We start from the raw sequence: 70,758 nt of genomic DNA, 5'->3' as shown, positions 1-70,758 counted from the left end.
TGGGTATGTGGGTGTCCATGGGGTCCACACACCCCACCCTTTGAAAACCAAATGTAGTATGTTGTAGACAACCCCCCCCCCCCCACCCCCTCCCACTGACAGGATCTTTTTATTGGAACCCTCCCTTTAAAAAATGCTGAGTCCACCCTTGCTTGTGATATATATGAACATTCATGTATTGTTTATAATAATAAAATGTAATATCTTTATGCACAGTGTCCATTATATCTATATTTACTCCCAGATGTAGCTGGTTTGGACCCTGACCAATAAGGGTGTTCTGTTCTCGACTCATGATTCGACACACACTTTGCTAAGTGGAGGAGGTTCTGAGGGGGGACTCGCAATGGCTACTTTGTCTTGTTTCATGAAGTACTTTTGCATTTGTTTTGATCTATTAATTTTATTAATTGTGATAGCTGCCCCACCATGGGGCCTTCATGTTTCCTGGGAAGACATTGTTGCGAATGACTCTAAGAATACTTTACTTATTCCTTCTGATCATTCACTCCCCATTAGAACCATTCTGTATTTCTCTGTTGGACACATACCAACCATGTCGGCCATTGCCAAAAAAACAACTGAGTGACATATTTGTCAAGTGCAGGAATGGAGGAAGTTTGGGTTTCAGTTTTGAAATTAGCTCAGACTCGTTGCAGTAAGATTGTTATCTTGTCAACTTGATAATGTAACCAGCTGCTCTCTGGCAGACTGGAGGGGAGGGGAGGTGAGGAGGGACAGAATCGAGGAGGGGCAGGGGACTTGAGGAGGGGTGGGGGCAGTAAGGGGGCAGGGGCATTAAGGGGGCAGGGGCAATAAGGGGCAGGGGCAATAAGGGGACAGGGCCAGTAAGGGGGCAGGGGCAGTAAGGGGCAGGGGCAGTAAGGGGGCAGGGGCAGTAAGGAGGCAGGGGCAGTAAGGAGGCAGGGGCATTAAGGGGCAGGGGCAGTAAGGGGGCAGGGGCAGTAAGGGGGCAGGGGCAGTAAGGAGGCAGGGGCATTAAGGGGGCAGGGGCAGTAAGGGGGCAGGGGCAGTAAGGAGGCAGGGGCAGTAAGGGGGCAGGGGCAGTAAGGAGGCAGGGGCAGTAAGGAGGCAGGGGCATTAAGGGGCAGGGGCAGTAAGGGGGCAGGGGCAGTAAGGAGGCAGGGGCAGTAAGGGGGCAGGGGCAGTGAAATGGGCAGGGGCTGTGAAGAGGGGCAGGGAGGGGGGAGGGTAGTGAGGAGGATCATTTGGGTGAAGCAAGCATAGGGGAGAGGAGGTGATAGCAGACTTTTCCTGGGATGAGGCAAGTGAGGTGGGTAGAAGCACAAGATAGGGTGGGGGTGGGGGGTAGGTGATGATGTACAACAGGGAAGGGGGAGCCTAAGGGACTAATTAGTCGCATTTAAACCCCAAATAAAATATTAAAACCAAAACTACCTTATCTAACAACCACCCAACACACACAGCTCCCTTATTTTGTCCCCCACCCACTCTTGGCATTCTTTCCAAATCTCAAAATTTCAAAATTACTATATAAGCAACCCCTAAAGCCCCCCCTCCTGGGTTGCACAAACTCACTTTTCCCCTTTTTGGAAACACATTAAATGGCCTGGACGGCCTGTGTGCGACATACGCTTGCAGTCGGAAAGCGCATGTTAAATCTCCAATATAAGTAAGTAAGTAAGTAAGGGAGCCTTATAGTTGGGGGAGAAGAAAAGAGAATAAAAGAGTAACAGTTTTCACATGATCATTGCTATGAAACTGTTACTTTCTACTGTAACGAGAGTTTAGAGGCAATTTTGTCAACATACATATAATCAGTTGACATAAACATACATGTAGAGAGTATTTACAGAAGTTAATATAGCTTGGTCCTCCTGCCTATATGTCACAGATGTTTGTGTGGCCAACTACCCAGTTGTGGGTCCTTGAAATATTATTATCACTCGGATCAGCCTGTTCCCGATGCTGCTGGTTTGTGCACTCCCTGCTTTGAGGAGGGCTGGCTGGGATCTCCTGTAATCTGTTTAATCTGCCTCATCATCAGCCATGGGGGAGCGTGGGGGCCACAGGGATCCAGGAGGGCTGCCACGACCAGCTGCAATTTCTTCAAAGTTTAACAAACCATCCACCTGTCCCTGGGTGAAGCGGTTGAACCGCCATCAGTTGGTTTATCATCAAAGAGTTGATGAAGTTTTCCCAGCTGTATCAGTCGTGTGTCCATCTGACATTTTGCCACAGGACAACTCCCAGCTCAGACAGTCGCCAACACTAACATTTCCCCACACTAACATTTCCCCACATGGACTTTTCCCCCATTCTATATAAAAATGATTTAAGATCGACAACAAATATTTTATGTCAAGAGTTTTGTTTACAATTTGACTGATGATAATATGAATATTAAAATTCATCATCATTTTCAAGTTCACTAAAATGTCAACAGCTAGATAAACACAGATTCTAAAAAAAAAGTACCCTGAAGAACAGCGGGAGTGGGGAAATGTCCACTGTGGAATTGACCTGTAGGGAAGTCATCACGGTCCATGTGGGGAAATGTCTGGACCCCATCCATCTGACACCACCTGGATGTTTAAATGGACTGTGTCTGATGTTGTGGCATGCATCTGTCAAACTTGCTGTCAGGAACATGAAACTTGATTCATTAGTTTGGAAAAACTACCGGTAGTTCTTGTCTTTGTGTTGGTGCGGAAGGTACTGGAGATTGTACATATCATGTTGGTTAGTTCCTGAATGTGTCATGTATGTTAGGCATCACTATCTCCCTATATCTCCCGTGATAACAGCCACATTGAAACATGCCGACAATGGACACAAGGAGTGAACTGATTGTTGCACAAGATCTTGCAAAGCAATGCATGGTGATTTTTATGCTCAAGCTGGTCAAGTTTGTGAGCAAGTATGCATCACCATGAAATCAAATCTTGTATATATCAAACTGAAAACATGATAGGCTTGGATCTATTGGACACAGACCTTGTAAGACTTGGGTCCATCAGATACAGGTCTAGTAAGACTTGGGTTTGTCAGACACAGACCTAGTAAGAATTGGGTCTATCAGATACAGATCTAGTAAGACTTGGGTCGATCAGACACAGACCTTGTAAGACTTGGGTCTATCGGACACAGATCTAGTAAGACTTGAGTATATCAGACACAGGCCTAATAAGACTTGGGTCTATCGGACACAGATCTAGTAAGACTTGGGTCTATCGGACACAGATCTAGTAAGACTTGGGTCTATCGGACACAGATCTAGTAAGACTTGAGTATATCAGACACAGGCCTAATAAGTATGGTCTATCGGACACAGACTTCGTAAGATTAGGGTCTATCGGACACAGACTTCGTAAGATTAGGGTCTATCGGACACAGAGCTGTAAGACTTTGGTCTATCGGACACAAACCCAGTTAGGCTTGGGTCTATCGGACACAGACCTCGTAAGACTTTGGTCTATCGGACACAGACCTCAAGAAGACTGTCTATAAGATTAGATACCAAGTAAAACTTGGGTCTATTAAACAACATACTATGTGAAACTTGGTTCGATACTCTGAGAACAGGCAGCTGTTCTAATGACTAGTGTCGATATCAGTTGTGGAATATTAGTCTTGTTGCCAGCAGGAGTGGTCCTCTGTGTTATGTTCAATAGTCCAGGAGGTCCCAAGCGACAGGGAAATTAGCTTTAATCTGTCCGAGTCGTGAATCAATCTCTCCCCATGGAGTATGACAAAGTTCCCATACTGTTCCCAAAAGATGGTATAAATTTACCAATGCATATTCAGATCTCAGTGGAATCAGCCATTATGCTTGAATTGGTGAGGGTTGATTTAGTGATGGAGTTTTGCACAGAACCTCAGAGCTTGACAGCCAGTCATGAACACAACCGAATATTGGCTTTGTTTAATACAAAACTCCAATTATTCATGAATGATTTACGGAGTGTATAAGATTGGATTTATTGCTGGTGTGAACAGAAACCATGAAACTGCTCTCTGAAATGTGATCTCATCTTCCATGAAATAAACTCTGACTTAATTATGCAATTCCCATACTTACGTCAAAATTCAATTATGAAGCAAGTGACTTTTAGACTGTGTCGATCAAGGCTGAATCTGACGATACCAATGGCCGAGCTACTTCATAATGATGTGTTTTGGCCAGGGTCTAAATCTTCTACAACCAGTTTCCTGTGAACTTCAAATTGCATCTGTATTGGTGTTTATGATTTGAGCTTGTGGAACTATATTAGTCAAAATATTGATAGAAACCATTCTGGGAGCACAGCGAGAGGAAAATAATGTCTTTCCATGCATCTTGAACTGTTGTGTAAAATCAATTCTGAAAGTTTAACAGAATGCTGCTTGATTGCTCCTTGGGTTGTACAGGAATTATCTTGTTTTCTTAAACTAGAAGACGGAGATTGTCAATCACTCCTCAAAGTGGGATGTTGGATAGAACTGGTATTATGTTCAGCAAGGCAATAGCCATAAAGAGTGATATAGCCTTGTTGTTTAAAGAGTGATATAGCCTTGTTGTACATAGTGATATAGCCTTGTTGTATAATGAGTGATATAGCCTTGTTGTACATAGAGTGATATAGCCTTGTTGTATGAATAGTGATATAGCCTTGTTGTATAAGGAGTGATATAGAATTGTTGTATGAAGAGTGATATGGCATTGTTGTATGAAGAATGAGATAGCCTTTTCGTATAAAGAGAGATATAGCATTGTTGTATAAAGAGAAATATTGCATTGTTGTATAAAGAGGCTGCAATATCCCGGTTGTAAAAAGAGTGCAATATCCTTGTTGTATAAGAGTGATATAGCCTTGTTGCTAGCCTTGTTCCAAGGCTGTACTGAAAGAATAGTCCATCGATGTGTAGTAATTCTATCCTCCTAATAGGCAAGTCTAGATATGTGGACAGTACAAAGGACTCCAGTCTCTTATAGGGACATCTTGTTCTTATTATTTACATTATCTAGAATTTATAGTTTCAACTAATAATTATTGCCCTATATACTTGTGCAAATCTACCTTGTTGTATGAAGAGTGCAAATTCCTTGTAGAAAGACTGCAATATCCTTGTTATATGAAGAGTGATATAGTCATATTGTATAAAGACTACAATATCGATGTTGTATAAAGAATGATATAGCCTTGTTGTATGAAGACTGCAATATCGATGTTGTATAAAGAGTGATATAGCCATGTTGTATAAAGAGTGCACTTGTATCCGTGGTGCAGTGGCCAGCATGCCTCTGGACATGTCCTGTACACAATGTGAGGATCAGTCATCTATCTCCTGTGATTGATGCTCATTGATCAGAGCATATTCCTTGTCCTCGGGGTCAAGTGGTTCATGGATTCTCAGGGTTTAGGATGCCTTCCAATTTGTCCTATTAGAGCAGAGATCATGGGGGGGGGGGGGCTAGCCAGATTGAGGGGTCAATGGCAGTAAATGCAATGTCCTGTATGCAGCCTCCTCTGACTCATCAAAACATTAAAAGTTGGGATCCGTGAGTTGGATGTGTTGAATGCTGCTGTGTCATGATATTTTATGCCTTTTTTATGCATTGTACCTTTTGTGATTTGAGTTCATACCATGGAGAAGAGTCTCAGCCCCAATCTACTGATGATACTAGAATCCAGCTAGTGTTCAAAAGAAGAGGTCTTGTAAAATCTGAGCAGCTTATAATTCTTCATGGTGCTGTTTGTTTATTAGTGGAATGCTAACATGAATATTCATGAGCTTATCAATAATCGTATGATTGAGTAAGGCTTTTAATTGGCTGTGGTGTAGGTAGTCTAAGTTGTGTGGGGGTTGAATGGTGTAGACTTAGTCCTGTGCCATCACTGTGAAATTAGTTTGTTAATTATTTTTTACTGAAAAGTCTAGATGTAACTAAACCAAGTCTAGTTTCCTTGATTATGAATACAGTGGATAAAGAAAGGTTCTGTTAACAAAAGTATATTGCAATTATTTTAAAGAAATATTTTCTGAGACTAACTGTTAGACTTACGCTTAGTCTCAGGACGTATATAATTTTGATAGAAACATTAACTCCTTTTAAGTTCGAAAGGAGCACCAGTGAAATGGGAGATTCAGACCCTGGATAAAATACAGGGCCTGCTTTATTTAGGACTATAGCATACCAGTAAGGGCTCGGTGAAAGGGAGGAACAATATGGTTCAGGGATTGTGAGACGGACTAAGTGTTGGTCTAGTGTGTAGGCTGAGTGGCATGTGGGTTGCATGGTGTAGGCTGTATGGTGTGTATGGTGTAGGCTGTATGGTGTGTGTAGTGTAGGCTGTATGGTGTGGGTTGTGGGTTGTTTGGTGTAGGCTGTATGGTGTGTGTAGTGTGTGTAGTGTAGGCTATATGGTGTGGGTTGTATGGTGTAGGCTGTATTGTGTGTGTAGTGTAGGCTGTATGGTGTGTGTAGTGTAGGCTGTATGGTGTGGGTTGTATGGTGTAGGCTGTATTGTGTGTGTAGTGTAGGCTGTATGGTGTGTGTAGTGTAGGCTGTATGGTGTGGGTTGTATGGTGTAGGCTGTATGGTGTGTGTAGTGTAGGCTGTATGGTGTGGGTTGTATAGTGTAGGCTGTATTGTGTGTGTAGTGTAGGCTGTATGGTGTGGGTTGTATGGTGTAGGCTGTATTGTGTGTGTAGTGTAGGCTGTATGGTGTGTGTAGTGTAGGCTGTATGGTGTGGGTTGTGTGGTGTGTGGGTTGTATGGTGTAGGCTGTATGGTGTGTGTAGTGTAGGCTATATGGTGTAGGCTGTATGGTGTGTGGGTTGTATGGTGTAGGCTATATTGTGCAGGCTGTATGGTGTGTAGTGTGTGTATGGTGTAGGCTGTATGGAGTGTGGGTTGTATGGAGTGTGGGTTGTATGGTGTAGGCTGTATGGTGTGTGTAGTGTAGGCTGTATGGTGTGGGTTGTATGGTGTAGGCTGTATGGTGTGTGTAGTGTAGGCTGTATGGTGTAGGCTGTATGGAGTGTGTAGTGTAGGCTGTATGGTGTGGGTTGTATGGTGTAGGCTGTATTGTGTGTGTAGTGTAGGCTATATGGTGTGGGTTGTATGGTGTAGGCTGTATTGTGTGTGTAGTGTAGGCTATATGGTGTGGGTTGTATGGTGTAGGCTGTATTGTGTGTGTAGTGTAGGCTGTATGGTGTGTGTAGTGTAGGCTGTATTGTGTGGGTTGTGTGGTGTGTGGGTTGTATGGTGTAGGCTGTATGGTGTGTGTAGTGTGTGTAGTGTAGGCTATATGGTGTAGGCTGTATGGTGTGTGGGTTGTATGGTGTAAGCTATATTGTGCAGGCTGTATGGTGTGTAGTGTGTGTATGGTGTAGGCTGTATGGAGTGTGGGTTGTATGGAGTGTGGGTTGTATGGTGTAGGCTGTATGGTGTGTGTAGTGTAGGCTGTATGGTTTGTGGGTTGTATGGTGTGTGGGTTGTATGGTGTAGGCTGTATGGAGTGTGTAGTGTAGGCTGTATGGTATGTGTAGTGTAGGCTGTATGGTGTGTGGGTTGTATGGTGTAGGCTGTATGGTGTGTGGGTTGTATGGTGTAGGCTGTATGGTGTGTGGGTTGTATGGTGTAGGCTGTATGGTGTGTGGGTTGTATGTTGTAGGCTGTATGGTGTGTGGGTTGTATGGTGTAGGCTGTATGGAGTGTGTAGTGTAGGCTGTATGGTGTGTGGGTTGTATGGTGTAGGCTGTATGGAGTGTGTAGTGTAGGCTGTATGGTGTGTGGGTTGTATGGTGTAGGCTGTATGGTGTTTGTAGTGTAGGTTGTATTGTGTGTGGGTTGTGTTTGTATGGTGTGTGTTGTGTGTGTATGGTGTGTGTGTTGTGTGTGTATGGTGTATGTTGTGTGTGTATGGTGTGTGTTGTGTGTGTATGGTGTGTGTTGTGTGTGTATGGTGTGTGTTGTGTGTGTATGGTGTCTATGGTGTATGTTGTGTGTGTATGGTGTGTGTTGTGTGTGTATGGTGTCTATGGTGTGTGTAAGGTGTGTGTTGTGTGTCTGTGGTGTGTGTATGGTGTGTGTTGTGTGTGTATGGTGTCTATGGTGTGTGTTGTGTGTGTATGGTGTCTATGGTGTGTGTTGTGTGTCTATGGTGTGTGTTGTGTGTGTATGGTGTCTATGGTGTGTGTTGTGTGTGTATGGTGTGTGTTGTGTGTGTATGGTGTCTATGGTATGTATGGTGTGTGTTGTGTGTGTATGGTGTGTGTTGTGTGTGTATGGTGTGTGTTGTGTGTGTATGGTGTCTATGGTGTGTGTTGTGTGTGTATGGTGTCTATGGTGTGTGTTGTGTGTGTATGGTGTCTATGGTGTGTGTTGTGTGTCTATGGTGTGTGTTGTGTGTGTATGGTGTGTGTATGGTGTGTGTTGTGTGTGTATGGTATCTATGGTGTGTGTATGGTGTGTGTTGTGTGTGTATGGTGTCTATGGTGTGTGTATGGTGTCTATGGTGTGTGTATGGTGTGTGTAGTGTGTGTATGGTGTGTGTAGTGTGTGTATGGTGTCTATGGTGTGTGTAGTGTGTGTATGGTGTCTATGGTGTGTGTATGGTGTGTGTAGTGTGTGTATGGTGTCTATGGTGTGTGTAGTGTGTGTATGGTGTCTATGGTGTGTGTAGTGTGTGTATGGTGTGTGTAGTGTGTATGGTGTGTGTAGTGTGTATGGTGTGTGTATGGTGTCTATGGCGTGTGTATGGTGTGTGTATGGTGTGTATGGTGTGTGTATGGTGTCTATGGTGTGTGTAGTGTGTGTGTGTTGTGTGTGTATGGTGTATGTTGTGTGTGTATGGTGTGTGTTGTGTGTGTATGGTGTGTGTTGTGTGTGTATGGTGTGTGTTGTGTGTGTATGGTGTGTGTTGTGTGTGTATGGTGTATGTTGTGTGTGTATGGTGTGTGTTGTGTGTGTATGGTGTCTATGGTGTGTGTTGTGTGTGTATGGTGTGTCTATGGCGTGTGTATGGTGTGTGTATGGTGTCTATGGTGTGTGTATGGTGTGTGTTGTGTGTGTATGGTGTGTGTTGTGTGTGTGTGGTGTCTATGGTGTGTGTTGTGTGTGTATGGTGTCTATGGTGTGTGTAGTGTGTGCATGGTGTGTATGGTGTTTTGTGTGTGTTGTGTGTCTATGGTGTGTGTTGTGTGTGTATGGTGTCTATGGTGTGTGTATGGGGTCTATGGTGTGTGTATGGTGTGTGTAGTGTGTGTATGGTGTGTGTAGTGTGTGTATGGTGTCTATGGTGTGTGTAGTGTGTGTATGGTGTCTATGGTGTGTGTATGGTGTGTGTAGTGTGTGTATGGTGTGTGTAGTGTGTGTATGGTGTGTGTAGTGTGTGTATGGTGTCTATGGTGTGTGTAGTGTGTGTATGGTGTCTATGGTGTGTGTATGGTGTGTGTATGGTGTCTATGGTGTGTGTGGTGTGTGTATGGTGTCTATGGTGTGTGTATGGTGTGTGTTGTGTGTGTATGGTGTGTGTTGTGTGTGTATGGTGTGTGTTGTGTGTGTATGGTGTCTATGGTGTGTGTATGGGGTCTATGGTGTGTGTATGGTGTGTGTAGTGTGTGTATGGTGTGTGTAGTGTGTGTATGGTGTCTATGGTGTGTGTAGTGTGTGTATGGTGTCTATGGTGTGTGTATGGTGTGTGTAGTGTGTGTATGGTGTCTATGGTGTGTGTGGTGTGTGTATGGTGTCTATGGTGTGTGTAGTGTGTGTATGGTGTCTATGGTGTGTCTGGTGTGTGTAGTGTGTATGGTGTGTGTAGTGTGTATGGTGTGTGTATGGTGTCTATGGTGTGTGTAGTGTGTCTATGGCGTGTGTATGGTGTGTGTTGTGTGTGTATGGTGTCTATGGTGTGTGTATGGTGTGTGTATGGTGTGTGTAGTGTGTGTATGGTGTCTATGGTGTGTGTAGTGTGTGTATGGTGTGTGTTGTGTGTTTAGTGTAGTCTGGGTGGCGTGTGAATTATGTGGTGTAAGATGAGGTTTGTTCATGTTCAATATTGTCACTTGTTTGAATCCCAGCAGGCCGAACTAAGCTGTTGGTGTATCAGCGTTGTCAAACTAACAGCCCACAAACAAACAGTTGTAAATGTTTACGTAGTATCATCCTTCAAGTACTCTAATCGTAATAAGTATTACAAATGTTGACATTTGGATTTGGGAGCCAGGCATCTCAATGTCCAACTGAGACTGTGTTAGTGGTGCTGGCTGTTTTGTATTCCTACTGACTCGAACTCATCTGACCTAGGTATATTTGTTGATAACAAATCTGAAGAGAGAGCAGCATTCTTTAGTTTCTGAGTGTGCTGTATCTTGCACCACGATGGTGACCAGGTAGTCTATCTTACAGACCCTGATACAAATTAATATCAAATACAGCCCATGCAAGTCTATAATGTTTGGCAAGTCTAGATCCTGCTAGTCTATCTTACAGACCCTGATACAAATTAATATCAAATACAGCCCATGCAAGTCTATAATGTTTGGCAAGTCTAGATCACTGCAGTATCTGAAAATGAAGAGAGTTACTGGGCTCCTTTTTATTATATTTTTATTAAGATACCTGAACAACTGTTTTTTTAAGTAAGATGTGTTCATTTCAGAGACTAGATGTTAGTCTAGTGACCAGGAGGCATGTGTATTAATGTGCTCATTGAGTGAATTATTATTCTCCAAGTATAAAATGGATTTTACATTTGCATGAAATAAACTGTTATGTCACTTAAGTGGAATATCACTTATTATAGCTAAAATGGATTGAATTGTCATTAAACCGCCCGCATGTTATCAGAAATCAGCGAGCCACTGTAACTTGATAATGCACTCATATTGCTTGACGATGGGCCATTATCACACCCGTTGTTAGGTGATGTCATAGGGTAGGGATAGGTGATGTCACATTTAATAGTGACATCATCTGGTTTGTTCTATGACGTTTCCATATTTGTATAAGTGGGTCAGTGACGTTTGTGTTGATGGCAGTAAATGTTTCAAAGCCAATATTGTTGTTTCTGTTTATTTGATAACAAATTCCATCCATTTTAGCTATAATAACGGTAACACACTTTTTCAGGGCATTATTATTTGCAGAAGCCATCAGTCTTTTCAACTGCCCTCCTTCGTCGGGCAGTTAATGGAAGACCTCCGGTTTCTGTAAATGATAATGCCCTGAAAAATAGCGTTACCCTTATAATGCCGGAACTACTTTCAGTGTACCTCAGTGACACAATGGTTTTCTTCAGAAGATCATTAATATCAATCAAGAAAATACATAATAAAAATAGAAATATTTGTTTTTTCTTGTCAAATTGCTTGTTTATTGCATCTCACGACCTCTAGAAGTTGACATTTTCACTCTTGGCTGCGCCTCTCATCAATGGAGCAGGTCACTCGATGAGATAAACATGCTGTTTGACAAGAAAAGACAAATATCCTCTATTTATTTGTTTCCATTTTTTACCCAGTTAAGACTGATCTGGCTCACAAACAGAAAGTCATTAGTTGTGCAGACTTCTCATCGTCTCACCAAATGTGTACCGAGACATGCACAACTGTATCCTGGCTGGTAGTGGAGGCAATGGCTGTATCTGTTTATTGATGTTCTGGCAGTATCTGTTTATTGATGTTATGGCTGTATCTGTTTATTGATGTTCTGGCTGTATCTGTTTATTGATGTTCTGGCTAGCAGTGGAATCAAGTAAACGAGTGAAGTAACATGAAGTACTAAACTCTGGTAGTAATGTGGTGGGGAGAAAGTGGGACTGACTTTATTAATCTAGAGCTACAGATAAGCAGCGTATTTACGTAAAATACCCCCCTCCCCCCCCTCCAAATATTCAAAACCCAATTACTTTTAATTAACTTATGTACAGAAATGCATGCATTAAATGAAAAACTCAAATGTATAAAAACAGCACCCGTCAATACCCAATGAAGCTTTTTCAGCATGCGTTCAAGGGAGCTAATTTCATCAACATAATTACAAGCTAATTTACTTTCTGAGTCAAGCCTATATATTTAAAACAGTTATATACATCTAAAACATTATTTCATTTTTTTAAAATCTTAAAATGTTCACTAGATTTGGGAAAAACCCAATAAAGTTATGAATAGATGAGTAAGAAAATATTGGTTACCCATTGACAAAATGTAATAACCCAATTAAAATAGAAACCCTAGAGTAAAAACTCAATTGCTGAAAAAGTTATCTGGAGCTCTGTTGATCAGGAATACAGACCACTGCTGGACTTGTTCTTGGTGCAGCTGGAATTGATTTCACCAGAGTATTGCTGCACAAGAGCGCTCACCAGGCCAGGGGGATGTAAGACATGGCCGCTCTTGTCTGCAAGTCCAGAGACCAGGGGCCTGTTGTACGTAACAACCTTAGTGCTACGATTGTCGTAAGTCTATGTTAAAGTATGGGAGTTAGGATCACCTTAGTGCAAAGATCGCTTTGTACAACGGCACCCAGTGCTATTTGAAGGAGAATGTGTTTGGGTGAAGAATAGGTTCCCAACGCCCCTTGCTGGTGACATAAGCCTGACAAGATGAGGGTCGGTCAGTTACTATGTTACTAGGGTATACATGACCCTAGGGCTGGATCATGCCACTGGTGGGCCTCAACCAGACTCGAGCCCTATAATCTTGAAATGGCTGGCATATATTGCTGACTGAGCATTAAACAGTCTTCACTTGCTCCCTCAACCAACCAACCACTCACTCACTTCTCCACTCACTTATCTACTCACTCACCCACTCACTCACTCACACTCACTCACTCACTCACTCACTCACTCACTCACTCACTCACTCACTCACTCACTCACTCACTCACTCACTCACTCACTCACCCACCCACCCACCCACCCACCCACCCACCCACTCACTCACTCACTCACTCACTCACTCACTGCCAGGTTCTTGCATATCAACATATATAGAGACATAAACATGCGTACCATTAGCCGATGACTATTTGGTAGAGTGTACCAGCATTATTGATTATCTCCTGCAAGTGCTCCAGGTTGTCCTTGACAGAGTTTGAGTGGCAGTGTTTGATGGGTTAGAAGAAAGTTAGCCAGAAAGAGTAAGACAGTAGCCAGCGTTGACAGATGTGATGTTCCCCACAGTGTACAGCTTTTTGATGAATCTATTAATCACCTCACTCTATGAAAGTTTCCTCCACAAGACTGTGTGTTCTCCCTAGCTGCAGCTTGAGAGTGTTGCTTGTGTAACACGTGCACTATCAGTGATGAGTGTCCTGGAAGCTGCAAGCTATCTGTCTGTGATAAAAAACATGGCATGGCTTCAGATTAGTTTCGTAGATAGTTTGATATCATTGTCCTGCTTCAAAGAGTTGAGATGCGCCAGGTCTATTCCTGTCTCAAGGTCCAGAATAGATACAGTTGGTGCCATAAACTGAGCCACGTGTGTAACTGGCTCAGTTCACACTGCCACCCCCTCCACTTGACACCCCCCATCAAACCCCTCCCCTGTACCTCCCTTGCACCTTCCTCACCACATAGGGCTCAGCACATCCCCCTGACCTTACCTCTTGTGCTGCCCAAGTCTCTCTACACCGTCTTCATTATCAACATCTTGGGCCCTGCCTGGCATTTTCTCACAGAAATAAAATTATCTTATTTCAAACTACATATCTACCAAATGAAAAATATTATCCAGATGGAGCCCAGAACAATGCTTTATTTCAGACTAGAAATGAGGCAATCTAGACTGGCCAAATTATTCTAGACTTGAGATGGATTCATTTGTGTATTTGTTCTCTACGGTCTGGGAGACTGACTAGTGGGGCTCCCGAAACTCACCCAATGTCTGAAAAGCCTGCCTTACTCCTCCTGACCTTCCATCCCCACCCAACCCCTCCCCATTCTGTGTTTCCTTTACACATCCCTTCTTAGCTACACATGGGGCTGTGGGGTTTGAAGACTTCGTCTTACTCCCACATCTCACATCCCCCACCCCTACCTACCCCTCAGCAGCCCAGAGTGCAAGAGGAAAGGTCTGGCTTTAATTTTTCACTTCACTATGGCAACCAAATGATGTTGAGAGCCTGATTTATATCCTTGTCAATCCCAGCAGCATACACAATGTGTGTTTGTTGAGGGAACAAGGCCATGGTGGTCACAACGTCATCTTGCCAAATATTGAATGGGTTGGGATGAGGAAAATATGATCTCAGCCTCTCAGGTCCCCAGACTACACACTCAACATGTGCACAGCAGGAGCTGGTTTAGGGCAGGGGACATATCCTGGGTCAGGGTAGGCAGTGGGGGGGGGGGGGGGGGGGAGAAAGTTGGAAGGGGTGGGTGCAAACATGACTCTGCGGTATAGATCGGGTGCTTAGGGCTATATGTCGAAGCTGATAATATTTGAGTAGTAACAAGAACTATTTAATAAAGGTGGCATTGTGGACATCATGAATGAAAGGATATCTTTTTTCAGTTGATAAATCTTCAAGTTACCATTTTTCATGCAGATATTCCAGCTGAGTATCTTCACTGATTAGTGTCATCTTTCATGCTAAGACAGGGGTGTGGGGACAGCAGGACACACACCCACCCAGCTCTGACAGGTGCCCTGTGTGTTCCCTTCCTGGCTAGTAGAGAGAGGTGTATGTGAAGAATGTGTGAGAGAGAGTAGTAATGCTGTCCAGGCCTTGTTGTGTTGGAGGTTAGCTGAGGGGTCAGGCTAAATATTGATGTTGATCTGTGTACTCCCAGATAAGAGAAGAGTATACAAACTGGGCTGGTGATGATGGTGATGGATAGGGGCAGGTCAGGTTGGTGGAGGGAGGGAGGGTCAGAGATGGATAGGGGCAGGTCAGGGTGGTGGAGGGAGGGAGGGTCAGAGATGGATAGGGGCAGGTCAGGGTGGTGGAGGGAGGGAGGGTCAGAGGTGGATAGGGGCGGGTCAGGGTGATGGAGGGAGGGAGGGTGTGTCAGAGATGGACTGAGGCAGGTCAGGGTGGTGGAGGGAGGGAGGGTGGGTCAGAGATGGACAGGGGCATGTCAGGGTGGTGGAGGGAGGGTCAGTGATGGACAGAAGCAGGTCAGGGTGGTGGAAGGAGGGAGGGGCAGTGATGGATAGAGGCATGTCAAGGGGGTGGAAGGAGGGAGGGGCAGTGATGGATAGAGGCAGGTCAGGGTGGTGGAGGGAGGGAGGGAGGGTCAGTGATGGACAGAGGCAGGTCAGGGTGGTGGAGGGAGGGAGGGGCAATGATGGATAGAGGCAGGTCAGGGTGGTGGATAGTGGCAGGTCAGGGTAGGGGCAGTGATGAGCTGGGGTGGGAGAAGTTGGGTTGGGAGAGTGAGGGGGGAGAGAGTTTACGAAAATGGAAGGGGGGGGGGGGGTGAGTTGGATTGGAGATGGATGGAGGGACAAGTGCCACGTCTTTTAATAGGAAAATACATGCTATTAAGTGTTGTTTTGTTGGGATCATACTAGGTCAGGGTGGTGGAGGGAGGGAGGGTCAGAGATGGATAGGGGCAGGTCAGGGTGGTGGAGGGAGGGAGGATGGGTCAGAGATGGATAGGGGCGGTTCAGGGTGATGGAGGGAGGGAGGGTGTGTCAGAGATGGACTGAGGCAGGTCAGGGTGGTGGAGGGAGGGAGTGTGGGTCAGAGATGGACAGGGGCATGTCAAGGTGGTGGAGGGAGGGTCAGTGATGGACAGAAGCAGGTCAGGGTGGTGGAAGGAGGGAGGGGCAGTGATGGATAGAGGCAGGTCAAGGGGGTGGGAGGAGGGAGGGTCAGTGATGGATAGAAGCAGGTCAGGGTGGTGGAGGGAGGGAGGGAGGGTCAGTGATGGACAGAGGCAGGTCAGGGTGGTGGAGGGAGGGAGGGGCAATGATGGATAGAGGCAGGTCAGGGTGGTGGATAGTGGCAGGTCAGGGTAGGGGCAGTGATGAGCTGGGGTGGGAGAAGTTGGGTTGGGAGAGTGAGGGGGGAGAGAGTTTACGAAAATGGAAGGGGGGGGGGGGGGTGAGTTGGATTGGAGATGGATGGAGGGACAAGTGCCACGTCTTTTAATAGGAAAATACATGCTATTAAGTGTTGTTTTGTTGGGATCATACTACCAAGCAGTAGCACTGTATCAGTCAGGCACTCAGGTTAACTAGACAGCCAGGCCGGGGAGCCAGGACAGTGTGTAGTAAGTTGGATGGATAGAGTTTCTGTTGAGGCAGGGTGTTCATGCTGTAGCAAGCAGTGCCCGGAGGTATGCCACCTTATCTAGAGGAATCCAAGTCAAGCCATTAATAGCCATTTATAGCCCTGTGGGTATATTTAGCAGATAATTGTTTATGGGTTAAAGGGAATGAAGGCGGTATATAATCCTGAGCCCAACAGCAGTGCCCTTCTACCCTGATGTAGAACTAAGTGTCTGTCCTGTCAGCCCTGATATAGAACTAAGCATCCGCCCTGTCAGCCCTGATGTAGAACTAAGTGTCTGTCCTGACAGCCCTGTCGTAGAACTAAGCGTCTGCCCTTCTACCCTGATGTAGAACTAAGTATCTGCCCTATCAGCCCTGATATGGAACTAAGTATTTGCCCTGTAAGCCCTAATATGGAACTAAGTATCTGCCCTGACAGCCCTGATGTGGAACTAAGTATCTGCCCTGTCAGCCCTGATGTAGAACTATGTACCTGCCCTGACAGCCCTGATGTAGAACTAAGTATCTGCCCTGTCAGCCCTGATGTAGAACTAAGTATCTGCCCTATCAGCCCTGATATGGAACTAAGTATTTGCCCTGTAAGCCCTAATATGGAACTAAGTATCTGCCCTGACAGCCCTGATGTGGAACTAAGTATCTGCCCTGACAGCCCTGATGTGGAACTAAGTACCTGCCCTGACAGACCTGATGTAGAACTAAGTACCTGCCCTGACAGCCCTGATGTAGAACTAAGTATCTGCCCTATCAGCCCTGATATGGAACTAAGTATTTGCCCTGTAAGCCCTAATATGGAACTAAGTATCTGCCCTGACAGCCCTGATGTGGAACTAAGTATCTGCCCTGTCAGCCCTGATGTAGAACTATGTACCTGCCCTGACAGCCCTGATGTAGAACTAAGTATCTGCCCTGTCAGCCCTGATGTAGAACTAAGTATCTGCCCTATCAGCCCTGATATGGAACTAAGTATTTGCCCTGTAAGCCCTAATATGGAACTAAGTATCTGCCCTGACAGCCCTGATGTGGAACTAAGTATCTGCCCTGACAGCCCTGATGTGGAACTAAGTACCTGCCCTGACAGACCTGATGTAGAACTAAGTACCTGCCCTGACAGCCCTGATGTAGAACTAAGTATCTGCCCTATCAGCCCTGATATGGAACTAAGTATTTGCCCTGTAAGCCCTAATATGGAACTAAGTATCTGCCCTGACAGCCCTGATGTGGAACTAAGTATCTGCCCTGTCAGCCCTGATGTAGAACTATGTACCTGCCCTGACAGCCCTGATGTAGAACTAAGTATCTGCCCTGTCAGCCCTGATGTAGAACTAAGTATCTGCCCTATCAGCCCTGATGTGGAACTAAGTATTTGCCCTGTAAGCCCTAATATGGAACTAAGTATCTGCCCTGACAGCCCTGATGTGGAACTAAGTATCTGCCCTGACAGCCCTGATGTGGAACTAAGTACCTGCCCTGACAGACCTGATGTAGAACTAAGTACCTGCCCTGACAGCCCTGATGTGGAACTAAGTACCTGCCCTGACAGACCTGATGTAGAACTAAGTACCTGCCCTGACAGCCCTGATGTAGAACTAAGTATCTGCCCTGTCAGCCCTGATGTAGAACTAAGTACCTGCCCTGACAGACCTGATGTAGAACTAAGTATCTGCCCTGTCAGCCCTGATGTAGAACTAAGTATCTGCCCTGACAGACCTGATGTAGAACTAAGTATCTGCCCTGACAGCCCTGATGCAGAACTAAGTATCTGCCCTGACAGCCCTGATGCAGAACTATGTACCTGCCCTGACAGCCCTGAAGTGGAACTAAATATCTGCCCTTCTACCCTGATGTGGAACTAAGTGTCTGTCCTGACAGACCTGATGTGGAACTAAATATCTGCCCTGTCAGCCCTGATGTAGAACTAAGTATCTGCCCTTCTACCCGGATGTAGAACTAAGTATCTTCCCTGACAGCCCTGATGTGGAACTAAGTACCTGCCCTGACAGACCTGATGTGGAACTAAGTACCTGCCCTTCTACCCTGATGTAGAACTAAGTATCTGCCCTGACAGCCCTGATGTGGAACTAAGTACCTGCCCTGACAGACCTGATGTGGAACTAAGTACCTGCCCTGTCAGCCCTGATGTAGAACTAAGTATCTGCCCTGACAGCCCTGATGTGGAACTAAGTACCTGCCCTGACAGCCCTGATGTAGAACTATGTACCTGCCCTGACAGCCCTGAAGTGGAACTAAGTATCTGCCCTTCTACCCTGATGTAGAACTAAGTGTCTGTCCTGACAGCCCTGATGTGGAACTAAGTGTCTGTCCTGACAGCCCTGATGTGGAACTAAGTATCTGCCCTGTCAGCCCTGATGTGGAACTAAGTATCTGCTCTGTCAGCCCTGATGTAGAACTAAGTATCTGTCCTGACAGCCCTGATGTCGAACTAAGCGTCTGCCCTTCTACCCTGGTGTAGAACTATGTACCTGCCCTGACAGCCCTGAAGTGGAACTAAGTATCTGCCCTTCTACCCTGATGTGGAACTAAGTGTCTGTCCTGACAGCCCTGAAGTGGAACTAAGTATCTGCCCTTCTACCCTGATGTGGAACTAAGTGTCTGTCCTGACAGCCCTGAAGTGGAACTAAGTATCTGCCCTTCTACCCTGATGTAGAACTAAGTATCTGTCCTGACAGCCCTGATGTCGAACTAAGCGTCTGCCCTTCTACCCTGGTGTAGAACTATGTACCTGCCCTGACAGCCCTGAAGTGGAACTAAGTATCTGCCCTTCTACCCTGATGTGGAACTAAGTGTCTGTCCTGACAGCCCTGGTGTAGAACTAAGTGTCTGTCCTGTCAGCCCTGATGTGGAACTAAGCGTCTGCCCTTCTACCATGATGTGGAACTCGTGTTTGGTCTACCTCCCATGTATTTGACTGGTTTCTGCCACACCTACCATTTGGTGTCACTTAATTGTTTCACCTTTCATTTATTCACATAACCATTAAAAAAGATAATCATCCATTAGAGAATATATTACCCACAATATAAAATGTTTTCGTCTGTTCCCAATTTGTATGCCAACTGGATGTAATATTTTGCGTTCAGTAAAAGCCTGATATACACACCTTGTATGTATGCTAATATAACCGGTCCCTGTATTCACACACTTATACCATAGATACAAGGATATGTAACCCATCCCTGTGATCATCCCTCATGTAGATATTGTTTGATCTCACCCAAGCGATATCTCCTGTGGGATCCAGTTTGAGATGAGTTTGGGATGATTAATAACCAGTCCATGTATGTACATGCCTATACCATGGATACAAGGATATATAACCCATCTCTGTATGCACATGCCTATACCATGGATACAAGGATATATAACCCATCTCTGTATGCACATGCCTATACCATGGATACTAGGATATATAACCCATCTCTGTATGCACATGCCTATACCATGGATACAAGGATATATAACCCATCTCTGTATGCACATGCCTATACCATGGATACAATGATATATAACCCATCTCTGTATGCACATGCCTATACCATGGATACAAGGATATATAACCCATCTCTGTATGCACATGCCTATACCATGGATACAAGGATATATAACCCATCTCTGTATGCACACGCATATACCATGGATACAAGGATATATAACCCATCCCTGTATGCACATGCATATACCATGGATACAAGGATATATAACCCATCCCTGTATACAAGGATATATAACCCATCCCTGTATGCACACACTTATACCATGGATACAAGGATATATGCACACCGTGATGATTCCTTTGTCAGAGTTGTTTTTAGATTTATCTATTGTTTCCCCAGATATGCCATTGCTGATGACGCCTACCGGTCGATGCGGGACAGAAACCTGGACCAGTGTATCATCATCTCCGGGGAGAGCGGCTCCGGCAAAACTGGTGGGTAGACATCTTAGAGGGAGGAGTGGGTAGACATCTTAGAGAGATGAGAGGGTAGACATCGTATAGTGATGAGTGGGTAGACATCATAGAGAGATGAGAGGGTAGACATCGTTGAGAGATGAGAGGGTAGACATCATAGAGGGACGAGAGGGTAGACATCATTGAGAGATGAGTTGGGAGACATCGTAGAGAGATGAGAGGGTAGACATCGTTGAGAGATGAGTGGGTAGACATCTTAGAGGGAGGAGTGGGTAGACATCGTTGAGAGATGAGTTGGGAGACATCATAGAAGGAGGAGTGGGTAGACATCGTTGAGAGATGAGTTGGGAGACATCGTAGAGAGATGAGTGGGTAGACATCATACAGAGATGAGAGGGTAGACATCATAGAGAGATGAGAGGGTAGACATCATAGAGGGATGAGAGGGTAGACATCATAGAGAGATGAGAGGGTAGACATCATACAGAGATGAGAGGGTAGACATCATAGAGAGATGAGAGGGTAGACATCATAGAGGGATTAGAGGGTAGACATCGTAGAGAGATGAGAGGGTAGACATCGTAGAGAGATGAGAGGGTAGACATCATAGAGAGATGAGAGGGTAGACATCATAGAGGGATGAGAGGGTAGACATCATAGAGGGATTAGAGGGTAGACATCGTAGAGAGATGAGAGGGTAGACATCGTAGAGAGATGAGAGGGTAGACATCATAGAGAGATGAGAGGGTAGACATCATAGAGAGATGAGAGGGTAGACATCATAGAGGGATGAGAGGGTAGACATCGTAGAGAGATGAGAGGGTAGACATCTTAGAGGGATGAGAGGGTAGACATCATAGAGAGATGAGTGGGTAGACATCGTTGAGAGATGAGTGGGTAGACATCTTTGAGGGAGGAGTGGGTAGACATCGTTGAGAGATGAGTTGGGAGACATCATAGAGGGACGAGAGGGTAGACATAGTTGAGAGATGAGTTGAGAGACATCGTAGAGAGATGAGAGGGTAGACATCGTTGAGAGATGAGTGGGTAGACATCTTAGAGGGAGGAGTGGGTAGACATCGTTGAGAGATGAGTTGGGAGACATTGTAGAGAGATGAGTGGGTAGACATCATACAGAGATGAGAGGGTAGACATCATAGAGAGATGAGAGGGTAGACATCATAGAGGGATGAGAGGGTAGACATCATAGAGAGATGAGAGGGTAGACATCATACAGAGATGAAAGGGTAGACATCATACAGAGATGAGAGGGTAGACATCATAGAGGGATGAGAGGGTAGACATCATAGAGGGATGAGAGGGTAGACATAGAGAGATGAGAGGGTAGACATCATAGAGAGATGAGGGGGTAGACATCTTAGAGGGATGAGAGGGTAGACATCATAGAGAGGTGAGAGGGTAGACATCATAGAGGGATGAGAGGGTAGACATCGTTGAGAGATGAGAGGGTAGACATCATAGAGAGATGAGTGGGTAGACATCGTTGAGAGATGAGTGGGTAGACATATTTGAGGGATGAGTTGGGAGATATTATAGAGGGGAGAACAAGTGGATAGATATTACAGTAAACTTTGTTTTAATGAACATGCTTATAACAGTGATCTGTTGCGATCACATGACTTGATCTATAATGTCTGATAGTGGAAATGGTTATAACCAACTATGGTTATAACAAACCAAAATTAGTTGTCCCTTTAAGTTCATTATAACCATAGTTTACCATATAAAGGGACGAGTGGTTAGACATCATAGAGGGATATGAGGGGTAGACACAGTTGAGAAATGAGTGGGTAGATACAGTGGAGGAAAGAGTGAGTAGACATTATAGTGGGTAGACACTGTAGAGTTAAAACAGTTGCACAGTGCTATCGATGCCCCCTTTATAATGACCAGATGATGACCAAAAATGGTACAGTGATAGTATAGTGATGTTATTATGCAATGTGTATTTTGGCTGTGTGTGTACTGAACATGTGACTAATGAATCGATGTATGTGGTGTTGCAGAGGCCAGCAAGGTGATCATGCAGTATGTTGCGGAGGTGTCTGGGAAGGGACAGGACATTGACCGAGTCAAGGAACAGCTGCTGCAGTCAAACCCAGTCCTTGAAGGTAAGCAGAGGTAGGCTTGTCCTGTCCTTGAAGGTAAGCAGAGGTAGGCTTGTCCTGTCCTTGAAGGTAAGCAGAGGTAGGCTTGTCCTGTCCTTGAAGGTAAGCAGAGGTAGGCTTGTCCTGTCTTTAAAGGTAAGCAGAGGCATACTTGTCCTGTCTTTAAAGGTAAGCAGAGGTAGGCTTGTCCTGTCCTTGAAGGTAAGCAGAGGTAGGCTTGTCCTGTCCTTGAAGGTAAGCAGAGGTAGGCTTGTCCTGTCCTTGAAGGTAAGCAGAGGAAGACTTGTCCTGTCCTTGAAGGTAAGCAGAAGTAGGCTTGTCCTGTCCTTGAAGGTAAGCAGAGGTAGGCTTGTCCTGTCCTTGAAGGTAAGCAGAAGCATACTTGTCCTGTCTTTAAAGGTAAGAAGAGGAAGACTTGTCTTGTCCTTGAAGGTAAGCAGAGGTAGAATTGTCCTGTCCTTGAAGGTAAGCAGAGGAAGACTTGTCCTGTCCTTGAAGGTAAGCAGAGGAAGACTTGTCCTGTCCTTGAAGGTAAGCAGAGGTGGGCTTGTCCTGTCCTTGAAGGTTATAACTGATATTTCCACTTTTAGACATATTAATGATGAATACTCCCTTTAATGAAATAACATCATACTTGTTAGCAACAGTCAATTATCTTCTTCATATTTGTTCTGATAATATTATGTATGTTAATTACTCTATTAATGCCATCTTTTGTCTAGTATATGCTTTAAGAATTGTAGCAATCAAACTTACATGTATCAAAGTTTATTCTCGATATTTGTACAATCTGTCAGCCGAAGAGTAAAAGTATTCCGAAGTACATTTTCCACATTTGACTTTCAGCTTTTGGTAACGCCAAGACTACCAGGAATGACAACTCCTCCAGATTTGTAAGTACACAGGAAGGGTCAGGGCATTATATTGTTCCATTTACACTGACAGTATGCCTCAGTGTCAAGCTCCGCAAAGTATGTACTTATCAAGGGAAGTAACTCATGGAGAGAGAACAGTGAAGATGTAACATTGTGCCCTGTTTGCCATTACTCTTGTCAGCAATTTGACATTGTGACGAAGTCCACATAGCCAATCATCTGATAGAACTACAGATTTCTTGTGTGTTACAGTAATAACAGGCAGATGTGCACGTGATCTCCACGGAAGATTGACACTGTCATTCTTCCAATATATCATTAATCTGTGTATTAATACAGCTTCTCATTGATCAGTTACCTCTGACGATATACCAGGACATGATGATCACCATTAACTCACTCACTCTCCGTGGTCTCATGGTGGAGCTTCTGCCAGGAGAGCGGAAGGTCCGGGGTTCGAACATTCTTGTTTTAATGTTAAATCCTATTTCTCCTCACCACTCGGAGAGTATGGTTGTATGACAACTAATACAGACACCCTCAGGGATTCCCCAGTACCCCAAGCTAGTTGTTGCAAGTGATGGGGTGGGAGTGTGATGTGGCTGTTTCTGTCATCATGCCCTGCTGGACCCATGAAAATCTGGGAAGAGAATAGGTCTTCAGCAACCCATGCTTGCTGTAACTGGTGACTATGCTTCTCATAAGAGGCGACTTACAGGATTGGGTGGTCAGGCTTGCTGACTTTATTGATACATGTCATCGTATCCCAATTGCGTAGATCGATGCTCATGATGTCAATCACAGGATTGTCTGGTTGAGACTCGATTCTTTACAGACCGCCGTCATATAGCTGGCATATTGCTGAGTGCAGTGTTTAACAATAATCAAATAAACAAACAAACAAGCAAATTGTGCCCTTATGGTGGGGGTCATGACTTATGATTGCAGTCACTTTCAGACTCCAATAGTTACAGGTTTCTGTGACATAGCTGGAATAGTGCTGACAGCAGAATTGTATGTACCTTACCTGTCAGCTGATTGCCACACCCCCATGATGGAGGTTTGTTTGTGTTTGCCAGGGGAAGTACATGGACATAGAGTTTGACTTTAAGGGGGACCCCATCGGTGGAGTCATAACAAACTGTAAGTACATATGCACTTAGAGTCAGTGTCTTCAGGGCATTATGCAGTGATATTGATGTGCTGAGATATGATTGACTAATTGGTGTAATATATAGAGATTATTATACTTGCCTGTGTGTCATACTGATTTTATAAACAGAAAAATTGCAATCTTGAAGTATCAAAAGTAGGTGAAATGACATGATGTAGGGCTGGGACAAGTCCAAATGTACAACACGGGTACCAACCCCTCTATTACCAGACCCAACCCGGGTACACACTGTAGGTCTCCAGACATGGGTACAAAATGTTCGATAGCTCTGGCAAAACAATCTGGTGATGCATACACTGAAGTTGACTTAAGTTATATCTTTATTCAACCATATGAAAAGTTAGAAGGTATGGGTGCGTAGTCAGAAAGAAATGCTAACATTAGTGACTTGTAGTGTAATCATAGAGTGCTAGATGGTTTTTGTCATTAAACAATATACCACGTGACTAACCATGGGTCCGGGTAGTCCTGCAGGTACTCAGGTCCTACCCAGTACCCACCCGACCAGGGTACCCGAGTTACCCATCCCAGCCCTAACATGATGTGATTAGATCAACTACACATGAGTAGTTCCACGTGGGGAATCTGTGTTAGAATTGGTCCCCAGCAAGAACTGCTTGTTGTACAAGGCGACTCAGTAGATCAGGCTCGCTGACTTAGTTTATAGTGCATCATCATGCCCTGACTGTGGATTGCTGCTCATAATGTCACTGACAGGTTTGTCTAGTCCAGACTTGATTTACAGGCCGCTGTTACATAGCTGTAACACTAGGTGAAGTACTGGAATCTGATACTGATGTTGACCTCGCCTAATGCACTGTTGGACTTTTCTTTGTTTCATGACCTTGGAACACAACAGACTTGCTTGAAAAGGTAAGTTAAAGCCACTTGAGAGACACTGCAATAGCAGGTGCTTGCTAGATGTCTCGTTAATGCACCAGTTGGTGCACTATGGTGCTTGCTAGATGTCTCGTTAATGCACCAGTTGATACTATAGGTTTTACTTCAGGTGTGTGCTACATGTCTCGTTAATGCAAAAGTTGGTGCACTATGGTGCTTGCTGGATGTCTCGTTAATGCACCAGTTGGTGCACTATGGTGCTTGCTAGATGTCTCGTTAATGCACCAGTTGATACTATAGGTTTTACTTCAGGTGCTTGCTAGATGTCTCGTTAATGCACCAGTTGGTGCACTATGGTGCTTGCTAGATGTCTCGTTAATGCACCAGTTGATACTATAGGTTTTACTTCAGGTGCTTGCTAGATGTCTCGTTAATGCACCAGTTGATACTATAGGTTTTACTTCAGGTGCTTGCTAGATGTCTCGTTAATGCACCAGTTGATACTATAGGTTTTACTTCAGGTGCTTGCTAGATGTCTCGTTAATGCACCAGTTGATACTATAGGTTTTACTTCAGGTGCTTGCTAGATGTCTCGTTAATGCACCAGTTGGTGCACTATGGTGCTTGCTAGATGTCTCGTTAATGCACCAGTTGATACTATAGGTTTTACTTCAGGTGCTTGCTAGATGTCTCGTTAATGCACCAGTTGACATATAGGTTTTACTTCAGGTGCTTGCTAGATGTCTCGTTAATGCACCAGTTGATACTATAGGTTTTACTTCAGGTGTGTGCTAGATGTCTCGTTAATGCAAAAGTTGGTGCACTATGGTGCTTGCTAGATGTCTCGTTAATGCACCAGTTGATACTATAGGTTTTACTTCAGGTGCTTGCTAGATGTCTCGTTAATGCACCAGTTGATACTATAGGTTTTACTTCAGGTGCTTGCTAGATGTCTCGTTAATGCACCAGTTGATACTATAGGTTTTACTTCAGGTGCTTGCTAGATGTCTCTTTAATGCATCAGTTGGTACTATAGGTTTCACTATGATGCTTGCTAGATGTCTCTTTAATGCATCAGTTGGTACTATAGGTTTCGCTATGGTGCTTGCTAGATGTCTCTTTAATGCATCAGTTGGTACTATAGGTTTCACTATGATGCTTGCTAGATGTCTCTTTAATGCATCAGTTGGTACTTTAGGTTTCACTATGGTGCTTGCTAGATGTCTCTTTAATGCATCAGTTGGTACTATAGGTTTCACTATTGTGCTTGCTAGATGTCTCTTTAATGCATCAGTTGGTACTATAGGTTTCACTATGGTGCTTGCTAGATGTCTCTTTAATGCATCAGTTGGTACTATAGGTTTCACTATGGTGCTTGCTAGATGTCTCTTTAATGCATCAGTTGGCACTATAGGTTTCACTATGGTGCTTGCTAGATGTCTCTTTAATGCACCAGTTGGCACTATAGGTTTAACTTCAGATGCTTCCCGGGGGCACGGGTGGCCCAGTCGTCTAAGGCGCCGCGATTCGCTGTGCAGAGTTGCGTACCTTAGGCACGCCAGAAACCTATGATTGTGGGTTCGAATCCAGGTTCGCCCCGATTATGTTTCTAGGTTTGTCAGCACCATACCCGTGCTCGTGGGTTTCACCGAAGTGGTAAACGTCTGAGACCTGCATCACCTTGGGCTTTCCTCCCACATTAAGCTGACACGCCGTGATATGACTGGAATACTGTTAAAAGCAGCGTTAAACCCAACTCACTCACTCAGATGCTTCCCTTATATATTTTCACTCACAAGTAATACTGTAAAGAAATATCTTTAATATGATAAGGCATTTGTTTGTATGATGGATGACTTGAACTATGACTTGATGTGTATTCAGCCATTAAGCAGCTCCTTGTTGGAACAGATTTATTTGTTGGAACCCTCAATGGTTTGAACAGTGTGTAACTGTTCTCATGATGTTTTCAGTCGAGAGTGGCCGCCCAAGGACCAGGGGAGCGCAGTTTCCACATCTTCTACCAGCTGCTGAGTGGAGCAGAACCCGCACTGCTAGGTAAATCAATCTCTTACGTTATTTTGACAACAATCTTGACTCCCTCAGGCCTTTTTGGTGTATAACTTGTGTATGACATTTACTAGTGTCCATGTCCACCCACATTGACCATGTATTTCCTGTTTCAGAGAGCTTGAAGCTGACAAGTGACCACAACAGCTATGAGTTTCTCAACAAGAGCGGATGTTTTAACGTCCCTGCAATAAATGACAGTGAGAACTTCCATTCAATCAGGGTATGTCTATCTGTTTCAACTGATTTGACCAGTCAACAGTAGAGCAGAGCAGTATCCCACCCTTGTGTCCATCCCCCAGTATCCCACACTTGTGTCCAAGGTCCATCCCCCAGTACCTCGTGCTTGTGTCCATCCCCCAGTACCCCACGCTTGTGTCCAAGGTCCATCCCCCAGTACCTCGTGCTTGTGTCAATCCCCCAGTACCCCATGCTTGTGTCCAAGGTCCATCCCCCAGTACCTCGTGCTTGTGTCCATCCCCCAGTACCTCCTGCTTGTGTCCATCCCCCAGTACCCCACGCTTGTGCCCAAGGTCCATCCCCCAGTACCCCACGCTTGTGTCCAAGGTCCATCCCCCAGTACCTCATGCTTGTGTCCAAGGTCCATCCCCCAGTACCTCATGCTTGTGTCCAAGGTCTCTCTGCCAGTACCTCATGCTTGTGTCCAAGGTCTCTCTGCCAGTACCTCATGCTTGTGTCCAAGGTCCATCCCCCAGTACCTCACGCTTGTGTCCAAGGCCTATCCCCCAGTACCTCATGCTTGCGTCCAAGGTCCATCCCCCAGTACCTCATGCTTGTGTCCAAGGTCTCTCTGCCAGTACCCCACGCTTGTGTCCAAGGTCCATCCCCCAGTACCCCATGCTTGTGTCCAAGGCCTATCACCCAGTACCTCATGCTTGTGTCCAAGGTCCATCCCCCAGTACCTCACGCTTGTGTCCAAGGCCTATCCCCCAGTACCTCATGCTTGCGTCCAAGGTCCATCCCCCAGTACCTCATGCTTGTGTCCAAGGTCTCTCTGCCAGTACCCCACGCTTGTGTCCAAGGTCCATCCCCCAGTACCCCATGCTTGTGTCCAAGGCCTATCACCCAGTACCTCATGCTTGTGTCCAAGGTCCATCCCCCAGTACCTCATGCTTGTGTCCAAGGTCTCTCTGCCAGTACCCCACGCTTGTGTCCAAGGTCCATCCCCCAGTACCCCATGCTTGTGTCCAAGGCCTATCACCCAGTACCTCATGCTTGTGTCCAAGGTCCATCCCCAAGTACCTCATACTTGTGTCCAAGGTCCATCCCCCAGTAACCCACGCTTGTGTCCAAGGTCCATCCCCCAGTACCTCATGCATGTGTCAAAGGTCCATCCCCCAGTACCTCAAGCTTGTGTCCAAGGTCTCTCTGCCACAACCTCATGCTTGTGTCCAAGGCCCATCCCCCAGTACCTCATGCTTGTGTCCATCCCCCAGTACCTCATGCTTGTGTCCATCCCCCAGTACCTCATGCTTGTGTCCAAGGCCCATCCCCCAGTACCTCATGCTTGTGTCCAAGGCCTATCCCCCAGTACCTCATGCTTGTGTCCATCCCCCAGTACCTCTTGCTTGTGTCCAAGGCCCATCCCCCAGTACCTCATGCTTGTGTCCAAGGTCCATCCCCCAGTACCTCTTGCTTGTGTCCAAGGTCCATCCCCCAGTACCTCATGCTTGTGTCCAAGGCCTGTTCTTGACTCAGTAGACTCTTCTTGATACAATTTGCCAGTAAACTGCTGTTGTGTTTGTTGAGATGTCACGCTGACTGTTGATGTCCACAGAATGGGATGAAGGTAATCGGCTTCCAGGAGAAGGAAGTGATGGGTGTGCTGCAGCTGGTGGCCACAATCCTCAAGCTGGGGAACATCACCTTCCACCACAAGGGCAACGACGACGGCACCGACGGATGCGATATTGGCAGCACACAAGGTTTGTAAATGTTGGATGTGGATGGGCCGGATGTGACACAATGCCCTGTGCCAGATGTGACACAATGCCCTGGGTCAGATGTGACACAATACCCTGTTCCGAATGTGACACAATGCCCTAGGCCGGATGTGACATAATACCCTGGACAGAATGTGACACAATGCTCTGTGCCGGATGTGACACAATGCCCTGGCATATACACTGCAAGTGTCAGCTTTCTGAGAGTAATAGTTAATAGGGCAGTTTGATTCACTGTGCTTTGCCCATTTTTTGTTCAGGTCTTGAAATTGTAATGAGTGCCATTTGTGAGACATTGTCTCCATGTAATTTGGCTTTTAACTTTTAGATTATCCAACATTAGAAACTTCAAGGTGTGTCTGAATGATTCATGATCAACTCAAGCTATGACTGTCCGATTTTCCTCAGCCCGGGGTGCCATTGTACAAAATTACCTTAGTGCTATGACTGTAGCAAGTCTATGTTAAGGTATGGGAGTTACGATCACCTGATGGTGCTGAGATTGCTCTGTACAAGGGCACCTGGTCCTTATTGTTAGCATATATGTAGATCCCGGCAATATCACTGTTATCCCCCAGCAACGTGAATGCTCTGTGTTATATCCCTGTCTTGTCTGTCAACAGAGGTGTCCGAAGTGTGTGAACTGCTGGAGTGCTCTGCCCAGACCTTATCAGCAGCCCTGACTCAGCGTACAGTGGAAGTTCGTGGAGACAAAGTCAAAACTGATCTCAACACAGGGGACGTAAGCATTGTGCCAATCACATGTCATTGCTGCATGTGGGAGTTCCTGTTGTCGAAGTGTCATGTTAAATTTATGCTAATATTGCTACATCATTGACAACAGGCGACATTCCACAGGTTCTACGGTTGTGTATTTTATTTACATTTAAATGACAATTGGTGACTGGTTTGATTGCCCAGGGGAAGAGTCATGAAGGAAATCGGGATGGTAGGACAGGCTACTTGTATGGACCCCATAGGGTTTCCATGAGTGAATAGGTCCCCAGTATTGCATCTCGTTTGTACAATGTTTCACTTTGTTGCTGATGCTGTAAACCAGTGGTCCAGTTAGATTATTATATTGCAGACTATGGTTGTTAAACCATGTTGTGTTGCTGTTGCAGGCATTCTACGCCCGAGATGCCCTGTGCAAGGCTCTGTACAGTAGGATGTTTAGCTGGCTGGTCCAGAGGATCAACGACAGTATCAAGGTGATGTACCCACAAGCAGGGGTCCGGAAAATTTAAAATCCCAATCGGACATTTGCATTTAGGCCACGCCCCCTTTAAATAGCGTATTTTAGTACGACTTTTCACACACATTACAAGTTTACGTATTCATAATATGATGAATTATGAATTGTTTCAATTTAAATTGTTTAATTCACCGGACAATTAATAACAAATAATATCATTTTAGATTTACATGGAAAACATACGTTTGTTTCTGTTATAATAACGATCTGTTAACGTAGTGAACGGTCTAATTAATATTCATGAGTTATATTCATGAGTCTGCTGAAGTGTACGCGTTGTAACATTTGGATCGAGACTATTATCCCATATTTGGTTATCACGTGACCTCACGGGAATTTTTTTTTTTTTAAACTAAAGATTTTTTTAAAAACAAGACAGATAATTTAATCACAAATACTAAAATATCGTTGATAGCAATAGTTATTTGAATACTTTGTTCATCTGTACTTATTTATTGACCATAAAAAAATTGGATATCGATCGTCCGAGAAAGCAAAATGGCGGTCAATCAAGATTCAATATATGACTAGCTCTTGAAAACAATAAAATCTGCAAATCCTCATTGTATGTCAACCAAGTGAAAGTCCTTAGCCACGACTTACAAAATGATCGTCCAGACTTTGAGGGTTTGGCAGATCCGCTCGACTGATCTGCATCGGTCGACTGGCTGTCGTCACGCTTTCGCTTCTTGTCTGAGGTTACGTATCGTAGCATTGTGAGGATAATGAGGTACATCGATGATGCAAGGTATTAATGTACAGTTGTAAACACCTTTCACTCAAATTAACAAGATGTTCTCAGTAATTAATCCTCCATTAATCAGTGTCAACTCAGTTTATTGCCTATTACAGTGATTGACCGATTGGACTATCATGTAGGTACGATGTATTTACAGCAATCAAAACAAACAAAGCTTGTCAGTGTAGTTAATCTTCATTGTGTTGCAACTGCAGACAGAAGCTGCTCAGTCCTAACTGTTGATCATGTCCGGTCAAAATTTAAGAATGTCCGGACAATACTTTTTAAAATGTCCGGTAAGCAATATTTTAAAACGGACATTTGAGATTCCCAATCGGACATCCGGCGCATATGACGGTTTCCGGACCCCTGCCCACAAGCATTATGCAATTTTAAAAAAGTCATTTTAGAGGATTATTTAGCGGAGATAAGTATATTATCAAAAGGAGGTTATCCTGTTATAGTCATGTCAAGTAATAGTTGACAGCTGTGTCTTTGTCTCAGTGGTGGCCTAACTGAAGGTGATGATGGTGAAGGTGGTAGTGATGGGGATGGTGACGATGATGGTGATGTTGATGGTGATGGTGATAGTGAAGGTAATGGTGATGGTTACGATGGCGAGGGTGACGGTCGGGGAGGAGTGTGATGGTGAAGGTCATGGTGACGATCTGGATGAGGGGGAAGGTGACGGTGCTGATGGTGGTGGGGAGGGTGGGGGTAGGGTGATGATGAAGGTGACGGTGATGGTGGGGGTTACAGTGATGATGGTGAAGGTGACAGTGATGGTGGGGGGTACGGTGATGATGGTGAGGGTGATGGTGGGGGGTAGGGTGATGATGGTGAGGGTGATGGTGGGGGGTACGGTGATGATGGTGAGGGTGATGGTGGGGGGTACGGTGATGATGGTGAGGGTGATGGTGGGGGGTAGGGTGATGATGGTGAAGGTGAGGGTGATGCTGGGGGGAGGGTGACGGTGAGGGTGATGGTACATCTGGCACTGCTTCTTCACTGCTTGTGCTCTCCACTTGGTTAACGGACTGATGTTGTATGTACAGGTGAAGAAGAAAGTGAAGACCAAGGTGATGGGAGTGCTGGATATCTACGGCTTCGAGGTCTTCCAGGTGAGATGAGAGACTTGTGTGGGAGTGCGTGGTAGTTTTGAGTGTGAGATGTTTCCGTTAAGATCAAAAGTTTCAAGGAATTCCAAGGCAGATAATAGAATCTGTTAGAGGGGTGGGGGTGATGTCTATCGTTTCAAAGTGTCACAGGTGAGATCAATATTCCTTTGTGGTGGTGAGAGTTTGGTTGACCAATAATTTGAAAATGTTTAGAGATTGTTTACAGGGTTGTTCATCATATGTTCTATTTAGCAGACCACTGTTATGTAACATCAATATTTCTGACCTTCACATCAAGCTTTGTCTGTTTGTTCCCAGCACAACAGCTTTGAGCAGTTCATCATCAACTACTGCAACGAGAAACTGCAGCAGATCTTTATAGAGCTGACCCTCAAGGAGGAGCAGGAAGAGTACATCAAGGAGGTAGGGTTATCTCCCCTGTGTGAAGGCTACTGCTCTCACTGTGGAGTGAATGTAAGACGGTTGGGATGAGTGAGATCTGTCTCACTTTCAGCAGTATTCAGATATATTAGTGCTGGTAGCCTATTGATAGCCCAGTCACTTGTCACACCGTTGGCCCAAATTCGTTCCCCACTTGGGTAAAAAAGCCATGGGTGCCCCAATCTTCTAAGGTGCCGTGATTCACTGTGCAGAGTTGCATCCCTTGGTCACGCCAGAAACCGATGTTTGTGGGTTCGAATCCCGGTCGCCACTATTATGTTTCTAGATTTGTCAGCACCATACCTCTGGTCATGGGTTTCACCGAAGTGGTAAATGTCTGAGACCTACATCACTTTCCTCCATGATATAACTGGAATACTGATAAAAGCGGCGTTTCACTCTTTCACTCTTTCACTCACTCACTCACTCACTCACTCACTCACTCACTCACTCACTCACTCACTCACTCACTCACTCACTCACTCACTCACTCACTCACTCACTCACCACATGGGTACAATGCGTGAAGCTCAATACTGTAGTGCCCAACGTTTTATTGCTGGAATATTGCTAAAAGCGTCTTAGAGCCATTCACACATACTATATCACAGCATGTCAGCTTAGTGTTAGAGGAAAGCCTAATGTGACACAAGTTGTTGACATTTACCACTAAGGTGAAACCCACAAGGTCACAGAGCATGTGAGTGAGTGGGATTTAACATCACTTTATCATGGCTCATCAGCTGAAGGTGTGAGAAAATCCAAGTCTGGTGGTTCCCCCTTTCATGAAACATGACTATAGTACTGACGCCGAATGAAAACGCCGAATCTGTGATTTGAGACCACAATCAAGGATCCTGGCCTGTCTAAAGGACACAACTCTGTGGAACTAGTTTCTGTGCCTTTGATGACATGGCCGTCTGTGCCCCCAGACCATGTTGGAGTAGTTTTGATGTCCACTGAAAGGTCTTGCTGCATGTGTTTCTGTGTCTGTATGACCATCTGTAACTGGCCAGTTCCTGTTCATTGCAGGGTATTGAATGGATCAATGTTGACTACTTCAACAACGCTGTTATCTGTGACCTTATTGAGAAGGTGGGTACAACATTAATTTATCTGATCCATCCAAATGATATTCTATCCTCCTCACACCACCAATTTCATCAACTTTCCACCACACCTGCAGTAGTTGCATCCACTTTCCCCCACCCCTGCAGTAGTTCCATCCACTTTCCACCACCCCTGCAGTAGTTCCATCCACTTTCAAGCACCCCTGCAGTAGTTCCATCCACTTTCCCACACCCCTGCAGTAATTCCATCCACTTTCCCACACCCCTGCAGTAGTTCCATCCACTTTCCACCACACCTGCAGTAGTTCCATCCACTTTCCACCACCCCTGCAGCAGTTCCATCCACTCTCCACACCCCTGCAGTAGTTCCATCCACTTTCCACCACCCCTGCAGTAATTCCATCCACTTTCCACCACCCCTGAAACAGTTCCATCCACTTTCCACCACCTCTGCAGAAATTCCATCCACTCTCCACACCCCTGCAGTAGTTCCATCCACTTTCCACCACACCTGCAGTAGTTCCATCCACTTTCCCACACCCCCGCAGTAGTTCCATCCACTTTCCACCACCCCTGCAGTAGTTCCATCCACTTTCCACCACCCCTGCAGTCATTCCATCCACTTTCCCACACCCCTGCAGTAGTTCCATCCACTTTCCACCACCTCTGCAGTAGTTCCATCCACTCTCCACACCCCTGCAGTAGTTCCATCCACTTTCCACACCCCTGCAGTAGTTCCATCCACTTTCCACCACCCCTGCAGTAGTTCCAACCACTTTCCCACACCCCTGCAGTAGTTCCATCCACTTTCCCACACCCCTGCAGAAATTCCATCCACTTTCCACCACACCTGCAGTAGTTCTATCCACTCTCCACACCCCCTGCAGTAATTCCATCCTCTTTCCCCCACCCCTGCAACAATTCCATCCACTTTCCACCACCTCTGCAGAAATTCCATCCACTTTCCACCACCCCTGCAACAATTCCATCCACTTTCTACAATCTCTGCAGCAACTGCCACCACACTCTTACTGTCCTGTTCCGTACGTAAACATGTCCTCTGCATGTTGCAGAACAACATTGGCATCCTTGCCCTCCTGGACGAGGAGTGCCTGCGACCAGGAACTGTGTCTGACAAGACTTTCCTGCAGAAGCTGGACTCTCGCTGTTCCGAACACCTCCACTACGAGAGCCGCAACTGCAAGAAGACCCAGTCTGACAAGTCCCTGCCCCATGATGCCTTCAGACTTAAGCACTACGCTGGGAATGTAGGTTCACTCTCTCGTTCACAGTTTTGTTATAATCAGGAGTTATTTACCCTGAGGTAATTGTTTATTTGTTTAATTTAAGTGTTTAATTGTGTCAGTCATCCTCAGCCCATGGGAGCCCGGGTTTAGACACCCAGGAACCATTTCTTGTCCTAAGAGGCAAATCAATGCATGAGGTGGTCAGCACCCGGCGACTTGGTTCACATGTCACTGTATCCTGGGGGGAACGGCGGGGTAGCCTAGTGGTTAAAGTGTTTGAATTTCATGCAATGATACGTTTTGGCTTGAATATATCTACATCAGCGTAACACAATACTAACTCTCTCTCATCTGCGTGCCCCACCGGTCAGGTTGTGTACAAAGTAGAAGGCTTCTTGGACAAGAACAACGACTTGCTGTTCCGTGACCTGTCTCAGTCCATGTACTCCTGCTCGAACTTGCTCCTGAAGACACTCTTCCCTGAAGGTCAGTCCCCTGGTGTCAGTAGTGACAGGATCACATCGCTTTTGTCAGCAATCTTGTAATCTAGAAAACATTATGAATACATTGCTGACTTAGCAGACTTTGGGCAAGAGCCATGCTTGACAGGTGCATCTAGCGTGAGACACTCGTGGTCTCAAGGAATGCCTATCAAGCTGTGCTCACAAGAAGTTAAGGGTCATCCATTATTCATGATCACACGACTGAAATAATTTGGAAAAATAAATGCCAGTTTGAATATTTCAAAGAAGACTACTTACAAGTACATGACAGAGTAAGCATGTGTTGTATGTGTTGCCTGTCTCCAGGAAATCCTTCCCAGAAGTCCCTGAAGCGGCCGGCTACTGCAGGATCACAGTTCAAGGTAGATAACTCCAATATGTAATGACAGGAACAAGAAAGCTATTCCTCTTGAATGTCACGTGATATATTGTTCGATGACAATAACAATACAATGCCCAAGTTACACTACAAGTCCCTAAAGTTCACATAACTTTCTGCATGCATTCCTTCTGCCTTTTATATGTTTGAGCAGAGATACAGCTTCAATCAAATTCAATGTACACATGATCAAATCAGTAGGGTCAGGTAATAGGGGATTGGGTACCCGAGTAGGGTCAGGTAATGGGGGTCGGATACCCTGGTAGGGTCAGATAATGGGGGTCGGATACCCCAGTAGTGTCAGGTAATAGGGGTCGGATACCCAGGTAGGGTCAGGTAATAGGGGGTTGGATACCCAGGTAGGGTCAGGTAATAGGGGGTCGGGTACCCAGGAAGGGTCAGGTAATAGGGGGTCGGGTACCCGGGTAGGGTCAGGTAATGGGGGTCAGATACCCAGGTAGGGTCAGGTAATAGGGGGTTGGATACCCGGGAAGGTACAGGTAATGGGGGTCGGATACCCAGGTAGGGTCAGGTAATAGGGGGTCGGATACCCAGGTAGGGTCAGATAATAGAGGGTCGGATACCCCAGTAGGGTCAGGTAATAGGGGGTCTTTACCCAGGTAGGGTCAGGTAATAGGGGGTCTAGTACCCAGGTAGGGTCAGGTAATAGGGGGGTCGGGTAGCCAGGTAGGGTCGGGTACCAAGGGAGGGTCAGGTAATTGGGTACCCGGGTGGGATCAGGTAATAGGGGGTCAGGTACCCAGGTAGGGTTGCGTACCAAGGTCAGGTCAGGTAATAGGGGGTCGGGTACCCAGGTCGGGTCAGGTAATATGGGGTAGGGTCAGGTAATATGGGGTAGGGTCAGGTAATAGGGGGTAGGGTCGGGTACCCAGGTAGGGTCAGATAATAGGGGGTAGGGTCGGCTACCCAGGTAGGGTCAGGTAATAGGGGGTTGGGTACCCGGGTAGGGTCAGGTAATAGGGGGTCGGCTACCCAGGTTGTAAATTTGGACTCGTCCCAGCTCTAAGATCCATTTCATAAATCTGTCCAGTGTCTTCAACTCCCTGTTACTCATGTCTTCCACCAGAGCTATAGCCTTAGAGGTTAAAGCGTTTGCTTGTCACACCGAAGACCTGCGTTCGATTCCTGACATGGGTACAATGTGTGAAGCCCATTTCTGGTGTCCCCTGCTGTGATATTGCTGGAATATTGCTAAAAGCTACTCACTCCCAGATAAACCTTCCTGGGATGGTGGTGTAACAGCCCTCCCTACATGCCAGGCATGTCCTACAGTGATGTTTCTGTTGTAGATATCGGTGACGGAGCTGATGAAGAACCTGCTGTCCAAGAACCCCAACTACATCCGCTGTGTGAAGGTAGGACTTGGTCACCCACCACCTCTTCACCTGGGTGGGGGGCGGTGGGGTAGCCTAGTGGTTAAAGCGTTCCCTCGTCACGCCGAAGGTCCGGGTTCAATTCCCAAAATGGGTACAATATTGAAGCCCATTTTTGGTGTCCCCAGCTGTGACAGTAATGGAATATTGCTAAAAGCAGCTTAAAACCTTACTTTCTCACTCACTCACTCACTCAAAACCTTTGTATTCCTCCATTTTAAGATGGTAACATATGTTCTGCATCACTGAAGGATGAACATTGTACGATGTTTGTATGATTGTATGAAGGTCATTGCAAACCTGGACTTTTAAATATTTTTGCAAGATACAGTAAACTACATTTATTACAAACACGCTTATAATGAACTATGGTTTTAACAAACAGAAATTAGTGGTCCCTTTGAGTTTGTTATGCCCGTAGTTTACTGTATTTTCATACCACTTGCAGCCCAATGATGACAAGAAGGCCGGGGCATTTGATCTGTCCATCGTGAGACACCAGGTTCGATATCTCGGGTACGTAGCCACACAGCCTATGTTGCCTACACAGCGTGAACATTCAACTCAGGGCTCTAACAATGTAAAGACATGGTACAAGTGCTTCAGTGTTGTGATGTTGTCGATGTAGGGCTGTGATGTTGTCGATGTAGGGTTGTGATGTTGTCGATGTAGGGTTGTGATGTTGTCGATGTAGGGTTGTGATGTTGTCGATGTAGGGTTGTAATGTTGTCGATGTAGGGTTGTGATGTTGTCGATGTAGGGTTGTGATGTTGTCGATGTAGGGCTGTGATGTTGTCGATGTAGGGTTGTGATGTTGTCGATGTAGGGTTGTAATGTTGTCGATGTAGGGTTGTGATGTTGTCGATGTAGGGTTGTGATGTTGTCGATGTAGGGCTGTGATGTTGTCGATGTAGGGCTGTGATGTTGTCGATGTAGGGTTGTGATGTTGTCGATGTAGGGTTGTGATGTTGTCGATGTAGGGTTGTGATGTTGTCGATGTAGGGTTGTGATGTTGTCGATGTAGGGTTGTGATGTTGTCGATGTAGGGTTGTGATGTTGTCGATGTAGGGTAAGTTCAGTGTGACACAATGTATTTTAGAACTGACTTCAATACCTGTTGTCTTTTTGAAGGTATTTAGGTGAAAACAGGTGTGCACCTTGTGTAAATTCACAAGATGTTAATACGGGATATATTCAATGCTCAATGTTCAATGTACTATGGGGAATCATTGTAATACATGATGGTGTTGTGTGTATGAAAGTTGTGTCAAGGAAAGAATTGAAAGAATGTTTTTCAGAATTTATGATCACTCGTGAAAAGCTGCCTGCATTTTACTCCAGATCATGTATTTAGTAGACACATTGTGTTTGAAATGGGAACCTCCACAGACATGTGACAGCAGCCATGTTGGTCTGTGTTGTACAGGTTGATGGAGAACGTGAGAGTGCGGCGGGCAGGGTACGCGTTTCGCCAAAACTATGATGCATTCCTGTACCGCTACAAGATGCTGGCCTCTGAGACGTGGCCGCGCTGGGCGGGGCTGAACAGCAAGGGGGTGGAGACCATCCTCCAGACCCAGGGCATCCAGGGCGAGGAATACGCCGTCGGCAAGACCAAGATCTTCATCAGGAACCCCAAAACTGTGAGTCATTGATTGCTTAATTGTGTATAATTACCAGGCAGTGTTTGAAATTGATTGCTTAACTGTGTATAATTACCAGGCAGTGTTTGAAATTGATTGCTTAACTGTGTATAATTACCTGGCAGTGTTTGAAATTGATTGCCTAACTGTGTATAATTACCAGGCAGTGTTTGAAATTGATTGCTTAACTGTGTATAATTACCTGGCAGTGTTTGAAATTGAGTGCTTAACTGTGTATAATTACCAGGCAGTGTTTGAAATTGATTGCTTAACTGTGTATAATTACCTGGCAGTGTTCGAAGTGAGGAACACAAGCTTGTAAAGTTCCGTACATACCTCTATTAACTCATTATGAAAATGTATTTCATAAGAGCACTTGAGAGTAAATTTTGAACACTAAGAGTAAGTCTTGATAATGGAAGTAAGTGATGTCACATCATGTTCTATGATAGTTTTACAAGATGCCAACTGGTCATTTAAGTGGATTTTATGAAAACTAATAATAGATTTCCATTCTGAAAATGATAAGATATTGTAAGACTGTGACCTTCAACTTCTCACAGGCCACTCAAAGATCAATACAGAGTCCTACGCTCCTATACGTTTGGTAGTGTCGTTGCATGGGTTTGTACATTCCGTGTCAACTGACTCCTGAGTGTAGCATGAAGTAAAGTTGTGTGTAGGGAGCAGTAACAAGGACAAGTAAGGTTTACATGGTGCATGATGTTCTCAGCTGTTCGACATGGAGGAGTGCCGTCGGGAGAGGATGCACTACCTGGCCACTCTGATACAGAAGATATGGAAGGGATGGCGTCAGAAGGTGCTGTACCGACGCATGAAGCGCAGTCAGATTGTCCTGTCTGCCAACTGGAGGGCATTCTGGGTATGTGTGCAACTGTATCTACCCCGTGGATACCCATAGGTCGATGTTAACCCTTCTTCATTTCACCTGGTTGATTGTGTGGCTGGTTGATTGTGTGGCTGGTTGATTGTGTGGCTGGTTGATTGTGTGCCTGGTTGATTGTGTGCCTAGTTGAGTGTGTGGCTGGTTGATTGTGTGGCTGGTTGAGTGTGAGGCTGGTTGATTGTGTGGCTGGTTGAGTGTGAGGCTGGTTGATTGTGTGGCTAGCTGATTGTACGGCTGGTTGAGTATGTTGCTGGTTGATTGTGTGCCTGGTTGATTGTGTGGTTGGTTGATTGTGTGGCTGGTTGATTGTGTGGCTGGTTGATTGTGTGGCTGTTTGATTGTGTGGCTGGTTGATTGTGTGGCTGGTTGGTTGTGTGTGTGGCCGGTTGGTTGATTGTGTGGCCGGTTGATTGTGTGGCTAGCTGATTGTGTGGCTGCTTGATTGTGTGGTTGGTTGATTGTGTGGCTAGCTGATTGTGTGGCTGCTTGATTGTGTGGCTGGTTGATTGTGTGGCTGGTTGATTGTGTGGCTGGTTGATTGTGTGGCTGGTTGATTGTGTGGCTGGTTGATTGTGTGCCTGGTTGATTGTGTGGCTGGTTGATTGTGTGGCTGGTTGATTGTGTGGCTGGTTGATTGTGTGGCTGGTTGATTGTGTGCCTGGTTGAGTGTGTGGCTGGTTGATTGTGTGGCTGGTTGATTGTGTGCCTGGTTGAGTGTGTGCCTGGTTGAGTGTGAGGCTGGTTGATTGTGTGGCTGGTTGATTGTGTGCCTGGTTGAGTGTGTGCCTGGTTGATTGTGTGCCTGGTTGAGTGTGTGGCTGGTTGAGTGTGAGGCTGGTTGATTGTGTGCCTGGTTGAGTGTGTGGCTGGTTGATTGTGTGCCTGGTTGAGTGTGTGCCTGGTTGAGTGTGTGGCTGGTTGATTGTGTGGCTGGTTGAGTGTGAGGCTGGTTGATTGTGTGGCTGGTTGAGTGTGAGGCTGGTTGATTGTGTGGCTAGCTGATTGTACGGCTGGTTGAGTATGTTGCTGGTTGATTGTGTGCCTGGTTGATTGTGTGGTTGGTTGATTGTGTGGCTGGTTGATTGTGTGGCTGGTTGATTGTGTGGCTGTTTGATTGTGTGGCTGGTTGATTGTGTGGCTGGTTGGTTGTGTGTGTGGCCGGTTGGTTGTGTGTGTGGCCGGTTGATTGTGTGGCTAGCTGATTGTGTGGCTGCTTGATTGTGTGGTTGGTTGATTGTGTGGCTAGCTGATTGTGTGGCTGCTTGATTGTGTGGCTGGTTGATTGTGTGCCTGGCTGATTGTGTGGTTGGTTGATTGTGTGGCTGGTTGATTGTGTGGCTGGTTGATTGTGTGGCTGTTTGATTGTGTGGCTGGTTGATTGTGTGGCTGGTTGGTTGTGTGTGTGGCTGCTTGATTGTGTGGTTGGTTGATTGTGTGGCTGGCTGCTTGTGTGGTTGGTTGATTGTGTGGTTGGTTGATTGTGTGGCTGGTTGATTGTGTGGCTGGTTGATTGTGTGGCTGGTTGATTGTGTGGTTGGTTGTGTGTGTGGCTCGGTTGGCAACCAAATGGATAGTGATCAGGATCTGTGATTTGTCAGTTGCTGTCAGTTGTTTGTGTGAGGACGTACCATGATGACATGGATCCTTGTTCACGGTATCACTCACTGGATTGTCTGATTATTTACTGTCCGCTGTCATATAGCTGGAATAATGCTGAATGCGCCTATAACAACAAACAAACAAAACATTCTTTTTTTCGTGCGTGTCTTCAAAACTGTTGGTTCAAACTGTTGGAGTGTAAAGCAACATTCATTCACTACATGTATGTGGGCAGTGTATGGAGGATATTTTTTTGTGTTCATCTCATACTATTTTTATGACATGAGTATCGTAAACATAGTATGACATGGACACAAAAATAATGTTCTATTTATTACTGAAGAAGATGTCTACATACAGAGATGAGACCCCTGAAGATTCCGGGGTAAAATAGGTCTTCAGCAACCCATGCATGCCGTAAAGGGTGACTATGCTTGTCGTAAAAGGCGACTAACGGGATCGGGTGGTTAGGCTCGCTGACTTGGTTGATGCATGTCATCGATCCCAATTGCTTGGATCGATGCTCATGATATTAATCACTGGATTGTCTGGTCCAGACTCGATTATTTACAGACAGCCGTCATATAGCTTGAATATTGCTGAGTGCGGCGTTAAACAACAAACCAACCAACCAACCAACCAACCAACCAACCAACAAGGTGAATTTTAGTGTTTACCTATAAGGACAGCAAGTCGCAACAGCGGAACCACAATTTGTCGAATGACGTCAACAATCTTCAGCTATGATGTCGTTTCCAGTGTGACGTCATTCCGACATCACATCACAATAAGAATGACGTCAACAATGCCGTCCGGATGACGGAAACAATATACTATTGTCTCGTGACGTGATATGACCCTAGGGCACATATGATTTGTATGACCCCTGATATGTTTGCCCTTGTATGTAATACATACATTTGTGCTATGAGATGTTGCATAATGAGCTGAGTTGTATTGTCTGTGTCCAGGCCAAGAAGTGCTACAGGAGGAAGAAGAGAAGCGCCTTGATCATCCAGTGCTACTCCCGTGGCTGGAAGGTGAGTCTGGAACTGATCCCTGAATACCACATGCCGGCAGACAATATGCTGTCATGTACCTGATATTGGCATACACTTCCTGATCTATCAAGCACCTGTTGTCTGTACTGAGCCTCAGGCTCTCTCCACAGAACACTCACTTGATGTGTAGACTTACGAACTGTATATGGCTAGTCTTCGACTGATAGGGCCTCAACAATATCTTTCTCGGGTTAAAGTAAGCATGTTGTGCATCTCTCCTGATGTGCTAAAGGTTGCTGGGTCATTGTTGCTCTCTTTACTGGATGACAAAAGGAGCTTCTTGTGCTAAAGTGCTTTCTCCAACTAGGGCTGAACTTGATGAATTCCCATATAACACTTTTGTCTTCATGTTCTTGCTTCCAGGCCCGAAGATTATTGCGGAAGCTCAAACATGAGCGCCGACGCTTGTTAGCGTCAATCGTCATCCAAAAGACTTTCAAAGGCTGGCAGGTGTGATTCGCTGTTGTCAAGCATGTGTTTTGTTCCTAGTTAACAACCTCCTCCTCATCAACTGCAACCTGTCATTCCCTCATTTCAACATTCATTTCTTTGTTTGAAGCACTGGTGTAAATCTAACAACCATAATAGGTTAATTGTAAGATTGAGCATATGTTTTTGCATGGCTTAGTCACAAAGCTTGTGAGATGAAGCTGTATGCACTAGAGCTGGGACATCGATAGTACATGAGGGTGGTGATATAAAGCTGTATACACCACAGCTGGGACATGGATAGTACATGAGGGTGGTGATATAAAGCTGTATACACCACAGCTGGGACATGGATAGTACATGAGGGTGGTGATATGAAGCTGTATACACCACAGCTGGGACATGGATAGTACATGAGGGTGGTGATATGAAGCTGTATACACAACAGCTGGGACATGGATAGTACATGAGGGTGGCAATATGAAGCTGTATACACCACAGCTGGGACATGGATAGTACATGAGGGTGGCAATATGAAGCTGTATACACAACAGCTGGGACATGGATAGTACATGAGGGTGGCAATATGAAGCTGTATACACCACAGCTGGGACATGGATAGTACATGAGGGTGGTGATATGAAGCTGTATACACCACAGCTGGGACATGGATAGTACATGAGGGTGGCAATATGAAGCTGTATACACAACAGCTGGGACATGGATAGTACATGAGGGTGGCAATATGAAGCTGTATACACCACAGCTGGGACATGGATAGTACATGAGGGTGGTGATATGAAGCTGTATACACCACAGCTGGGACATGGATAGTACATGAGGGTGGCAATATGAAGCTGTATACACAACAGCTGGGACATGGATAGTACATGAGGGTGGCAATATGAAGCTGTATACACCACAGCTGGGACATGGATAGTACATGAGGGTGGTGATATGAAGCTGTATACACCACAGCTGGGACATGGATAGTACATGAGGGTGGCAATATGAAGCTGTATACACAACAGCTGGGACATGGATAGTACATGAGGGTGGCAATATGAAGCTGTATACACCACAGCTGGGACATGGATAGTACATGAGGGTGGCAATATGAAGCTGTATACACAACAGCTGGGACATGGATAGTACATGAGGGTGGCAATATGAAGCTGTATACACCACAGCTGGGACATGGATAGTACATGAGGGTGGTGATATGAAGCTGTATACACCACAGCTGGGACATGGATAGTACATGAGGGTGGCAATATGAAGCTGTATACACAACAGCTGGGACATGGATAGTACATGAGGGTGGCAATATGAAGCTGTATACACCACAGCTGGGACATGGATAGTACATGAGGGTGGTGATATGAAGCTGTATACACCACAGCTGGGACATGGATAGTACATGAGGGTGGCAATATGAAGCTGTATACACAACAGCTGGGACATGGATAGTACATGAGGGTGGCAATATGAAGCTGTATACACCACAGCTGGGACATGGATAGTACATGAGGGTGGCAATATGAAGCTGTATACACCACAGCTGGGAAAAGATAGTACATGAGGGTGGTGATATGAAGCTGTATACACAACAGCTGGGACATGGATAGTACATGAGGGTGGCAATATGAAGCTGTATACACCACAGCTGGGACATGGATAGTACATGAGGGTGGCAATATGAAGCTGTATACACCACAGCTGGGACATGGATAGTACATGAGGGTGGTGATATGAAGCTGTATACACTGGAGTTTGGACATTTGAAGTGAAGTCTCAAGTATCTTTTTTGGAGCCTACATGGCATGGGATGGCATTACTTTAAGAACATTTAAAGACATTTTATTATCTTACAATTAACCTCTTATGGTAGAGATGTAGTGAATTGTAATAGTTTTGTTTGCACTTAGAATTATGGTTTATATTCTTCATTTTACAGGCTCGACGGTTATTGGCGAAACTCAAACATGAACGGAAATGTTTGTTGTCGTCAATTGTGATCCAAAAGACATATAGAGGATGGCAGGTGTGAAACATAGCATGCAACTAGCTGTTGACTAGTACAATGTTGAGGGAATGCAGCAATGTTCATGTTAACACAGCACTGGCTAGTTGACTAGTACAATGTAGAAGGAATGCAGTGTTGTTCATGTTGACACAGCACTGGCTAGTTGACTAGTACAATGTAGAGGCAATGCAGCGTTGTTCAGGTTAACACAGCACTGGCTAGTTGACTAGTACAATGTAGAGGGAATGCAGTGTTGTTCATGTTAACACAGTGCTTGCTTGTTGACTAGTACAATGTAGAGGGAATGCAACGTTGTTCATGTTAACACAGTGCTGGCTAGTACAATGTAGAGGGAATGCAGCGTTGTTCATGTTAAAACAGCACTAGCTAGGTGACTAGTACAATGTAGAGGGAATGCAGCATTGTTCATGTTAACACAGCACTAGCTAGTTGACTAGTACAATGTAGAGGGAATGCAACGTTGTTCATGTTAACAGCACTAGCTAGTTGACTAGTACAATGTAGAGGGAATTCAGCGTTGTTCATGTTAACACAGCACTAGCTAGTTGACTAGTACAATGTAGAGGGAATGCAGCGTTGCTCATGTTAACACAGCACTGGCTAGTTGACTAGTACAATGTAGAGGCAATGCAGTGTTGTTCATGTTGACACAGCACTGGCTAGTTGACTGGTACAATGTAGAGGGAATGCAACGTTGTTCATGTTAACACAGTGCTGGCTAGTACAATGTAGAGGGAATGCAGCGTTGTTTTTATGTTAACACAGTGCTGGCTAGTTGACTAGTACAAGGTAGAGGGAATGCAGTGTTGTTCATGTTAACACAGTGCTGGCTAGTTGACTAGTACAATGTAGAGGGAATGCAGCGTTGTTAATGTTAACACAGCACTGGCTAGTTGACTAGTACAATGTAGAGGGAATGCAACGTTGTTCATGTTAACACAGCACTGGCTAGTTGACTAGTACAATGTAGAGGGAATGCAGTGTTGTTCATGTTGACAGAGCACTGGCTAGTTGACTAGTACAATGTAGAGGGAATGCAACGTTCATGTTGACACAGCACTGGCTAGTTGACTAGTACAATGTAGAGGGAATGCAACATTGTTCATGTTGATAGAGCACTGGCTAGTTGACTAGTACAATGTAGAGGGAATGCAGTGTTGTTCATGTTGACAGAGCACTGGCTAGTTGACTAGTACAATGTAGAGGGAATGCAACGTTTTTCATGTTAACACAGCACTGGCTAGTTGACTAGTACAATGTAGAGGAGGGAATGCAACATTGTTCATGTTGACAGAGCACTGGCTAGTTGACTAGTACAATGTAGAGGGAATGCAATGTTCATGTTGACAGAGCACTGGCTAGTTGACTAGTACAATGTAGAGGGAATGCAGTGTTGTTCATGTTGACAGAGCACTAGCTAGTTGACTGGTACAATGTAGAGGGAATGCAACGTTGTTCATGTTGACAGAGCACTGGCTAGTTGACTAGTACAAGGTAGAGGGAATGCAACGTTGTTCGTGTTGACACAGCACTGGCTAGTTGACTAGTACAATGTAGAGGGAATGCAACGTTGTTCATGTTAACACAGCATGATTTCACGCAGAAATTGCCGATAACTTTAATTCAGGCTTCTAACTCACAGTAGATCTCGCAGTCATAGAACTATTTAACTAATTAAACTGTAGTTGATATGGTGCATTGTTCTATAACATTTTAACACCGACTTCTCTGATATGCAGACTCACATTTCAGAGAGTGAGCCAGGGGCTTTATGAGAGTAGCGTTGTTATCATCAAAACACCAACATTTGCTATCTCCAGGTGATAAGAGAGGTATCTCTCAAACACAAGTTGTTTGTCAGTTCCCTAAGCTTAAGATGTACAGAAAATGTTTGTAGAGCATTCCAATTGACATTCCAATTGACATTCCTATCACTATCAGTTTCCATTGAGATAGAGAATGTTGGTGTTGTTCAGATTTTAATTAATGTTAACATTTCTAATAATAACTTATGTTCACTTAATACTATTATTAATTGGTTAATACATAGATCATTCTCAATATTTGTGTCATAATTATGTTTTTTTTAAATCTAATTTCAATATGCACTAAAATAGTAATATTTCTGAGGACTTTTTGACAGGGATCTATTATTTGTATAATGCAGTTGAGTAGCGAGAAATGAAATATAAGAAACAAAGGGACTGATAAGCATTAGAGTATTATGTAACACAACAAGATAGCTGATTATGTTACTTGTAGAGGCTGATGCAACTAAAATGTAATGTGAATCATCGTGTAATGTGAATCATTGTGTAATGTGAATCATAGTGTAATGTGAATCAATGTGCAATGTGAATCAATGTGCAGCATGAATCAATGTGCATGCAGATGTTTGGCAAGGGGCATGTTCTGTGTTTGTTCTCGGTTTGATTTATGTTTGTTATGGCTACAGTGTTTAAGTGCAGCTGCTCTGTTTAATGTCAAAGATATCGATGTTGCAGCTGTTCATTTAATGTCAGACATCCATGTTGCAGCTGCTGTTTAATGTCAGATATCCATTTTGCAGATGCCCTTTTTAATGTCAGACATCCATGTTGCAGCTGTTCATTTAATGTCAGACATCCATGTTGCAGCTGCTGTTTAATGTCAGATATCCATTTTGCAGATGCTCTGTTTAATGTCAAAAATATCCAGGTTCATGAGAACATATCGAACATACTATCTCTATCAGATACTGTCTCTATCATGGTCTAGCTCTATTATCTTTTACCTTTCGTCTCATCTGTTTCTTACATATTGTAAATATGAGAATATACATAGATATAGATTGTATATCCCTCTTTAGGTTGGTAAGTGGTTCGTTATGTGTTGCTGTTCGTAATGTCATGTGATATATGTTCCATTGATATATTGATGCTTTGCCTTGATATATGTTTTTGTGCAATATATGTTTTGCTACAAGATGTTACGACATCTAATGCTGTGTCCTGATTGGTTCATTATATGTATTGTAAGCATTGCTACAGATGGCTGTTGAATATGTGTCGCTGACACTGTACTGAATGTTATAAATTGTTGTATACCATCTATTGTTGCCATGGAGATAAGAGATATATGTTATTATCTTCAGGCTCGGAAGCTGCTGGCTAAACTGAAGCATGAGAAGCGAGTCCTATGGTCTGTCACAGTGATACACAAGTTCTTCCTTGGTTGGAAGGTCCGGAAGGAGTACAGTGCCAAGTTCAGGAAGATCGCCGGACCGAAGATTGCAAGATTCTTCAAAATAGCATTGGTATGATCTGAATCTGGAATCTGAATCTGAGCAGAGAATATGTCATTGATTCTGCATTTAGGTGTATTCATGTCTCCGTCTGTGTGATCAGTGGACTAGCTTCAGTTGCCACCACAAGGCAGAATAGGTTCAAGTGCCATGCTTGTCCATAGGCCTGCAAACATTGGGACCAGGTCGTCAAGCTTTGGGACCAGGTTATCAAGTTTTGGGACATGGCCGATTTCATGTCGCTGTAGTGTGGATTGGTGCTCATGTTTTCAATCCCTTGTTCCTCGGGCCAAGACTTCATTATTTACAGGCCCTGATGAAATGTACTTTGAATGTTGCTGAGTAAGCAGCATTCCGCTCACTATTCAACTGCCAGATAATGCTGACTCAAGCATGTTACTATACTGACAAATGTTCTCCAATATTCAGAAAAAGCAGTATTTGCTGAAGCTGCGTGACAACCTCCCCTCCAAGTCCCCCATCAGCCCTGACTGGCCCAAAGCACCCACACGGTTCAAGCAGTCATCTGAAGAACTGAAGAAAATCTTCCACAAATGGAGGGTGAGTGGTAGGACCTGAAAATGTGTGTAGGGGGTTGTGAAGTGAGTGAGGGTGGTGGTGGAAGTGAGGGTGTGTGAAAGACCTGTAGGGGAAGGAGCAAGAGGTGAGGTGAGTGATAGGGCAGACGGAAGTTGAGAAGAAAAGCTAGAGCCTCATTGTGATGTCAGATGTCATTGTGATGTCAGATATCTTTGTGATGTCAGATGTCGTTGTGATGTCAGATGTCTTTATAATATCGGATGTCGTTGCCATGTCAGATGTCTTTGTGATGTCAGATGTCATGGAGATGTCAGATGTCTTTGTGATGTCAGATGTCGTTGTGATGTCAGATGTTTTTGTGATGTCAGATGTCATTGTGATGTCAGATGACGTGATGTCAGATGTCTTTATAATGTCGGATGTCGTGATGTCAGATGTCTTTGTGATGTCAGATGGCGTTGTGATGGCAGATGTCGTTGTGATGTCAGATGTCGTTGTGATGGCAGATGTCATTGGGATCTCAGATGTCATTGTGATGTCGGATATCAATGTGTTCTACCTCAGGTCGAACTGTTCTGTTTTTGTTTTTCTATCACATGAGAAAGAGGTGTTTCCTCAAAGTGTCAAATGCATCTCTTTAATAAGAGTATATAATCCCAATGTATTACCAAATGTATTATTTGTTGGCTTTGACGTGTAAAGGAAATAATGACCTTATACAATACCCCTTAAATTCATCCTCTGAAATTACTACTGGTAAAACTATCACAATGACATGTAAGAGGAAAGTGTATAGCCTTTCTGTGCAGCAACAAATGGGGTTTCAGGTCATACTGGTGTATGCTGCAAACCTCCACCTATTACACCAGCCCCCGGGGAATATCAGTCTCACTTTCCGTACAGAAATGTGTAGCTCTGGCTGCTCCATTATATCCCAGTACTCAGTGTCCATGTTTGTGTTTCCAGTGTGCCAAGTATCGATCACGGTTTGATGAAGCTGCGCGATATCGAATGAAAGAAAAGGTGACGGCCAGCAACATTTTCAAGGACAGGAAGGAAATCTACCCCAGCAGGTGGGGAGCACTGCCTAGCTACAAGTGATATATACTGCACATGATTTGTAATGTGTGTAGGCTGTATAGGTGGCAGAGTCATCTAGGGCTGCATATTGCGGAGTTGCGTCCCTTAGGCATGCCAGAATCCAATGATCAGAACCCCAAGTTCCCCCCGGATATGGTTGAAACATCATACCAATAGACTTGTTAGAAGGGGCTGGGACAAGGACTAGTCTGCTCAGAGTCAGTATACTGTGTGTGAGTGGGGTATCCATGTTAAGCATTGTATCTCAGTGGGCTAGCACTATAAAACTGGCACAAGTTGTGACTAGTACAAGCAGTCACACACACACGTGCTATATTACTGCAATAATCTTGAACGAGCCTTTCAACCCCACCTCACTTCATGTACGCTCTTAACTTGGTGAAGCATATGCTTTTGGGTTGGTTCGGAGATGAGCCTAATGTGTTTTCAATGTAGAGCTTGGTTACCTGTAGATTCAACGGCACTAAATTGAATTTGGAACAGAAGACGCAGAGGTTTCAAATGTTAAGTTTAACGTGGTTAAATATAATGGTTACCTAGCTCTTCATTGAAAACACGGTATGTTTATCTCCATACTACCATGACTAAATAAAACATGTATTCTTTAGTGTTAGTGAATACATTGAGAGAAATGGCATGGTTTGAATCTAGTGCTTTGAGTGGGATGTCGATCAAGGAATCACTGACAACAGCCTTTAAACAAAATATGGCGCTGTATATACTACAGCAGTTTGTTTACACTGAAATACTTCATTCGAACATATGACAGGCATTGAAAGCATGTAAGCATGGCAACTTGGTAAGCTAACATGAGGTGGGCACCCCTAAAGAAAACTAAGCAAGCTTTGCAAAGGTTTTGTTCTACACCGCACATCACTGTTATGACGTCATATCGCTCATTGTGAGACAAAAGATATGTCAGTCATATATGGTAAAGCCTCAAATAGCAAGCTCTCTATTGTTCTCAAAACTTGAAACACATTCTCTTTGTAGATTTCTATCATGTTTTCTGCACGAAATGTATTGCCACACATCCTTCGAATGTTGTAATTACTGCAACTTAACATTTTGTAACCTTTTATTGTACATATAATTATTTAAATATATCAACCAACAGTGTCTGTAGATGAACGACTATTCTAAAGATATTAGCTTCGGTGGTGATATGGCCATCAAATCGAATGTTTCATTCAGAGGTAGTTAACTGTGATTTGATAACCTTTAGGTAACCAATCAAAATCGAGTATTTTCCAAATTCATGGTAGAATAAAGGGTATGCTATGGACTGTGTGAAGCTTATGGTCTGGTTGACAATGCATGTCTTGGCTAAAGAATGTCAGTGATCATTTGAAGTGTCCCCTCCTTTCAGTGTGGGTGAAGCGTTCCGAGGTGACTACGCGGCTCTACAACAGAACCAGAAGTGGAAGAAGCTGTCCGGTCAGACCGCAGATCAGCAGATCGTCTTTGCTGAAATGGTCATGAAGATCAACAGAGCCAACGGGAAGGTGAGACATTCATAGGCGAGGTGAGGACAAATATGTCCATGTTCCAAATTCTTCTTAAGTCAGAAATATTGATTCATTGCATGGTTTGTGTTTAACATGCACTACTCAACAGATGATAGGGATACTCAAATACGGCCCTCCTGTCCACTCAGTAGACAGCTGCTTAAAGTTAGGGCTGGGAAAGTTTGGGTGGTTCCTGATTAGGACCTGGGTACCCACAGGACTACCCAGACCTGTCACGTGATATACAGTTTGGTGACAATGACCAAAGTCCATGGTTATAATTTAAGTCGCTAATGTTTGCATTCCTTCTGACTTTTATATCTTTGAGTAAAGATATAACTTATGTCAACTTGTATACATGATCAGATCGTTTTTTACAGTCATGTATCTAAATAGATTTTGTCAGGGCTCTTAATTGACAAATCAAAATCAGACATTTTATATCAAACTCCTACAGCAGGTACCCGGTAGGGTCGGGGAATAGGGGGCCGGTACCTGTAGTACATTTGAACTCTTTCCGGCCCTAATGAATATACATCAGTCCAAAGTACTAGTACATTCCTATGTTCAACCAGTTCCAACCTGGAGGGTAGGAGTATCCATATCAGAAGAAGAGCAGTATATTGTGTGTATATCACTGATGATGTTTGTGTGTTCTGCAGATGGTGCAGATGCTGTTTGTGATGAGCACACAGGCCATCTTGATCATCGACAACAAGACCATGGCCCTGAAGTACAGAATCCCTCTGGGCCAGATACACCGCATCTCTCTCAGTCCATACCAGGACAAACTCGTCATCTTCCATATTCAGAAGTCAGGAGTAAGTCGAGGGGATGGGGAAGGGTTTTTATGGGGTAGGTCAGGATTGAGTCGGGGGCAGCATGGCTTGAGGAGAGTGGCTTGAGGAGAGTGGCTTGAGGAGAGTGGCTTGGGGAGTGAGGCTTGAGGAGAGTGGCTTGGCCAGCATGGCTTGGGCAGTTCGGCTTGGGGAGAATGGCTCGTGGAGCGTGGCTCGTGGAGTGTGGCTTTAGGAGCGTGGCTTGGGGAGCGTGGCTTGGGGTGTGCGGCTTGGGGAGAGAGGCTGGGGGAGCGTGGCTTGGGTAGCACGGCTTGGGGAGAATGGCTCGTGGAGCGTGGCTCGTGGAGTGTGGCTTTAGGAAAGTGGCTTGGGCAGTGTGGCTTGGGGAGAATGGCTCGTGGAGCGTGGCTCGTGGAGCGTGGCTTTAGGAGCGTGGCTTGGGGAGTGGGGTTTGGGGAGCGTGGCTTGGGGTGTGCGGCTTGGGGAGAGAGGCTTGGGCAGCATGGCTTGGACAGTGTGGCTTGGGGAGAATGGCTCGTGGAGCGTGGCTCGTGGAGTGTGGCTTTAGGAAAGTGGCTTGGGCAGTGTGGCTTGGGGAGAATGGCTCGTGGAGCGTGGCTCGTGGAGTGTGGCTTTAGGAAAGTGGCTTGGGCAGTGTGGCTTGGGGAGAATGGCTCGTGGAGTGTGGCTTTAGGAAAGTGGCTTGGGGAGCGTGGCTTGGGGTGTGCGGCTTGGGGTGTGCGGCTTGGGGAGCGTGGCTTGGGTAGCACGGCTTGTGTTGAGTGGTTATGGGAGCGTGGCTTGGGGGAGTGAGGCTTGGGGAATGATATGGAACGTTAATGTTGGTAATGGGTCCTTAACCCTGGAGAAAAACAACTGACCTCCATTTCTGATACCCAGTCCACCATTTTGTTGGGTGGTGAGGTAGCCCAGTGGTTAAAGCGTTCACTCGTCAAACCAAAGACCATAATTTGATTCCTCATTTGGGCATAATGTTTGAAGCCCATTTCCTGGGTGTCCCTTGCTGTGGTAGTGCTGGAATATTGCAGAAACAGTATGCTCACTCATTCACTCACTCACTCCACCATTTTGTAATGCATATCAATCCGTATCTCTGTCTCAGTACACAAATGTCATACAGACTGGGTTCTCTTCTTGTGGATTGTCAAGAAAATATTTTAACCCATTTGTTGCAGAGTGAAAACGGTGATATTTTGTCGAAGAAGGGAGACTTCATCTTCAGCTGTGATCCCCATGTGATAGAACTGGTAGCCAAGGCGTACCTGGTGGTGCAGAACCACACCAAGAAGCCCCCGGAGGTGCAGATATCTCCACAGTATGTATACCCTGTCAGTTAGCACTGGGGTCATTATCACTGTCAATATCAGGTTTGCAGTAGTTGGGGATACAGGTGACCCAGTCATCTATGTGCAGAGTTGCATCCCTTAGGCATTCCAAAACCATGGTACATGTCATGGAAAGGTCAAAGTTAAAGGTCATGAGTTAGAAAAAATATTGGTTACACTTTTTCAAAAAGCATTACTTTATAAGTCATACCAAATGAAATGTCAGCGCCATATCTATCAAAGGTCAAGGTCAATTTAGAGGTTATTGTGAAGCATGGTTGTATCATTCATTGCCAGATGCTGTTGTAGTTTGACTTGTACAAGCCTGGGACTTGTTGGATGTTAAGACGTCTTGAATAAGGTCAGGGTCTAGAAGTTTTTGAATTGAACGTAAAGGGTGGTATTAAGATGTGTTGAGAAAATGGGGTTAATGGGTCTGCTTCTGGTTTTTGTTTGCAAACACCTCTAGTTCTAATTAAAGGGGAAGTGTACACGCAAAAATCACTTTCTTTCTTTTTCTAAACAAAACGCAATTTTAGAATTAATTAGTATCTGTGTTTGGAACACTCATTTTTTTCACAGTGAAAGTAGGAAGCTCACAATAGTGTGAAAATGATATGCCGTTATGAGGCCTTCGTTTTTCGAGCTAAACAGGCCTGAGTTATCCCCCTTAGATTATGACGTAATTGGTGCCAATTCAACTGGGTCCCTGTCTATTCTCAACGCAAAAGATATCAAGTACCAGTTTGCGGTAAAACAACATGGCCTTCGACACACTCCGGCGCAGTGGTGACTCAGCATAACACTATGCTGGCTGGCATTTGAGACGCTAGAATCACACACCTAGACCTACACCACGTGAAGCGGCTCTAACAAAGCATGATGATGTCATAATGTTTATCAATTGGCACCAATGACGTCATATTGCAAGGGGCATAAGCCATGGTGTTTTTGTTGTGGAAATAGAACACTTGGTAAATGTGAAAAATATAAATCGTTTTAATGCGATAAATATGTTAATTAATTGTGATATTTTTATATTTTTGTCTATGACACTTCTAGGTTAACACTTTTAATGTGGAAAAAGTACAAGAAAAATAGATTAATTTCCGTGTGAACTTGCCCTTTAAGGGCTAGACATTGTGTGACAATTGTTAGAATATATCTCTGTGCAGATGGATGATTTGATAGGTAGTGTGCTGAACATTACTTCCTATGGTATGGCAGGCAGGTTGAGGACTGGATAGAACCCACTTGTGAATGTATTGTTTGTTTGTTGTTTAAAACGGCACTCAGCAATATTCCAGCTATTTGACGGTGGTCTGTAAATAATCAAATCTGTTGATTGATTGATGTGAGCATGGATCCACACAATTGGGATACAATGACATGCATCAACCAAGTTGATCCACCTGATCCTGTTAATCGCCTCTTACGATAAACATGGGTTGCTGAGGACCTATTCTAACCCGGATCCTCACAGGTGGGTGAATGTAGTGTACTGACTTTCTCCTTGTAGGTTGTTAGCAGAGTTCAAGGGTTCCAGTGTTGAGGTCGCCTTCAGCAAAGACGCACAGAGCATCCAGGGTGCCGGCCTCAAAGTCACTCGCAAAGGAAACAGACTTGATGTATTCAATGCATGATGAGGCAGTTATGGCAACTTAATCACTTAATCCATAATTTATACACCAATGAACAACTGATGATCTGGCAGTGTTGATTTCCGTGACCTGAGGATCCATCCTGGCGTCAGAACCAATATCATCGCTGGCGCCAGGTTCTCTCATGTGATAAAGTGTGTATTGGTTGGCACCAGTCTGGAGTGCCTTGTCGCAACAAAACTAAGAAGGAGCTACAATACATACATATGTGTATGCTTGATGGAGCTAGGTCAGGGGACACACAGCAATTGTCAAAAATGGAAGGAAATTGATTTAGCACCATATCTACGCAATGGGAGAAATATTAAGGATGATTCCGAGAGTTGGATATGCAATCAAGGGAGATAATTCAATCTGGTGCCAGAAACAGACTGCTGTGATGGATGATAATCAGACTGTGTGATTTTATATGATTCAACACTTGGTTTTTCCATCTCATTAAGAGTTTTTTTGTAAAGATGTTTTTATACAAGATTACAGAATTTATGTTTAGGCAAGTGGGACCAGAAAGTACTAACATGAGAAAAGAATGAATGTACGGATGTTTGTCATCTGATGATGCCTGATATGGGGGACTTGAAGGGCCAGTTTTGCTTCAGTGGGGACTAAGGGAGCTTCGCGGGGCCAAGGGTGCTTCAGCAGGTAATCCTGAGGGTATGATAAAGCACCTGAGTGCAAATAAGAGGCAACACAAGCTGGGGTCGGACACACAGAAATAGTTAAAGCTTGTAACAATATGGGAAGGCAGGCTTGTTTCACAATGTGGGACGGGAGGCTTGTAACACAATATGGGAAGGGAGGCTTGTAACAATGTGGGAAGGGAGGCTTGTAACAATTAGGGAAGGGAAACTTGTAACACAATGTGGGAAGGGAGGCTTGTTTCACAATGTGGGAAGGGAGCCTTGTAACAATATGGGAAGGGAGGCTTGTGTAACAATGAGGGAAGGGAGGCTTGTTTCACAATGTGGGAAGGGAGGTTTGTTTCACAATGTGGGAAGGGAGGCTTGTTTCTCCAGAGTCAGATAGGGTTGGCAGTTTCATGTAGAATCCATGTAGAAGACAGTCTGATGGTCCTTGTCTCCCTTGTATGTGTTGGTAGTAAGGACACATGCAGGAGCCAAGTAGTGGGAAAGTATTTCCCGAATGTTAAACTGTAGGGGGCTATTGCAAGTGTGACTGACCATGAGAGAACAATTGAGAAAATGTTAAAGATTTCATCGGTAATGTTTGTAGGGGACCAAAAATGATATTTAGAGTATCAGACCGTACATACCAAATACAGATATTTTTACATTTCTGTTAGTTCCATGTTTGACAAAACCAGTAAGTTTGCCTTTGTCTGAGAATCTTCCAAACGGTGATGTTATTGTAGCTTTAAGCATGGCTCCATGCAGTGAACAAGTTGTTGAACAGACTTTCTACACATGTTGTCATCTTGTTATACTTTGTATACATTTCATTGATGTCAATACCAATATGCAATATGTTTGATTCAGTGATATATGATATGACACAGTTTCCATATCATACAATGTTGCACTGTTACATGTGAATGTAGGCGCTAACTCCCAATACATAACACATGGTCAGATACATGTACCAGATTTTCTGGTAAATTGTATATCATCAGGTCTCGTGATATTTTATCGCAAATTCACATATTCATTGACCAAGTTTGTTATCTCCTTGTCATTCACCTGAAGCGATATGATGTAGTATTGCACACTACACAATATAGCAGTTTTCCAGAAGCTAGTACCCAAGGATGGTGGACTGTACACAAGAAAATATGGTACTTGTTTGGTCAGCTGGTCGCTGCAGAATGGGCACTAATACACTACAAATCCATTCCATTCCCAGGGACAAGAATGACACTGTTTGTCTTGTGCCTGTTATGACGCCTGTTTTCCATGCCTGGCCGTCACTCCTGACTAAATAAGCACAACTTTTAACTCTGATGGAGACCATTACATAATTAATGTATGGGGTAACAAAACTGTTTGTGTTGTGATTTATACTCCCAAATAGCTGAGCATGGAATCAGGATGAACACAGATCTGTGACTGGGGCTAAAATGTCATGTGTTAGCAGCAGTACAGATGGGAAGAGCCACATCAGTCTTTACTGTCTATCATTGAATAATTATTTCATATTATCAGATTGTGCAGTACAAAATTCAGGGCAGGTAGACAGTAATCCAGTGGACTGTTCCACAAAGCGATCTTAGCAGTATGATGACCGTAACTCCCATATTTTAACATAGGCTTACGATAGTTGTGGTGCTATGATCACTTTGTGGAACTTGACCCTCGAACAGGCCAACCGGTGGTTGATAGTGTGAGCATGGATTCACACCAGAAGGTACAAACACCTATTCAGGCAGTCATGTCACAGCAAAGTTTCTGTCAGAGAGCCACCGAGAGCTGAGTGTTGCAGCTGAGATGCAGAGTGTTTAAAACTAGTCACCACTTTCTAAAGGAATTTGTTTAGGTTTATCACCAGGCTACATGTGTAGGTGTGATTCTGTCATGGTGGGCCTTGGTAAGGCTATCCACGTGTTATGTGCCATGACATGTTTCATTCATGTGTTGTGTGACATTTCAGGTGATACTTCTGAAGATGTTCCAGTCAATATATAGCTCTGAATATACACATATATATATATCTGATAAGAGTAGATTATTTAGGACCCTTGAATGTTGCCCATAATCTTTCCTCTCAGGCAGAGATGCCACTATTGCCAGTCTTTTCATGCAGGACTGCCAGTGTTGATAGTTCTATTAGCAGCACTAACCATGTCAGCAAGTTCCCAATGATTTCCCGGAACCTGCATTAATAAATGAGATACATTTTCAATTTCATTTGGTTTCTAGAGAAATGTTTCACACAAAGATGCCATGGTTACCAGATCCACGGAGTGTGACTGGGGCATGTTAGTGATACATACCTGCTGACAAGTGCAGCTGTACCCAAGACACAATTAGCAAGAGGACACAGCGTCGCCCATGAATATAAATAAACTCTTTTCATGTTACCCCAGTCATCTTAAACTTGCACAGTACAGACTCGCTATCACCAGAATTATGTTGAATTTTGAAAATAAAACAATGTGATTTGTTTGTATGAAAAGGCTGTATAATTCCTACATTTTGGCCCTCCTGTGACTAGATGCTGCTGTGACTGGCAGATGATTGGGTTGGCATCTCTGGCCATTATTATTTAACTATGCATATATCTTCTATATATATGTTGCTTGTTATAGTTAGTGAGATATTTATTTTTGTCACAGTGTTACCATGTTGATGACTGGTGTACATGGTGTAGTTTCTTCTTGCATGCGTATATACACACAGACCCTTCATTGTACCATTGTCTTTGCTGGTAGGGGAATATCTATAAGCTGTTACAACATCTGAATAAGTACGAACACAAAATTGCTTATTAACCTACGAATAATTTCAGCCCTTTTTAGACTCAATATTGATGATATGAGGGGAATTCTATTTATATAGCTTCAACACAGATGCTGTATGTTAGCCTTTCACTGTCATTGTAGTCCATTAATGTACATATGGTTAAACTTCCAGGTGGTTTCATTATCTACAAGGTGACAATTCAGTGCATTGTTCCATCAGCTACAGTGTGGCAGTTAATGCATTGTTCCATCAGCTAATAATGCATTGTTCCATCTGCTACAGTGTGGCATTTAATGCATTATTCCATCAGCTAATAATGCATTGTTCCATCAGCTAATAATGCATTGTTCCATCAGCTACACTGTGTCATTTAATGCATTGTTCCATCAGCTAATAATGCATTGTTCCATCAGCTACAGTGTGTCATTTAATGCATTGTTCCATCAGCTAATAATGCATTGTTCCATCAGCTACAGTGTGGCAGTTAATGCATTGTGGCAGTTAATGCATTGTTTCATCAGCTGCATTGTGACAGTTAATGCATTGTTCCATCAGCTGCATTGTGGTAATTAATGCATTGTTCCATCAGCTGCATTGTGACAGTTAATGCATTGTTTCATCAGCTGCATTGTGACAGTTATTGCAGTGTTCCATCAACTGCAGTGTGGCAATTAATGCATTGTTCCATCAGCTGCATTGTGGCAGTTAATGCATTGTTCCATCAGCTATAGTGTGGCAGTTAATGCATTGTTCCATCAGCTGCATTGTGACAGTTAATGCATTGTTCCATCAGCTACAGTGTAGCAGTTAATGCGTTTGCTCCAACTCGGTGTTGCAGTTAATGCATTGTTCCATCACCTCAAATGTGTCAGTTATGCATTGTCAATGCACTTCGGTGTGGCAGTTGAAGCAGTCACATAACTATCATCAAATGAATGCGCTTGTTCTTGGAGCAGTACTTGACATTCATTTTGCCAAACCAAAGTGCAGCAGCTTGTTTCTGAAGCTGCATTTTGTATCAAAGCCAACATTTTACATTGCAGAATACTTTTTATACCACCAATACTTTTTTTTATTATCTTGGTTATTCTTTACCATGTGAGAGTAATCAAACATCATTGCTGAAACAATATGTTGCATTTCTAATCTGTTGTATGTGAAGCTCCATAGTAAAATTTATTGTCACTGTAGATAGATTCTGATATGTTGATGCAATAAATTGTATGATGTGACAATGTAACATATGTTAAGGCTTGGATGCAGTGTTTTCAAAATATGGTGTGGGGTGCACTTATTTACTTGTAAACATTTCAGCTACTATCATATCAACCTTGTTTTTGTTACTCTCTCTGAAATGTATAAAGGGAAGCTACTCTGTCATCCCCTCACCTCCTTCTCTGCATCGGTCTGTTCCTGCCAGGTTTTGTTTGTGACGTATCTCACACTGCATGTTCCGCTGTGCTTTTCAGACAGTATATCCATGTGAAGGCATATACTGTATAATGTGTATATTGTGTGATTCTGAGAGTGAGTGAAATCATTTGGTAAATGATAAATATTGCTATTATTATTAAGATTATTATTCTTGATCTTCACACAAACTGTCTCAAGCAGTGAGTGCCACGGATCAGTCGGTTCTGAGCTGCATGCCGTCGACACAGATTTGGTTAATCTATCAATCTTGTTATTATGATTTTCATCTTCTTTGACCAATATGTTGTATATTTTATACTAGCTGAATGTTGTGGCTATATAATATATACCAGGAAACATTTTAGTTAACCAGAATAAACATGCTGGACAAATACAGATATCAGTTGTTTTCTCGTCATTCTCATAGCATTTCTTTCACATTGCTTCTCTAAGCACCACAATTAGCTGCTAAGAGTGACATCCCTCAGGCTTGTCAGTAACCTGTAGCCATGGGTTCAAATCCCAGATTCACCCAGGTTATGTTTGTGGGTTTTGTCAGCACTATACCTGTAATTACACATTAGTCATGTAGGTCTAAGTGAGATCTTATTACACACCAGCCATGCAGGTCTATGTGAGATCTCATTGCACACCAGTCATGTAGATCTAAGTGAGATCTCATTACACATAAGTCATGTGGGTCAAAGTGAGATCTCATTGCAAACCAGTCATGTAGGTCTAAGTGAGATCTCATTACACATAAGTCATGTGGGTCAAAGTGAGATCTCATTGCAAACCAGTCATGTAGGTCTAAGTGAGATCTCATTACACATACGTCATGTGGGTCAAAGTGAGATCTCATTGCGAACCAGTCATGTAGGTCTAAGTGAAATCTCATTACACAATAGTCATGTGGGTCTAAGTGAGATCTCAACGAGTGTTGATGCATTTGATATCATAAGACACAGGGGTGAAATTTTTAATTATCATCCAACATCATCCTTCCAACTTTTGCAGTTTGTACACAGTAATAAGCAGTGTCTTCAGAGTAAAAGGTACTGCTAACATTTTCAGTAGCAGAGCCATTAGTGATGTCATTTGATTGTGATGTCATGGTAACCAATGACATCATAATGGCCTTCAAAGCATTGTGATGCAATTTCATTGCAGCGATATCTACAATGTAGATATCGCTTGATCTCACCCAAGGGATATCTTCTGTAGGAGCCACTTTTGGATGATAAATCTTATTACACACCAGTCATGTGGGTCTAAGTGAGATTTCATGACACATTAGTCTTGTGGGTCAAGGAGATCGTATCACACACCAGTCATGTAGGTCAAAGTGAGATTTGTTTACATATTAGTTGTGTAGGTCTAAGTGAGATTTGTTTACATATTCGTGTAGGTCTAAGTGAGATCTCATTTCATGCTGGTCATGAAGCTCAAAGTGAGATTTCATAACATCAGTCACATGGGTCAAAGTGAGATCTCATTACGCATGGGAGATTACGCATGGGAGATGCAGGTCAGAGTGGGATCTCATTGCACATCAGTAATACAAATATATAACTTTATTCTTTTCTCAGTTGAAGTTGCAGCAACTTCTCTTTCAACATCACCAATCGACATGGATATTCAGTTGATTCGTTCTCTGACAGATGTATAGAACCTACTCACATAAAAATGTCAAATCATACCTTTCTGGAATTCAATGGAAAAAAAGACAGAATGGACGTTGTGTAAACATGTTTTTGGCTGAACTAAAGGTCTGTCCCGTACCCAGTGCATCTTGACTGTGATGTCACGTATTCACCGCTATAAATCCCAGATCCTCTTTCAAGCGCACACATCCGCCGTCACCATAAAGGCGGCAATCATCCTCCTTGTCACGTCTCTTGTCGTCAGGGCTGTCGGTGAGTTGTCTCCCCTTTACCTTTACACCCGAGACGACCAGACAGGTTTGGTTTAACGTCGCTTTAAAGGGTATTTCATGTATAGCACAGCATGTCAGCTTACTATGGAAGAAATTCGCTATGGAAAGTTGCATCCGTTATGCGTGCCAGAAAAGTATGATCATGGGTTCGAATCCCAGATTCCCTGTAATTAGGTGTCGGCAACATACCCGTGGTCGTGGATTTCAGGGGGACACGGGTGGCCCAGTCGTCTAAGGCACCGCAATTCGCTGGGCAGAGTTGCGTCCCTTGGGCACGCCAGAAACCTATGATTGTGGGTTCCAATCCCGGTTCACCCCGATTATGTTTCTAGGTTTGTCAGCACTATACCCGTGCTCGTGGGTTTCACCGAAGTGGTAAACGTCTGAGATCTGCATCACTTCGGGCTTTCCTCCCACATTAAGCTGACACGCCGTGATATAACTGGAATACTGTTAAAAGCGGCGTTAAACCCAACTCACTCACTCAATCAGCTTTATTACGATGTGTCAGATTAGGTCTTCGGAAGACCCAAGGATTATGAACAGGGCGAATCTGATATTCGATCTGAAGACCAGTTGATCCTTTCCATGGCTGAGGTAGGGCATCTCTGTGGCTCCTTTAACCACTGGGACAACCGTTCCCCCCAAATAACCAGGATATAACCGGTCCCTGAGAATATCCCGGGACAAAGGTGGTCCCAGTAGTTCATGCTCGTCATGAGTGAGTGAGTGAGTGTGTGAGGTCTTACGCCGCTTTTAGCAATATTCCAGCAATATTTCGGTGGGGGGACACCTGAAATGGTCATAATTAAGAGTGGACTAACCTTTTGATTGGGTGATCAGCTCTATGACTTGGCTAATGCACGTCATCATACCCTGATCGTATTCATCGTCGCCCATGCTTTCAGTCACTGGTTTGCCTGACTTGACTATGTCGAGGCCGCTATGATATACTAGCTCATCGTGTTTAATATTTGTTTGTTTTGTTTGTTGCTTAACGTCGCACTCAGCAATATTCCAGCTATATGACGGCTGTCTGCAAATAATCGAGTTTGAACCAGACAATCCTGTGATTGACATCATGAGCATCGATCTACGCAATTGGGATGCGATGACATGCATCAACAAGTCGGCGAGCCTGGCCATCCGATCCCGTTAGTCGCCTCTTACGACAAACATCGGTTGCCTAAGACCCGTAATCTTCACGGGACTCGTGTGTAATACATTACCAATATTTGCATATGTGTATTTAGCGATTCTCAATGCTGATTGGTCAGTTCAAGCTATATGATGTCACAGTGCTTCTGTGTAGAGGAAAATACGATATGATGTCATCCATTGTTAAAGAGGTCACGAATTAATTACATCGCGTCATCTGAACAATAGGCTGCCTTCAGTGAAGTTACTCTGTAGGGTTGGCATGTCAAACGTTTTTTCTTTATTTTAGTATTAAATAGAGAATCTCACCCAAGTTTATTTGGATATCACATATATTAACATGACTCGATAACATTTTAAAACTCCGAGCCTTGCCAAAACCATTCAACCAACTTTTCAGTTTGTAAACAACAACAACAACCTACGCCTTGAGTATTAGGACCCGTGATGATTCCGGGGTAGAATAGGTCTTCAGCAACCCATGCTTGCCGTAAAGGGTGACTATGCTTGTCGTAAAAGGCGACTAACGGGATCGGGTGGTCAGGCTCGCTGACTTGGTTGATGCATGTCATCGATCCCAATTGCTTGGATCGATGCTCATGATATTAATCACTGGATTGTCTGGTCCAGACTCGATTATTTACAGACCGCCATCATATAGCTGGAATATTGCTGAGTGCGGCGTTAAACAACAAACCAACCAACCTTGAGTGTTAGACGTGCAGCTCACCAGCTTCCCTGGCTGAGCGATGAGTATTGTCATTTGCTTGTGACGTCATGGTAACTGATGACGTCGCAATGTTCTGCTAAGCATTGTGGTGCAGTTCGTTGTAGCGATATCTCCCCTAGGATATTGATCTCAGGTCTATCCTAATGTAGGCAACCTATCCTACTGTAGACTTACTGGTAGACCTATCCCACTGTAGGCATCCTGGTAGACCTATCCTACTGTAGACTTACTGGTAGACCTATCCTACTGTAGACTTACTGGTAGACCTATCCTACTTTAGGTATCTTGGTAGACCTATCCTACTGTAGGTATCCTGGTAGACCTATCCTACTGTAGACATCCTGGTAGACCTATCCTACTGTAGGAATCCTGGTAGACCTATCCTACAGTAGGCATCCTGGTAGACCTATCCTACTGTAGACTTACTGGTAGACCTATCCTACTGTAGACTTACTGGTAGACCTATCCTACTGTAGACTTACTGGTAGACCTATCCTACTTTAGGTATCCTGGTAGACCTATCCTACTGTAGACTTACCGGTAGACCTATCCCACTGTAGGCATCCTGGTAGACCTATCCTACTGTAGGCATCCTGGTAGACCTATCCTACTGTAGACTTACTGGTAGACCTATCCCACTGTAGGCATCCTGGTAGACCTATCCTACTGTAGACATCCTGGTAGACCTATCCTACTGTAGACTTACTGGTAGACCTATCCTACTGTAGACATCCTGGTAGACCTATCCTACTGTAGACTCCTGTTAGACCTATCCTACTGTAGGTATCCTGGTAGACCTATCCTACTGTAGACATCCTGGTAGACCTATCCTACTGTAGGAATCCTGGTAGACCTATCCTACTGTAGACTTACTGGTGGGCCTATCCTACTGTAGACATCCTGGTAACTCTATTCTATTCCTTGTAGGTCCTTCTGTTGACATCTTGGCATTCTGCTCTGATTGGCAAAGTCAAAAGAAGGTAATTTGGCCAAGACGTTTAACTTAAGCTTCAGGTATATCGATGATCTGATATCGTTCAATAACCATCAAATATCCAATTCCCTTCCACTGATTTACCCACCTGAACAAGAAATAAATGACAAGCGAGTACGCCTCATCTGTTTCATGTTTAGATCAATGTAGAAAGATTCATAGTGACGAAACACTCTTTACAGGACTGAAGAGGGATGACTTGGACCTTCTTTAATCACCTTTCCCTTTTTGTCGAGCAATACTCCTGCAGCTCCAGCCCAGAGGACATTTCCACATTTGACGCATCCGTGATCAAAATAATGTTCGACGCAATTCCCTATTGACAATACGTACACTATATTCATGTAGTTTTTCAGGTAAACAGGAAAATATGAAACAGCCATCTTTGTGATTTTATGTACATATTTCCAAGGCCGAGGGAAATCCATGACGTGTGTGTGCGCGCGCGTGTGTGTGTGTGTAACCCATCTACACTTAATGCATGTGCACGTAAAACCATGCACTCACATTCACTTAGTGCCCTGCACGTGAAACAAATCTGTACTTGGTGGATTGCACGTGAAACTAATCAACAATTGGTTCTCTACACGCGAAACTCATCTGTACTTGGTGCCCTGCACGTGTAACCCATCTGCACTTGGTGCCCTGCACGTGTAACCCATCTGTACTTGGTGCACCGCACAAGAAACCCAACTATGCTCGGTGAAATACATATGGAAGTTATCTATACTTAGTGTCTACACGTGTAACCCATCTGTACTTGATGCACTGCACGTGTAACCCATGTGTACTTGATGCACAGCACGAGTAACCGATTTGTACTTGGTGCACTGCACGTGCAACCCATCTGAATTTGTTGCACTACCAGTGAAACCCAACTATTCACAGTGCACTGCACGTGTAACCCATCTGTACTTGATGCACTGCACGTGTAACCCATCTGTACTTGATGCACTGCCCGTGTAACCCATGTGTACTTGATGAACTGCACATGTAACCTATCTGATTTTGGTGCACTGCACATAAAACCCATCTACAAATCTGTACTTGATGCAATGCACGTGTAACTCATCTGTACTTGGTGCTCTGTACGTGTAACCCATCTGAACTTGGTGCACTGCACATGAAACCCAATCGACTTGGTGTACTTCAAGTGAAAGATACCTACACTCACTGCACTGCACGTGTAACCCATCTGTATTTAATGTACTGCACCTGAAACCCATCTGTACCTGATGAACTGCACGTGTAACTCATCTGAACTAAGTGCACTGCACATGAAACCCATCTGAACTTGGTGCACTACTAGTGAAACCAACCTACAATTGGTGCACTGCACGTGTAACACATTTGTACTTGGTGCACTGCACGTGTCACCAATCTGTACGTGATTTACTGCATATGTAACCCATCTATACTTGATGCACGTGCACTATTAACCATTAAGACCCTAGGTGCACTGAACGTGTCGCCCTGATGAAAATTGTCACAGAAGCAACACTACACATATTTACATCAGAGACGTGGATTTATTCTGTGTACATTCGTACATCAAATATTCACTTTGTCTGCCGGCACCATCAGAGAAAACGTAGCTGAAAATAGAGAACAATTTATGATAAACTCAAGCGTGATAGCTTGACGATACACAACTCTTGCCTGATGGTACAACGTTCTTGTCTGATGGTATGACAATAAATAGTTCTAGCCTGGTGGTGTGACGATACATAGTTCTAGTCTGATGGTATGACGATACATAGTTCTATTCTGATGATGTGACGATACATTGTTATAGCCTCATGGTGTGACGATACATAGTTCCAGTCTGATGGTGTGACGATACACAGTTCTAGTCTGATGATGTGACGATACATTGTTATAGCCCGACGGTGTGACGATACATAGTTCTAACCTGAAGGTTTGACGATACATAGTTCTAGTCTGATGATGTGACGATACATTGTTATAGCCTGATGGTGTGACGATACATAGTTCAAGTCTGATGGTGTGACGATACATTGTTTTAACCTGATGGTGTGACGATACATTGTTATAGCCTGATGGTGTGACGATACATTGTTTTAGCCTGATGGTGTGACGATACATAGTTCCAGTCTGATGGTATGACGATACATAGTTCTAGCCTGATGGTGTGACGATACATAGTTCTAGTCTGATGATGTGACGATTAATTGTTATAGCCTGATTGTGTGACGATACATAGTTCAAGTCTGATGGTGTGACGATACATTGTTTTAGCCTGATGGTGTGACGATACATTGTTATAGCCTGATGGTGTGACGATACATTGTTTTAGCCTGATGGTGTGACGATACATAGTTCTAGTCTGATGATGTGACGATACATTGTTATAGCCTGATGGTGTGACGATACATTGTTATAGCCTGATGGTGTGACGATACATTGTTTTAGCCTGATGGTGTGACGATACATAGTTCTAGTCTGATGATGTGACGATACATTGTTATAGTCTGATGGTATGACGATACATAGTTCTAACCTGAAGGTGTGACGATACATAGTTCTAGTCTGATGATGTGACGATGCATTGTTATAGCCTGATGGTGTGACGATACATAGTTCCAGTCTGATGGTATGACGATACATAGTTCTAGTCTGATGGTGTGACGATACATAGTTCTAGCCTGATGGTGTGACGATACATAGTTCTACTCTGATGGTGTGACGATACATAGTTCTAGCCTGATGGTGTGACGATACATGGTTCTACTCTGATGGTATGACGATACATAGTTCTACTCTGATGATGTGACGATACATAGTTCTAGTCTGATGGTGTGACGATACATAGTTCTAGCCTGATGGAGTGACGATACATAGTTCTAGTCTGATGATGTGACGATACACAGTTCTAACCTGAAGGTGTGACGATACATAGTTCTAGTCTGATGATGTGACGATGCATTGTTATAGCCTGATGGTGTGACGATACATAGTTCAAGTCTGATGGTGTGACGATACATTGTTTTAGCCTGATGGTGTGACGATACATTGTTATAGCCTGATGGTGTGACGATACATTGTTTTAGCCTGATGGTGTGACGATACATAGTTCCAGTCTGATGGTGTGACGATACATAGTTCTAGTCTGATGGTGTGACGATACATAGTTCTAGCCTGATGGAGTGACGATACATAGTTCTAGTCTGATGATGTGACGATACACAGTTCTAGTCTGATGGTGTGACGATACATAGTTTCAGCCTGATGGTGTGACGATACACAGTTCTAACCTGATGGTGTGACGATACACAGTTCTAACCTGATGGTGTGACGATACATAGTTCTAACTTGATGGTTTGACTGTACAGCGTGAGTGTTTTGTCTGTGACCACCGTGGGAGTGTTTTGTTTGAGACAGCTGTTGTGAGTGTTTTGTCTGAGACAACTGTGTGGAGTGTTTTGTCTGAGACAGCTGTTGTGAGTGTTTTGTTTGAGACAGCTGTTGTGAGTGTTTTGTCAGAGACAACTGTGTGGAGTGTTTTCTTTGAGACAGCTGTGTGGAGTGTTTTCTTTGAGAGAGCTGTGTTGAGTGTTTTCTTTGAGACAGCTGTGTTGAGTGTTTTGTCTGAGACAGCTGTGTTGAGTGTTTTGTTTGAGACAGCTGTTGTGAGTGTTTTGTCTGAGACAGCTGTTGTGAGTGTTTTGTCCGAGACAACTGTGTGGAGTGTTTTGTTTGAGTACAAGCAGCCACACACACACCTGCATGCACGTCGTTATACAAGTGCAATAATCTTGGACGCCACGTTAAACCCCATTTCACCTCACATCACCCACAGGCAGCTGTTGTGAGTGTTTTGACTGAGACAGCTGTGTGGAGTGTTTTGTCCGAGACAACTGTGTGGAGTGTTTTGTTTGAGTACAAGCAGCCACACACACACCTGCATGCACGTCGTTATACAAGTGCAATAATCTTGGACGCCACGTTAAACCCCATTTCACCTCACATCACCCACAGGCAGCTGTTGTGAGTGTTTTGACTGTGACAGCTGTGTGGAGTGTTTTGTCTGAGACAGCTGTAGTGAGTGTTTTGACTGAGACAGCTGTGTGGAGTGTTTTGTCTGAGACAGTTGTAGTGAGTGTTTTGACTGAGACAGCTGTGTGGAGTGTTTTGTCTGAGACAGTTGTAGTGAGTGTCTTGCCGGAGACAGCTGTGTGGAGTGTTTTGTCTGAGGCAGCTGTGTGGAGTGTCTTGTCTGAGGCAGCTGTAGTGAGTGTCTTGCCTGAGACAGTTGTAGTGAGTGTCTTGACTGAGACAGCTGTGTGGAGTGTTTTGTCTGAGACAGTTGTAGTGAGTGTCTTGTCGGAGACAGCTGTTGTGAGTGTTTTGCCTGAGACAGCTGTGTGGAGTGTTTTGTCTGAGACAGCTGTGTGGAGTGTCTTGCCTGAGACAGTTGTAGTGAGTGTCTTGACTGAGACAGTTGTAGTGAGTGTTTTGTCTGAGACAGTTGTAGTGAGTGTTTTGACTGAGACAGCTGTGTGGAGTGTTTTGTCTGAGACAGTTGTAGTGAGTGTCTTGACTGAGACAGCTGTGTGGAGTGTTTTGTCTGAGACAGTTGTAGTGAGTGTCTTGTCGGAGACAGCTGTGTGGAGTGTCTTGCCTGAGACAGCTGTGTGGAGTGTTTTGTCTGAGGCAGCTGTGTGGAGTGTCTTGTCTGAGGCAGCTGTAGTGAGTGTCTTGCCTGAGACAGTTGTAGTGAGTGTCTTGTCTGAGACAGCTGTGTGGAGTGTTTTGTCTGAGACAGTTGTAGTGAGTGTTTTGACTGAGACAGCTGTGTTGAGTGTTTTGTCTGAGACAGTTGTAGTGAGTGTCTTGACTGAGACAGCTGTGTGGAGTGTTTTGTCTGAGACAGTTGTAGTGAGTGTCTTGTCGGAGACAGCTGTGTGGAGTGTCTTGCCTGAGACAGCTGTGTGGAGTGTTTTGTCTGAGACAGCTGTGTGGAGTGTCTTGTCTGAGGCAGCTGTAGTGAGTGTTTTGCCTGAGACAGTTGTAGTGAGTGTCTTGACTGAGACAGCTGTGTGGAGTGTTTTGTCTGAGACAGTTGTAGTGAGTGTCTTGTCTGAGACAGCTGTGTGCTGTGTTTTGTCTGAGACAGTTGTAGTGAGTGTCTTGCCTGAGACAGCTGTGTGGAGTGTTTTGTCTGAGGCAGCTGTGTGGAGTGTCTTGTCTGAGGCAGCTGTAGTGAGTGTCTTGTCTGAGACAGTTGTAGTGAGTGTTTTGACTGAGACAGCTGTAGTGAGTGTTTTGTCTGAGACAGTTGTAGTGAGTGTCTTGCCTGAGACAGCTGTGTGGAGTGTTTTGTCTGAGGCAGCTGTGTGGAGTGTCTTGTCTGAGGCAGCTGTAGTGAGTGTCTTGTCTGAGGCAGCTGTAGTGAGTGTCTTGTCTGAGACAGTTGTAGTGAGTGTCTTGTCTGAGGCAGCTGTGTGGAGTGTCTTGCCTGAGACAGCTGTGTGGAGTGTTTTGTCTGAGACAGTTGTAGTGAGTGTCTTGTCGGAGACAGCTGTGTGGAGTGTTTTGTCTGAGGCAGCTGTGTGGAGTGTTTTGTCTGAGACAGTTGTAGTGAGTGTCTTGCCTGAGACAGCTGTGTGGAGTGTTTTGTCTGAGACAGCTGTGTGGAGTGTTTTGACTGAGACAGCTGTGTGGAGTGTTTTGTCTGAGACAGCTGTGTGGAGTGTCTTGTCTGAGGCAGCTGTAGTGAGTGTCTTGCCTGAGACAGTTGTAGTGAGTGTCTTGACTGAGACAGCTGTGTGGAGTGTTTTGTCTGAGACAGTTGTAGTGAGTGTCTTGTCTGAGACAGCTG

General features: G+C 44.3%; 1 protein-coding gene across 1 annotated transcript; it reads left to right on the top strand.

The window, feature by feature from the left end:
* The first annotated feature begins 16,610 nt into the window (after positions 1–16,610).
* Positions 16,611–60,494, top strand: LOC124114743 (unconventional myosin-Ib-like). The gene is made up of 31 exons (XM_048380504.1): positions 16,611–18,061; positions 20,070–20,164; positions 22,174–22,278; positions 23,122–23,168; positions 24,230–24,293; positions 25,184–25,197; positions 27,138–27,222; positions 27,351–27,457; positions 29,033–29,180; positions 29,822–29,940; positions 30,323–30,409; positions 32,248–32,313; positions 32,629–32,733; positions 33,784–33,846; positions 34,895–35,089; positions 35,440–35,554; positions 35,878–35,933; positions 37,261–37,326; positions 37,793–37,860; positions 38,771–38,987; positions 39,721–39,870; positions 42,465–42,533; positions 42,918–43,004; positions 44,941–45,027; positions 48,164–48,325; positions 48,743–48,874; positions 49,820–49,926; positions 51,324–51,459; positions 52,125–52,283; positions 53,459–53,598; positions 55,128–60,494. Exons 1-31 carry the CDS (start codon positions 16,611–16,613, stop codon positions 55,249–55,251), a joined length of 4,626 nt encoding a protein of 1,541 aa, XP_048236461.1. The 3' UTR covers positions 55,252–60,494.
* Positions 60,495–70,758: the final 10,264 nt, after the last annotated feature.

Source organism: Haliotis rufescens, unplaced genomic scaffold (assembly GCF_023055435.1).
Source record: "Haliotis rufescens isolate VD_foot unplaced genomic scaffold, xgHalRufe1.0.p SCAF_31, whole genome shotgun sequence".
Classification (NCBI taxonomy): Eukaryota; Metazoa; Mollusca; class Gastropoda; order Lepetellida; family Haliotidae; genus Haliotis; species Haliotis rufescens.
This window is presented reverse-complemented; position numbering and strand designations above follow the sequence as displayed.

What these genes read in the sequence shown, in the direction of transcription:
- LOC124114743 (XM_048380504.1), top strand. Translation starts at nt 16,611, where the DNA reads ATGGAACTAAGTATCTGCCCTGACAGCCCTGATGTGGAACTAAGTATC. An exon ending in TCTGTGACCTTATTGAGAAG is followed by an intron (nt 33,847 to 34,894) that starts GTGGGTACAACA and finishes TGCATGTTGCAG; the next exon opens with AACAACATTGGCATCCTTGC. An exon ending in TCCATATTCAGAAGTCAGGA is followed by an intron (nt 52,284 to 53,458) that starts GTAAGTCGAGGG and finishes CATTTGTTGCAG; the next exon opens with AGTGAAAACGGTGATATTTT.